The sequence below is a fragment of the Pinus tabuliformis genome, chromosome J, assembly GCF_031772625.1.
Source record: "Pinus tabuliformis cultivar Carrire ecotype Pingquan chromosome J, CPIR1, whole genome shotgun sequence".
Lineage (NCBI taxonomy): Eukaryota > Viridiplantae > Streptophyta > Pinopsida > Pinales > Pinaceae > Pinus > Pinus tabuliformis.
This window is the reverse complement of record NC_142295.1, coordinates 849,645,533-849,717,621: the sequence shown is the minus strand read 5'-3', so window position 1 is coordinate 849,717,621 and position 72,089 is coordinate 849,645,533. Positions and strand designations below refer to the sequence as shown.

The 72,089-nt window shown below is 37.8% G+C and overlaps 1 protein-coding gene across 3 annotated transcripts; it reads right to left on the bottom strand.

The window, feature by feature from the left end:
• Positions 1-26,012: 26,012 nt before the first annotated feature.
• LOC149229370 (plant/protein) lies at positions 26,013-59,298 on the bottom strand. 3 transcript variants are annotated; one of them, XM_089378578.1, is made up of 7 exons: positions 58,911-59,297; positions 32,560-32,709; positions 32,154-32,369; positions 31,496-31,617; positions 30,679-30,842; positions 27,272-27,426; positions 26,013-26,341 (listed from the first exon to the last, which is right to left on the bottom strand). In XM_089378578.1, the coding sequence occupies exons 1-7, from the start codon at positions 59,187-59,189 to the stop codon at positions 26,243-26,245; spliced, it is 1,185 nt and encodes a 394-aa protein (XP_089234704.1). In that variant the 5' UTR covers positions 59,190-59,297; the 3' UTR covers positions 26,013-26,242. The 3 variants fall into 3 exon arrangements, with proteins under 3 accessions (XP_089234704.1, XP_089234705.1, XP_089234706.1); XM_089378579.1 differs by having other exon boundaries at positions 58,923-59,292; XM_089378580.1 differs by lacking the exon at positions 32,560-32,709 and having other exon boundaries at positions 58,923-59,298.
• Between the last annotated feature and the right edge of the window lie 12,791 nt (positions 59,299-72,089).

The window sequence follows — 72,089 nt, the reverse complement described above, 5'->3', positions numbered from 1 at the left end:
AATACTTCATTTCATTAATGGAAAATACTGAAATATGCTTACAACCAGAAATGGAAATAAACCAGCTAGGGCGATGGTAGCTTATCTCTGAGAAGAGATGTGGTGGCTACATGCTTCTGAACTGTGTTACAATGAGGCTCGAAGGCCTATTTATTGTTGAGAAACAATGGAAAACCCTTCACATTCCAAAACCTAACCCTAGGAGATGAAACGCCAAATTGTGGGCCTCGTTTGGGTAAATTGGTACATCAACTTCCCGGGGTCGTAACTTTGGCATACGATCTCCGTTTGACGTGTACAATAGCTCGTTAAAAAGATCTATCCGAGCACTACCATTTTGGGAAGGGCAACATCAGTCCATGGACCCATGTTGCCCCCAGATTTCCCAAAAAACGTCGTTTAGGGCCACAAAACAGCTCCAGAAGTTCAGGACCCGAAAAACTGCTAAAAATAGTAAGTTGTGCTACAATTAAGGAAACTGAAAATGCTGAGAGAAACAATGGTGGGGATCCAGGTGGACTTGGCAGGTGGCCACCAATATCCACCTGGATCATTCCTCCCCCCTTAGGAAGCAATGGTCCCCATTGCGTTGAGTTCCTCCATGAGATGAGGAAACTTTTGCTGAACTTGTTCCCTGGTGAGCCACTTGCCCTGCTGAAGGAGTTGGCCTGCTTTGACAACTCGATACAGTTGGATATTCTGTTGGTGAGTGTTCTTGATCTGTGTGTCCATGATCCGATCAGTTGCAGCTTGTTCCATGCAATCTGGATTTAATTATGTGGGTTTGAGTTGTTTTGCAATGTCGGATGTGTCTAGCAATGGTGGAAAGTATGGCCGAAGGCGGTCCACATTGAACATTGGGTGCAGGCCAAGGAATGGGGGAATGCTGAGCTCAAATGCTTTGTCTCCCATAGCCTTAGTAATGGTGTAAGGACCATATCGGAGTGGTCTCAATTTCCGATAGGCTCCAGTAAGGCGTTCCTTTTGCAAATGCAACCAGACTTTGTCGCCCACCTGAAACTTGTGTGGCACCCGATGTTGATCATGTCGCTGCTTGTACTTGGCATTTGATTTCTCAAGAATGTCATGGACCTGCTGGCGAATATGTTGGATGCGCTCAATGAAGCTGGTGGCCTTATTTGTTTCGGACTAGACATGAGTTGAATTTATGTGAGTAGCTGCAAGTGGCATGGCCACATCAATGGGGCATAGTGGTTGGAATCCCAAACCCACCTGAAAAGGGCTATGGCCAGTGGAGCTGTGAAGAGCTCGGTTGTAGCTGTGCTGAACATAGGGGAGGCTCTCATCCCATGTGCGTGGATGCTTTGAGTTATACATGCGCAGAATGTGCACAATCATCCTATTGACAACCTCTGTCTGGCCATCAGTTTGAGGGTGGAAGGCTGTGGACTTCATGAGTTTGGTGTCCAGCATTGACCAGAGACTAGACCAAAATGTGCTGAGAAACCGACTGTCTCGATCTGAGATGATAGACTGTGGGATCCCAAAGTGCACCCACACTCGTTCAAAGAAGCGTTTAGCAGTGGATTCTGCTGTGATATTCTTCTTGCAGGTCGCCATAATGGCCATCTTCGAGAACCTGTCGACGACCACAAAAACACAGTGATTTCCATGCTTAGTGGAAGGAAGGCCTGACATGTAATCCATGGAGATGGATTCCCAAGGTCGACTAGGGGTAGGCAACGGGGTATAGAGGTCGTGCTTCTTAATGGTCGGTTTGGCAATGGCACAGGAAGTACATGATCTGATGTACTTCCCAACATCCTGTCGAAGATTCGGCCAATAGAAATAATTTTGCAGTACTGCCACTGTTTTCTCGACCCCGAAATGCCCAGCAGCCTGACTGTAGTGTGCTTCCCAAATCATCTTGGCACGCTCGCTTGAAGGAACACAAAGGTGACCCAAGTGGCATAACAGGGCATCCTGGAGGTGAAAATCTGGAACATGTCGACCCTCCAAGAGTGTCTGGTATGTGTGGCCGAATTCTGGGTCGCTTTTATAGAGAAGTGGCCAATCAGAAGTCTCGTGCCCACAAGAGTTGAGCACGATGGTTAACGCCATGATCGGTGGTCGACTGAGGCAATTTGCAACATTATTGGTGCTGCCCTTCTTATACTTGATATTCAAGTGGAACTTTTGCAGGTATGTAGACCACTTCTGATGGCGATCATTCTGCAATTTCCCTTGGGTCTGTATGAACTGCAGGGGTCAGTGGTCTGTGTGGATGACCGTTTCCTTCCCCAAAATGTAATGCTTCCATTGTCGGCAGGCCTGTACAATGGAATACATCTCTTTATCATAAGTGGGGTACTTCCGGACTGTGTCTGAAAGTGTTTCACTGTGATATGCCACTGGATGTCCATGTTGAGTAAGGACTGCCCCAATAGCATAGTCAGAAGCATCTGTCTCGACCTCAAATGGTTGTTGTAAATCTGGTAACGCGAGCACTGGTGCCGTGCAGAGGCGATCCTTCAACTCCATGAATGCCTTCTGTTGAGATTCAGACCAAAAGAATTTTTCTTTCGCCCCTCCTTTGGTGACTTGACTCAAGGGCCAAGTAATATGAGAAAACCCCAACACGAACCTGTGGTAGAAGTTGGCAAGACCTAGAAAGCTGCGGAGCTCTGTTAGAGTGGTTGGAGATGGCCAATCCCGAATGACTTGGATCTTGGCTAGATCGACATGCACCCCCTGTTCATCAATGATGTATCCCAGATACTGAACCTGGGTCATGCCAAAAGTGCATTTCTCCAAATTGGCACATAGCTTGTGTTGCCGCAGTGTTTGGAGAACCTGTCGGATGTGGTGGAGGTGCTCTTCCCAACTCTGGCTGAAGATCAGAATGTCATCCAAGTATACTACTACAAAGGAGTTAGTGAATGGCCGCAATATGTCATCCATTAGCCTCATGAAGGTTGCAGGAGCATTCGTCAATCCAAAAGGCATAACCAACCATTCGAAAAGGCCCTCCTTAGATTTGAAGGCAGTCTTCCACACAACAGAGGGTTCGATTGGTACCTGGTGATATCCTGACTTCAGATCGATCTTGCTGAAATATTTCGCCCCCTTTAGTTGGTCCAGGAGGTCATCAATCCGTGGGATCGGGTACCTATTACGGACAGTGATCTTGTTCAGTGCCCGATAGTCAATACAGAGTCTCCACGTCCCATCCTTCTTCTGTACCAACACGATCGGGCTCCCACAAGGTGATGAACTTGGACGAATGTGACCTTTCTGCAGGAGCTCCTGAATCTGCCTCTTGATTTCATTGTTCTCCAGAACGGAGCGCCGATAAATTGGTCCATTGGGTAGCGGCGCACCTGGGGTCAGATCGATGGAGTGCTTGACATGACAGTGCAGAGGAACCCCTGCAGGGGAGGTGAAGATGTCCTTGTACTCCTCCACAACCTTGTCCATCTGTAGTTGTCGTGCAGAGGGACCCCGTCTGGAGGCCGCGGCCACCGTCTTCTTCTTTCCTTGAGGGCGTATCATCAGGAAAACAAATTTCCTGGTTTTGGAAATGATCTCACTGCATTGTTTTGCAGTAATCAAAGATATGGCGGTAGGTGGTGCTACCTCTGGTATCCTGTACAACTTATTTCCCAATGTAATAATAACAGCACGGGGCCTTGATTCATACACAGCATGTCGCTTCCACAAGTATGGTTGTCCTAATAATACATCACAAACTTCAAGGGGAGCAATGTCACACAATACCTCATCCATGAAGGGCTTGATGTTGTATGGAAGGTGACACTGCTGGCTCACGCGAAGATCTCGTCCTTGGTGAAGCCACCCAATGGTGTATGGTTGTGGATGTGCTGTGGCCGGTAAACCCAACCGCTTCACGACCTCTGCCGAAATGAGGTTCTTTTGACTCCCGCTATCAACAATGAACTGTATCGGGGAGCCCTTTACCCACATCTGGGAGTGGAAGAGACGCTCCTCCTCCTCTGGATCTTCGGGTTCATTTTTCTGGATCTTGGTGGTAGCAACAGTGGCGTTGGGATCTGCATCTAATGATCTGCTTCCCTTTTTCATTCCCCTTATCGGGTTCTGACTCAGAGTCAGAACATGCATCTGATTCTGAAACCTTTAGCTCAGCCACCAGTGACTGCTTGGCCCGACACTCACTTGTGTTGTGAGTGGAGCTCTTATGGAACTCACACCATTTTCCAGTGTCCTTTTTCAGCTTCGCGGCACTGTTCTTTGCTTGCAGCTTCGGCGGGTTGTCTTGGGCTGTCCCGCCTTGGCTTTGTCCTTTGTTATGTGGTTTAGGGGCACCTTTCCCCTGCTTTGGATTCGCAGATCCAAATTCTCCCTTCTTTTGTTTAAACTTCTGCTCGACCTTGACGGCATATCGGTATGCTACGCCGAGCGAGGAGATGTTCAGGAATTGTATTTCTTCCTGGATGTACTTGTGCAGGCAGCCACGGTATTTGAGTATCAAATGTTGCTCCGAATCCTTGATACCCAACTTTGTGCGAAGGGTATGGAAAAGATTGGTGAACTCCGGCACGTCTTGGTCCCTTCCCTGCCGCAGCGTGGTCCACTTTATGTATTCATCCTCATAGCTTCCGACAGGGTAGTACTGCTCCTTGATCGCATCCCTGAATGAATTCCAGGTGGGTGCAGTTGAGAATAGTGAGCCAGTACTTTCATCCTTCTGCTCGCAGTAGGTTTCCCACCAGTCCTTGACGTGGGGGGCTGCTTTGAGAAGAGTGAAAACAATCTTTTCCTGACTCGAAAATTCATGAACAGAAAAATAACCCTCTAGCAGATTTAACCATTTATCTACGGCATCTGCATCTATCTGACCCTCGAATGTGGGGATTTCAAAATTAACTTGTACCTTAAAGGGCGTGGCGTTTCCAGAGTAGCTGCTAGAAGCCGATGCGTCGCTTATGGGTAGCCGCTGAAGGATCTGGGCAAAGCTGTCCATCATCGCGTTCCGTTGTCGCTCGAGGGCTTCTTCGAGCAAGATTTTGATGGGATCTCCTGCCCCCTCGTCTTTCTTCTCATCCGCCATGGGAGGCCGTCGGGATTTGCGAGGCTGGTCTTGCAAAGGTTCAACCAGTTCAAGCCCTAACTCCTTATATCCTGACCTTGTTGGGGACATGCAAAGAAAAACAGAGAAAAAGCAGACCGCTCTGATACCACTGATCCGGATTTAAATAGGAACGCAACAAATTACAGAGATAACCATATACACAAAGATGCAGCGGAAATAATACTTCATTTCATTAATGGAAAATACTGAAATATGCTTACAACCAGAAATGGAAATAAACCAGCTAGGGCGATGGTAGCTTATCTCTGAGAAGAGATGTGGTGGCTACATGCCTCTGAACTGTGTTACAATGAGGCTCGAAGGCCTATTTATTGTTGAGAAACAATGGAAAACCCTTCACATTCCAAAACCTAACCCTAGGAGATGAAACGCCAAACTGTGGGCCCCGTTTGGGTAAATTGGTACATCAACTTCCCGGGGTCGTAACTTTGGCATACGATCTTCGTTTGACGTGTACAATAGCTCGTTAGAAAGATCTATCCGAGCACTACCACTTTAGGAAGGGCAACATCGGTCCATGGACCCATGTTGCCCCCAAATTTCCCAAAAAACGTCGTTTAGGGCCTCAAAACGGCTCCAGAAGTTCAGGACCCAAAAAACTGCTAAAAATAGTAAGTTGTGCTACAATTAAGGAAACTGAAAATGCTGAGAGAAACAATGGTCGAGGTCCAGGTGGACTTGGCAGGTGGCCACCAATATCCACCTGGATCATGTGGTGACTTATGATGAGAATTCTCCTTGCCAAAACATGGTAGACAAAAAAATTCTCACAGTTTCAGAACATCAGACTAATGAGACTCACATGGAGGATGGTTTGGTGGGCACAAAACATGTCCATGTATCTAAAAGCTCATACTTGAACAAGGAACATCATTCGGAGATAGTTGAGGGTTCTTTGGCTTTAGTTCTAGTTGGTATTAGTACAGGGATTTGACAATAGGTCCAGAAAAATAAAGGAAAGAAAGGGAAGATTAGTGTTGCTTCTTAATCTTCTTGTTATGAAACTAGCTCACAAAATAGAAGAAGAAAAAGATCAACAACTTCAAAATAAGCCTCTTCGAGGGGGAAACCTCCTTTACATTACACAAATGAACAATTCTTCCATGATACAAATGACAAGGCCTCCTTTCTATATATAGGAGTCTAAGGGGTCCCAATATAATCAGAGGCTACATAAAAATAATATTGTAGGGGCACAACAATAAGAATATTGGGCATCTATGGGCCACAATAATAACAACATGGGGACTACATGGGAAAAACAATATAATAAGTGGGTTGCACTAATAACAATAAGGGGGTACATTAGTAGTATAGGGACCTAAGATGCCCCTCTACTCCAAAAAAGTGTTGTCCTCAACACTTGAGTATTTCTGGATGCTTCTATATAAAATTAGCATCCTCCCATGTGGAGTCTTCAGCGGGTAATTTCTTCCACTTGATGAGATACTCTGAAATTGATCGATTTCATAGTTGTCAAGTTCATTATTTGTGACTGCTTCAGGTTCCAATATGATTTTTCCTTCCTCGTCAAGTTCTGATAATATTGTTTGAGTTGGGAGCTTGTCACCTATAACCTTCTTTAAGAATGAAACATGGAGAACTAGGTGTACTCGGGAAGATCCAATTTGTATGCCATAGTATCAATCTTTTGCAACACCTTGTAAGGACCAGAGTATTTTGGTGATAATTTATTATCCTTCTCAGCTTGCTTGAGGGACATTTGTTTGTATGGTTCTGGCTGTAAAAATACCCAGTCGCCTACATCAAAATTTATTTTTCTGCGATGTTGACTTGCCTATTGTTTCATTTGATTTTGTGCCAAAGTGAGGTTATCCTTTAAGAGTTGGATAACTTGTTTTTGATGTTCGATGTGATCCTCCACTGCTTGAACTTTAGAATGTTTGTCCAAGGATTTTTGGAGATCTATAGAAATAGATGATTTCATTGTTTGAACCAGTAGTGAACATATTATGTCCCGTTGTTCTTTCTTTAGAAGCCTTGTCATGCCATTAAAGCTAATTATCTTTCCTGGTTTCCTTGCGATACCCCTTAATTCAACTTCCTTTCCTTTCCAAAAAAAATTCAAGAAAAGTTCTTGAAAATTGAAAGCTATCATCCCCAAAGATTGTAACCATTGTACTCCTAGTACAACATCAGCACCACCCATTGGATTGGAAAGCATTGGATTATTCAAGACATATTCTCCCATGGATAGCTTGATGTTATGGAACTTTCCAGAGCAATTTATGGTTCCTCCATTTACAACCATTACTTGACACATTGGTGCTAGATATAGGAAGAAATTAAATTCCTTGGCTATCTTACAATGAATAAAATTATGGGTACTACCTGAATCAATCAACACTATTACCTTTTTCTTCTTGATATGTCCTTTTATCTTGAGAGTTTGAGGGGTGGTAATTCCTATCAATGCATTACAAGATATGGTTAAATTCATTTCTTCTTTTTCTGGGGTTGTTTCCTGGTAGATATCCTCTTCTTTTGACGTTTCTTGTTCCTTTTCTTCTTCCTCTTCCCCATCTATGTAAATTAATTTCTTCTCAACACACTTATGACCTTTAGTGTATTTTATATCACAACTGTAACAAAGCCATTTTTTCTCTTTTTTCTTCCAATTGTTGTGGTGTCAACCTTGTAGGTGGTGGAAGGCTGGGAGTAACAACACTTCCATATTTATAGTTATGAGTGGTAGGCTTCCTTGTTTCCATAATTTTTCTTTCAATTTTTCTTGCCAACTTGTATGCCTTCTCCAATGAATCAGGTCCCAAAGGCGAACCTCATGTTGGCTGTTATCCTTTAAAGTCCCTATGAAGACATTAATCCTCAGCTTCTCTAGAATATCATTTACCCTTATATTCAATTTTTGAAAGTCCTCAATGTGTTCTTCCATTGAACCCTTTTGTTTGAGATTTATCAATTGGCTAAAGAAGGTGTTGCTCTTCATATCCTCATAATGTGCTATCATTTCCTTCGTGAAAATTGACCAAGTGATAAGTGATTTACGAGAACAAAGCCCTCTATACCATACAAATTGATTCGGTTCTAAATACAAATATGTAATATGTACCTTTTGTAATATTTTCACATCATGTAGATCAAAATATTGCTCCATCTATAGTATCCAAGTTACTGGATGCTTGTATCAAACTTCCTCATATCTCTTTTTCTTGCTTTTAGGAGCTCAATCTTGAAACGGTTGTAACTTTGTAATTTTATATCAACAAATTCTAAAATTGCGTAGTATGGTAGCCCTCTGAGTCCTTCTTCCACCCCCAAGATCTGATCGATATTGGATTCTTCAAGAAATATTTATGTCCAATTTCCTACATTGACCTAATTATAGATTGGTTCAGTAGAGCGAACTTGTACGAAGTGTCATGTGTCACTTTTTCGACCTTCGGCCCTGAGAACGATACCCAACAAACTATATTCAATCTTATTTCTATCACTTGTTACTAAATTTGAATCCGATGCTCAGAGAAAAAGTTATGACGATTTTCCCAAGGTCACCTGTCTGTGAAGGAATTCGAGAACCTGCAAAAACCCTAACTTCCTTGGATCATATCTCTTAAAATATAGTGAACCAAGTTCTAAAATTCATACGTGAGGTGCAGCACGATCGTCTCAAATGGGTTTTAATCTCAGCTTCTTAAGCTTAGTATAAAAAATGTTATAGAGAAAATTCCACGATGACTTATTTGAGATGGAATTCTGGAGCCTACAAATGCCCTAACTTACTCAGCTCATATCTCCAAAAAAATAGCGATAAAAAATCTGAAATTTGGACATGAGGTTCAATAAGATTTCAACTCAAATGAGTTTTAATTTCAGCTTTTGAAACTTCATAGAAAAAAATTTATAGATAACATTTCACAATGGCCTATTTGAAGCAACAAAACCCTAGAATCCAAAGCTTTGATACCAAATGTTATGAAACCAGCTCACAAAATAGAAGAAGATATAGATCGAAGACTTCAAAATAAGCCTCTTCGAGGGGGAATCCTCCTTTACATTACACAAATGAACAATTCTTCCATGATAAAATGACAGGACCTCCTTTCTATATAGAGTCTAAGGGGTCCCAATATAATCAAAGCCTACATAATAATAATATTGTAGGGGCACAACAATAACAATAGTGGGCTTTTATGGGGCACAATAATAACAACATGGGGACTACATGGGCACAACAATACAATAAGGAGGTTGCACTAATAACAATAATGGGGTACACTAGCAGTATAGGGACCTAAAACTTCCCCAATATTAATATTTTTATTTTTTGTCATTGTCTTTTTACTACTTTGTATGTAATTTTTTTGAGCCTTTAGATTTTTTATTAGTCATGCCTTAGGAATATACTTTTGACTTATGTATGTCACTCATGGATCTGGACAAATCCGTGGAGAATGCAGACGTACAGTGTGTATATACAAACAGTATATTCTTTCTGTCATTGAATGAAAATACGAATTTCTTTTTCGCAGGAACAAAAAAAAATTCCCTTGGGACCCTAAATCTTACAAAAAAATATTCAAATAAGAAATTTACTACTACTTGTTTAGTTTCTTGTGTTAATGCTTTGCTTCCACCCACTTTGTAATATAATCAGTTGAAACTAATATATATTCTTTTCCTTTAGACAATGGATCTATAGGTCCTATAAAATCTAGAGATCGTTTATTAAAAGGCTGCATAAAAACCTATGTTTGAAGGGGCATTTCATTTGCTACTATTGGTTGGCCCATTCATTGACAATAATTGTCACTTCTCACATATTTTTGACTTATGTACGTCACTCATGGATCTAGACAAACCCGTGGAGAATGTAGACGTACAGTGTGTATATACAAAATGTATATTCTTTCTATCATTGAATGAAAGTACGGATTTCTTTTCGCAGGAAAAAAATAAATAAATAAATAAATTTCCCTTGGGACCCTAAATCTTACAAAAAATTATTCAAATATGAAATTTACTACTACTTGTTTAGTTTTAATGCTTTGCTTCCACCCAGTTTATAATATAAGCGGTGCAAACTAATATATATTCTTTTCCTTTAGACAATGGATCTATAGGTCCTATAAAATCTAGAGATCATTTCTTTAAAGGCTACATAAAAACCTATGTTTGAAGGGCCATTTCATTTGCTGCTATTGGTTGGCTCATTCATTAACAATAATTGTCACTTTCACATACTTGGCATATCTAAAGAGAGTTAGCCAATAATATCCAAAATGCAATAATTTGTAAGTAGTGTTTTTATCTACAAAATGCCCATGACATGGTTCATCATGACATGCTTTTAAAATATCAAATAATTCATATTCTCCAACACATATGTATTAATAAATTTTCTCTTGTATAGAAAAGGTCTGCTTTGATCCATGAGTATCTAGTATTTTGTTTGATAACTTTCTTTCTCTCTCCTAGTAAAAAATGTAATGGTAACTTTCATGTGGAGAAATAGTTAGTTATATTTGCAAACCATTGAGTTTTAATAGATATAGCAAATAGATTCTCCTATGGAAAGAAACTAATATTGGAACATTCACATCATGGTTATTAATCCGAGAAAAGAAATTTGCCACCCAATTTTCCTTTCTGGATCAATCTATTTAGTAATATTAATTCATGCAATAATAATAAGCATCTTGTGACTCTACAATTAGTAATAGGTTTATTCGTTAAATACCTAATGGAAAAATGGTTCGTATGGACAAAGACTTCGTAAATAAGGATGTAGTGTCGAAATTTATTAACGGCATAATTGCTAACATCTTCTCTTTAGTGATAGTATAATTGAGTTCAATAGTGGTTAAATTTTTACTAATAAAATAGATAGCATAGGTTCGAAAGTTTTCCTTTTCACCTAAGATTTCTCCTATACCATATTAGATGCATCTATCGAGATGTGAAATGGAAAATCTAGTTTGGGCCTCCCAATATTCATGTTGTTGAGATTTTTTTCCTTGAGTGTTCGGAAAACAATTTGACTGTTAGCATCCCAATAAAATTCAACATCTTTAACAAGTAATTTGAAAGATGGTGAGGCTATTTTGCTAAAACTTTCAATAAATCAATGATATTAGCTTGCTAGAAAATTTCTAACATCTTATTGGGTTAATGGAATTGGTAATTTGATAATAACCTCTATTTTGGTTGGATCTACCTTTATCATTGCAATGGACACACGATTCCCCAATACAATTTCCTTAGTGACATAAAGCATTTTTCATTACTAAGGGCAAAATTTGTTTATAAGCATCTTATTAGAACTTTTTCTAAATTAACTAAAGCTTCTTTAAAAGAATCTTCATACACTAAAAAATCATCCATGTATAACTCTACACAGTGATGTATTAAATCATCAAAAATAGCCAATACTTCCCTCTCGAATTTAGCAGGTACATTACATATTCCAAAGGGTAGTACTTTATAAACATATGTCCCCCCAGGACAAGTAAAAGTTGTCCAGTCCTCGTATTCTAAAGCTATTTTAATATGATTGTAGCCACTAATCCATTGAAGAAATAAAAGAACTTATTTCCTACTAATGTGTCTAGGAATTGGTAAATACAAGGTAAAGGAAAGTGACATTTTCAAAATTGTTTTGTTCAATTCTCGATAGCCTACACACATTTTCCATTTCTCATTCTTTTTAGGTACTACCAATAAGGGAGAAACCCATTGTTTGTTAGAGATAGATAAAGTCTACATTTAGTCATTTTTGAAATTGTGTCTTCACGTTCTCTTTCAAGATTGGATTCATCCTTTTTTGTGGTTGTCTAATAGGCCTAACATTATCCTCTATATAAATATTATGTTTGCAAGGAATTGGTTGGATACCATGCACATATGTGTAGCCCCAGGCAAATGCGTTAGAATACTTCTGTAACGTTGAATTAAATGTTGTTCTTGACATTCTTCTAAGAAAGAGTTAATGTTTAGACATCTTCCAAGGTAGATTTCAATGATTTTTCCATGAGAATCTATAATTGAGTTTACAGGAAATATCATTTGAAATAGAGGTTGTAAAGAATTTAATATACGAGTTTCCTGAAAACGTTTCTCTAAAATATTATTAGTGGAGATTTGTTGAAAATATCTAAATTGTTTTATATTATCTTAATTGGAAATAAAGTGACTAATAATATGTTCATCTTCTTCTTTAAAATTTATATTTCAAGCAATAGTTAGAGGAGGTTGAATAATTTCTTCTTCAAAATATGTCTCTTCAAACCATGACATTAATTCCAATTCATTTAAATATTTAGTAGTCGGATAGAGTGTAACTTGCTTACTTTCATTTCCTTTTGAAATAGTCATGCTCCCTAATTTAGAACTAATTGAAGCATATATTATTCCCAACCAAGGTCTTCCAAGGATTAGGGGAAGTCCTCCCAAACTTGCTTTGGGTTGAAGAATTGCAAAATCAATAGGATATTCCCATGAAACTAAATACACGATAATATTATCAACCACACCCTCAAGTTTTACCCTAGATGTACATGTTAGCTCAAGTATTGTGGGTGTAAGTTGAAGATTAGGTGTATTCAAATTTTGTAATGTCTCCATCATCATTGTATTAATAGTTTCACCTAAATCAATTATAAGTATTCGAAATGAAAAGATTGATGATAAGAATTGTAACTATTGACACACTTGGATCATAATTTTCTATTGTGATGTTTGTTGACATTAGACTAGCTAATTTTTCAATGACATCTATTGTTGGTGGATCTTTGCTTCTAGGTTTATTTAGACATAATTCCCTGATTTTTTCTTCATAGATTGGTATATTCTTTATAGCTTGCAATAAAGGAATATTGACCTAAGTTTTATTTAATTCATCTAAGAAACCATACTCAAGGGAGATCACAACTTTTTTATTTAAATGATCATTATGAGATTCAATGGGTTTATTTACAATTGTGGTGACGGTTTATTAGAAATCACTTCTTCTTCTTCTTCTATAATTATTGGGAATTTCTTACTAGGTATATTTCTTGATCTTAAGTGAATATCTTGTAAAGAAAAAATTAAGTATGTAGGAAATGTTCCTTCTTCTACATTATAAACAAGTTTTTCCACTTTCTTGTTTGGATTTTCCACTGGTTGGGATGGTAATTGAGTAGGTATTAGTGGTGGTTTTTCAAAACGAAATTGTTGCCACTGTGGCTTGGTTATACATGGTGAAGGAAGTTTAAGATATGATTGTTGATTTGACTAAGGATATTGAATAAATGATTGTTAAGACAAAATAATAAACAACTAAATAGATAAAGATGTGTTACATTTCATTAAATAAATGTGCACATAAATATAATTTCATGTGATCATTGACTTAATATCTAAGGTCCCATAAATTCCTTGTGGTGGTTCATATTCCTCCACACCAACGCTGACAAATTAGGTGTCTGACACTAATCCAAAGGGGTGTATGTGGGTCTAAGGAGAGATGAAATCTAGAAGTGGATGGTAGTCAATGGATAAATGTGTTCTCTAAATCTAGTGGTTTAAGAAATACCACAAACCAAATAGGGTAGAATAAGCCATTTTTTCTACTTTTGATGCTTTAAGGAAGACCACAAACCAACAGGGTAGAAAAAGTGTTAAGCCGTATATAAGCCTCATGTTAACCCAAAAGCCCCTTATTAAGCCTTAGATATTGAGTGATGACATCTCTCTCTCTCTCTATATACACACACACACACACACACACACGCTAAGAAGACCTAGTCTTAGGATGATCAAATATTGTCTTGTACGTTGTATTCATTGTAAAATGAGTTTCCCCCTCAAATATCATTGTAATTATTAGTTTCTTATCATTTTTAAGGCTTAAGGAACATAACATTTGGTATCAAAGCTCATGATTCTAGGTTTTTCTATTTCAAACAGGGCATCGTGGCATTTTAGTTATATTTTTTTGGGGGGGAGGTTTCAGATGGTGAAACTTGGAAAATCATGAGAAGACATCTCAAAAAATATCTGGTTCAAACTACAAGTCTTAGTGTGCTATATTTTTGGAGATATACTCCAAGGAAATTAGAGTTTTTGTATGCTCCTTAAATTAGTCTCAAATGGGTCAATTCAAAATTTTCACTATAATTTTTTCTTCTATGAGGTTTCAAATCGTAAAACTTGGACCGCTTTGAGGCAAGATCGTGCTGAAAATGTTGTTCAAATTACAAATCTTGGTTTGCTATATTTTTAGATATATGCTCCAAGGAAGTTAGGGTTTTTGTGTGCTCCAAAAATTAGTCTCAAAAAGGTCAAAAAAAAAATGTAAGGTTTCTCAAAGTGAAACTTGGACCATATAAAGGAGAAATCTCGAGGAATAGCCATTAAATTCTCAACAAAACAAAAAAATTGTTATACTTTTGGAGTTTTACCCTATGGTAATTTGAGTTTGTGAGCAACGATGAAATTAATTTTAAATAGGTCAGCTTGGTATTTTTTCTATATCTTTATGTCTAGAGAATTTTCAAACTGTGAAATCTTTAGGTATTTCAGAAAACATACAGAAGTACCTTAGGTACAAGTTTCAAAATTATATCTGAAGAACTGGACATGTGGCACGCTATACAAGTTTGTTTATGGGAAGATGCCATAAAATCGGGAAGTTTTGAAAAGGTTACCATAACTTTCAGTGGGCACATCAAATTTAGTTCACACCTATGGAATTGCAAAAAATACATATCAAAGTATTACAAAACAAAAATTCAGATCTAAAAGGCCTCAAATCTTAGAGATGTGTTAATAAACCTTTAACCATTTCGATGTTCTCCAAATTAAAGTACATAACTTACTAGTGACCTAACTATTGATTAAAAGATCCATTTTTTTAGGTGACTAAAAGTTGTAATAAAGAGGAGTGTTATTATTTTTTCCAACATGCTTCCAAAGAAAGTTACTATATCAATTAAATATACTAAAGGCTCATCCTTGACTCATGAAGAAAGTGAAGACTTAGAATTTAGGTTTTCAATTAGAGAAGAAATTTAATGAAATGGATAGTAGTATGTTGAAAAAAATGAATTTCTCAAGTTATCAAGAAAAGCTTAAAAGAGAAATGGATAACAAGATATAAGGAATAGAAAATAAGATGAATGAAAATAAGGAAGAAATTAAAAAATCCATGATTTCCATTGAAAATCTTCTCTTGGAGAGGCTTCCTAAAAGGGATGCAGAGATCCAAGGAAATCGTGAATATAAGAAGAAGCATATTCTTAAGAATCAATCGCATATGAGGAGTATGATATCACAATTGGAGAGCACAAATTTTGATTGCGAAACCATAATAATGAATTTCAATCCAAAATCCACATCATCAAGGCTTCAAGTCAGCACCAAAGAACTACTATATTCTAAATATCGGTATGAGGAAATTTGATGGTAATGATCATGTAACATGGATATTTCAAATGGAGCAATACTTTAATCTACACCAATGGCATCCTTACAGAAGGTAATTATTACATCCATGTTTTTAGAACGAGACCAACATGTATGGTATCAATGGTTTTTGTGAAAAAAATAAAACTATGTTATATCTTGGTCCATTTTTACAAAGGAGTTGATAGCACATTATGGAGATATTAAGAGCAACACATTTTTTAATCAATTGATAAATCTTCGACAAAAAGGTCCAATTATAGAGCACATTCAACAATTCCAAAACTCAAGTCTCAAAGTAAAGAATATTCTAGAGGATAACTTGTTAGACATATTTATGGAAACTTTAAAGGAAAGCATCCAACATGAGATGTGTATCTTTGAACCTAAATCTCTAGAGCATACTTTCAATCTAGCAAGGAAAGTTGACAGTAAAAATATGGCCACTAGAAAATTGCTCACTAATAATTATCGAGAAAATCATGCTCCCTTTTCTAAACCAACAAGGTTGACTCTTCAACAAATGGATGAAAGAAGAGCAAAGGGACTATGTTTCGATTGTGATAGCAAGTATGTTAAAATGCATAAATGCAGTGAGAAGAAATTATTCTACATATGTTGTGAAGATGAAGAAGTTCAAAACATGGAAACTTCACAAAATCTAGAGCTAGAAGAGACGACTCCAACAATCTCTTATCATGCATTGACTAGCATCAGTACTCCACAAATCGTAAAGATAGAAGGATATATCAAAAAACAAAAGGTAACAGTATTGATTGATTCAGGTAGAGTACCCATAACTTCATCAGTTACAAATTGGAAAACACTTCTTAATTGCTTTGTATATCCAACACCATAATTTCAAGTGATGATTACAGATGGAGGTACCATAAATTATTCAGAGAAACGTCATAATATTACGCTGAATATGGGGGAGTACTTATTGGTTAGTCCCATGATTTCAATCCAAATGGATGGTGTTGATGTTGTATTATGGTTCCAATGGTTACAATCACTGGGAATAGTGACCCTTAATTTCCAATATCTTTCCATAACATTTTTCTTATAAGGAAAGGAAATTGAGTTAAAGTTATCCAAAGGAAAGGAAATTGAGTTAAAGTTATCCAAAGGAAACTCAGTAAAGTGATAAGCTCTAATAGCATGAAAAAATTGCTAAAAAAGGACACCAAGGTGTAGTTGCACAATTTTGTTCATTAGATGTTCAAACATCTATATCCTTTGCTCCAGTGGATCTTCAAAAAGTTATCAACAATCATGCTAAGGTATTTGGAGAAATGCCTAAGGGTCTTCCACCTGTTTGAGATCATGACCATGCTATTCATTTGCAACCTAGAAGTGTACCACCTAACATTAGGCCTTACAAATATCCACATGCACAAAAGAGTGATATTGAGTGTATGGTTTAAGAAATGTTAGAGGCAGGCATCATTCAACCTAGCCAGAGTTCTTTCTCTTCACCAGTGGTGATGGTTATCAAAAAGGATGGTTCATGGTGTATGTGTCCAAACTACAGACTGCTCAACAAAATGACAATCAAAGATAAATTCCCTATCATTGGCATTAACGAAGTTAGATGAATTACACTAAGCAATTGTCTTTACTAAGTTGGATCTTCGTTCTAGATATCATCAAATTATAATGAGGCAAGAAGACATTCCCAAAACAACCTTTAGAACACATGAAAGTCATTATGAGTTTTTGGTTATGCCATTTGACTTACAAATGCATTTTCAACATTTTAAAGCTTAATGAATTATATTTCCAAACCCACCCTTACAAAATTTGTGCTAGTATTTTTTGATGACATACTAATAGGAAGATACTTCAAAGTAAAAACAAATCATGATAGTTTGAAGTATTTCTTGGAGGAAAAACTATTTTCAGAAGAGCGACAAAATGGGTCACAAAAATGTTGGGTTATGACTTTGAAATTATCTACAAAAAAGGAAAAAAAATTATTGTGGCATATGCACTCTAAGGAAAAAGAAGACAAATGGTTTACTATGTGCTATTTCCATTATGCAATATGTTAGGATATTCCGACACATAGGATATAGTTAAGTTCAACTTGGTCTAGTATAGAGTTAGGTTAGAGTTAGGTAAAGTGTGTTTCTTTACCGTTGTACATTTTGTAACTTACAATCCGACGGTCACGATATGTAGTGATCCGACGGTTCACTCTCACCTCGGTATTACCGACACTTGATCCGTGGCTTGACACCCGATTGGTCCATGAGTTCTATTTAAAGCGCATGGAGGGTCATTGTTCGGGTAATCCGTGCATGAGAGAAGCTTATGTAAATTTTCATTCTTTGATTAATAAATTGCCTGTAGTACCCACGTTGGGACAGGTCGTGGACTGTTTCCCTCCTTGCACTCTGAGGCTTTTAACCACGTCAAAAATACTGGTGTATTGATTTGAGATCTGGTTGTGAGCAGTGTCCTTTTGGTATTATTTCTGTGTAACTTACCCTGTAAATTCCTACATGGTATCAGAGCTATTTGAGGGCCGCGTCCGTTGGTGATCCAAATCTGAAGCCGGTAGAACTGCATGCGGCTGTCGTTTCCTAGATCTGCTGTTTCTGACTGCTTTCGGGCCGAGAGGACTGCTCTGTTGCGTTCGGAGCATCTGTTCCAGTAAGGAACCCCTTTCGTTTCACGCGAAAAGGTTTCCGGTAGCCCTAGTTGCGTCATTTTTCAGATCGAGAGGTATACAGTGTTTCTTTTGCAGTTTACTGTTATTTTCTCTCTGCTTATTTCGGTCTCAGTTTATTTAGCCTTTTTTTTAACCGGATCTATACATTTCATTTCTGCGTATGCTCTTTGCCCTGCGACTCTGTGCGATCTGGGCAAATCAGAAACAGAAAGGAAGGATTTTTCTCATGCGTATGCTCTTTTCCCTGCACCTTAGTGTGATCTCGGAAAATCAGAAACATTGAGAAAAATATTTAGTTTTTCGGCTAAAGCTAACTTTGAGATTTTTTTTCAAAAATTTCTAGTTTTTTGGCTAAAGCTAACTTCGAGCCGCAAGGTTCGTTTTTCTTTGCATATTCGTGTTGGGTTTTGTGTTTTGTGTTTTGTGTTTTGTAGGAAAAAAGAGCTTTCTCAAGGCAAGCACGCAAACGAAGGCCCGCCCCCTCTCTCTCTCTCTCTCTCTCTCAAATTTTTTGTATAGATCAATTGGTTCAAAGCTATTTTAAGATAGTAGAGGTCTTGGGTTCAAGTCTCCATCTTGTGGGGGCGGATTTTTTCATTCCCGCACATTCGCGCACTTTGCCGGCAACGTCAACAATTTTTTTCAAAAAGCCATAACTTCTTCATCCAGAAGCCTTTTTCAGAGCCGTTTTTTTTAAAACCGCCTATTTTTTCGAGATCTATCCGTTGGAACACTTACTTTCAGCATCTTCAGCTTCAGTTTTTTTTAAATGGAAAGTCCATGCCAAGTCATTCTTGACAGCACTAACTACTTCCAATGGGTAGAATACATGGAAGATTTACTTAGAAGTAAAGGTCTCTTCAGAATAGCCACAAACCAAGAGAAGAAACCAAAAGATGAAGACAAGGCGGCAAAATGGGAAAATAGACAAGATCAAGCACGTGGTCTGATAGGGATGTCTATTTCTCCTGATCTTAGATTCCACATTGCAGGACTTGAGACTCCTCATGAAGCATTAGAAAAACTTGTTAAAGTTTTTGGGATTAAAAATGAAATTAGAGCCCATCAACTTGAAAATGAGCTGCTTACTTTGGATCCTAATAATTTTTCTTGCATTGAAGATTTCTTGTCCAAATTCAAGACCCTTAGATATCTCTTGGAAGGTGTTAAAGTTAAGAAAGAAGATGGTAACCTTATTTATTCCATCCTTACTAAGTTGGGACCAGCCTACTCTGTATTTGTTTCCACTTTCCATTCTACAAGGGAAGCTTTCATTGTCAAGGACAAGACTACAAGGCCCCTTCCTTTGACTCCTTTTGTGATTCCTTAATAAGAGAACAAGAAAAACTCTTACACCTTGGTCTTCTTAATCTTGGAAACTCTTCCACGAAAGCGTTAGCCGCCCAGCAGCAACCAAATTCAAAGAATCCTAAGAAGTCATATCCTCAAAAGAATGGTCCTAAACCATCTCAGCCTCAAAATGATAAGACCAATAAAAACAAATGGAAGAAGACTGATAGACATTGTAACTTTTGTAATCGAGATGGCCACTTAGAATCTAAATGCTTTAAGAAGATGGAAGCCTTGGAAGCCGCAATGAAGAAACATAACATCCATGTGGAGCCTACTTCAACTTCAACTTCCGGAATGGCACTTTCTGCATCTCATTGTCAATCATCTCAGTCTGGTTATGCATTAAATGTATCTTCTTCTTCTTCTCATTCTCATGAGTGGCTCATTGATTCTGGAGCCTCTTGTCACATGGCCAAAAACCAAGCCATGTTTTCTTCTTTAAATGATTGTAACACCAAAAATATATATATTGGTGATGATAGATCTCTTAATGTTGTAGGGACTGGAACTGTTCATCTAGACAATGGTCAGTTTAATGATGTATTATGTGTTCCAACCTTATCCTGCAACCTTCTATCTGTCTATCAGATAACTCACTCAGGTGAAGGTAAAATTGTTGAATTTTCACCTCATGATGTTGTAATCAAGGATCTAAAAGATCCTAAACAGATTCTAGCTACTGGTCTTGCTGATGATTCCAAAAGGTTGTATAAGTTTCACAACTTTGGGTCATCCAATCTTCCCTCAGTATTTGTTGCTCATAATGATGAAGTGAGCAAACTTTGGCATGAGCGATTTGGTCACTTAAACTATCGCTCCCTTCAGCATCTATGTAAAGAAAATATGGTGACAGGTCTTCCTATGGTATCTTGCAGAGATGGTGTTTGTTCCGGATGTGTACTCGGAAAACATCATCGGGACAGTTTTGACAAACGTGCCTCTTGGCACGCCTCAGCCCCTTTACAGCTTGTGCACAGTGATTTATGTGGTCCTCTTCCTGTTGCTTCATTCTCTGGCTGCAAGTACTTCTTAACTTTCATTGATGATTTCTCCAGACGCACTTGGGTATACTTCTTAAAACTCAAGAGCGAAGTATTTAACACTTTTTTGGCCTTCAAAACCTTTGTTGAAAAACAATCTGGACATCAAATTCTTAAGCTAAGAACTGATAATGGTGGAGAATATGTTAAAAACACATTCATCAACTTTTGCACCGAAAATGGAATTCAAATGCAACATACTGTTCCATACACTCCACAACAAAATGGTGTAGCTGAAAGGAAAAATCGCACCTTAAAGGAAATGGCTAATTGTATGCTGCAATCTAAAGGACTCAGTCTTAGTTTTTGGGCCGAAGCAATTAATTGTGCAAATTATATAATCAATCGCACTCCTACTAAGGTTCTAGAGAATATCACTCCAGAAGAAGCTTGGAGTTCCATTAAACCAGATGTAAGTCACTTTCGTGTGTTTGGAAGTGAAGCATGGGCCCATATTCCAGATGAAAAGCATAAAGCTTTAGAACCTAAGAGTGAGAAATGTAATTTTGTTGGATATTCTGAAGATGTAAAAGGTTATAGACTTATTCCATTTAAGTCCAAAAATGTTATCATTAGAAGAGATGTAAAATTTGATGAAAATAAATCGGCCTGCGAGCCTAGTCCGGCGGATGTGCCACCTCTTCCTATCTCTTCTACTTTTGAAAACCTTTCTTCTTCAGATGATGAAAGTGAGGATGATAATCCTCCCCCACCTTCTCAGGATCCTCAACTTCCAAGATGGGTCCGTGCTACTCGGGATGCAGCAGGTGATCTTGCCGGTGATCCTACAGATCAGCGACGTACACGTTCTCAGTTTGAAAGAGCCTCTTCTTTACTGGCTCAAGCTCCAGTAAATCATGATCCTGACACTTTTGCAGAAGCTTCAGGCCATCCACATTGGGAAGCAGCTATGAATGAAGAATATCATTCATTAATGACAAATGATACATGGGATCTTGTTCCTCTACCAAAGGGACGCAAACTTGTTAGATGTAAATGGGTTTACAGAACCAAGTATGGACCAGATGGGAAAGTTGATAAACATAAAGCTCGTCTCGTTGCTAAGGGCTTTTCACAGGTTGAGGGCATTGACTACACTGAAACCTTCTCCCCTGTTGCCAAAATGAACTCTATCCGCCTTGTTCTTTCCCTTGCTGCCTCTTTAAAATGGGAAGTCCATCAGATGGATGTTAAATCTGCCTTCTTGCATGGGGACTTGCAGGAAGAAATCTATATGGAACAACCCATTGGCTTCATACAAACAGACTCCAGCCTTGTTTGTCGACTTAAGAAATCCCTTTATGGCCTCAAGCAAGCTCCTCGGGCTTGGTATGCCAAAATGGATAACTTTCTTTTAGAATCTGGCTTTTCTAGGTGTCATTCTGACAATACTGTCTACACCAAGAAAGTGGGCAACTCTCTTATCATCCTTGTTCTTTATGTTGATGATCTTATTCTTACTGGTAGTGATCCCAACCTTATAAACCATGTGAAGTCCAGCCTTAAAAAGAAATTTGAAATGACAGACTTAGGACATTTACACTATTTTCTCGGTCTTCAAGTCTTGCAATCCCAAGAGGGTATTTTCCTTTCCCAGTCCAAGTATGCTTGTGATATTCTTCGTCATTTTCACATGGAAGACTGTAAGCCAGCCCCTTCTCCCTTTCAGTCTGGAGTCAAACTTTCAGTCTCTTGTACTTCTCCTGAAGTTGATGCTACCTTATACCGTCAACTTGTCGGAAAACTCTTGTATTTAACCCATACTCGTCCTGATCTTTCCTTTGTTGTTGGCCTTGTTGCTCGTTTTATGCAAAACCCCCGTGAAAGTCATTGGAAAGCAGCTAAAAGAATACTTCGTTATGTTCGAGGTACAGTACAGTTTGGGATTCATTACAGTGCCAAAGCAGCTCCTCTGTTAGTTGGTTTCACTGATTCTGATTGGGCTGGTGACCCTGATGATCGGAAGTCTACTGCCGGTTATGTCTTCACTCTTGGTTCAGGACCTATTACATGGGCTTGTAAGAAACAGGCTGCCATTTCTCTTTCGTCAGCAGAAGCAGAGTATCGTGGTGCCGTGGAAGCTAGTAAGGAAGCCTTGTGGCTTCGTCAGATCCTATCAAAGTTTGGCTTTGGGCAGCAGCATCCAACCACACTTTGGTGTGATAATCAAAGTGCCATTCAGCTATGCAAAGATCCAGTCCAGCATCAGCGCAGCAAACACATTGAACTACACATGCACTTCATCAGAAAGCTCATTCATGACCATGTTCTTGAAGTGCAATATTGTCCAACAGATGATCAGGTTGCAGACATCTTCACAAAGGTTCTCACAGAGGCGAAGTTCACTAAACTTCGATATATGCTTGGAGTTCAGGAAGTTGCCACTAAGGGGGGATAGGCTCTAGTGCCTCCTTCCTTCTCCTATTGTGTCATATTTGTAAATCCTTCAATCCTATCCCAAGTTGTTCTTAAGGGGGGATGTTAGGATATTCCGACACATAAGATATAGTTAAGTTCAACTTGGTCTAGTATAGAGTTAGGTTAGAGTTAGGTAAAGTGTGTTTCTTTACCGTTGTACATTTTGTAACTTACAATCCGACGGTCACGATATGTAGTGATCCGACGGTTCACTCTCACCTCGGTATTACCGACACTTGATCCGTGGCTTGACACCCGATTGGTCCATGAGTTCTATTTAAAGCGCATGGAGGGTCATTGTTCGGGTAATCCGTGCATGAGAGAAGCTTATGTAAATTTTCATTCTTTGATTAATAAATTGCCTGTAGTACCCACGTTGGGACAGGCCGTGGACTGTTTCCCTCCTTGCACTCTGAGGGTTTTAACCACGTCAAAAATATTGGTGTATTGATTTGAGATCTGGTTGTGAGCAGTGTCCTTTTGGTATTATTTCTGTGGAACTTACCCTGTAAATTCCTACACAATATGATTGGGCAGAAGAAGCAAGGATAGAATGGCAGCAAGATGAGAAGATATGCAAGACCATTCAACAGTTACAGGAAGACCCCAATGCAGTAGAAAAGTTTACGTGGAAGAATGATTTGTTATGGTATCAAGATTTCTTATACATATGTAAGAATTCTCAACTCAAACAGAAGGTCCTTTTGGAATTACACACTTCTCTTGTAGGACGGCGTTCAAGGTTCTTAAAGACACCATAAGATCAAGAAATAATTTTTTTGGAAGGTCTTAAAGAAAATGTGCAAAAGTTTGTGGGAGAATGTGTGGTATGCCAAACAAATAAAGCAGAGACTATCAAGATCCAAAGGCTCTTTCAACCATTAGTCATACCAAGCAAGCGATAGGAAGAAGTTTCCATGGATTTTATTACAAATCTACCCAAATCTGAAAGAAAGAGTGTCATTATGGTAATCGTAGATAGAATGACAAAGTATGCCCACTTTTCCTCTCTTTCTCATTCTTTTAAAGCAAGTATTGTGGCAGAAGAATTCATGGAAACAATCCAAAAGCTACATGAAATACTAAAGATTATTATAAGTGATAGAGATCCAATTTTCACTGAAAATTTTTGGACTAAATTATTTTATTGTTTGGGTATTCAATTGGATCACATCTCATCTTACCATCCTCAATCTAATGGACAAACTGAGATTGTGAATAAATGCTTAGAAGGATATTTATGTTGCTTTGCATCTAATAAACAGACACAATGGGTCAAATGGTTGCCCTTGGCAGAATGGTGGTACAACACATCCTTCCATACTTTATAAAAAATGTCACCATTTATGGCACTTTATGGATATCATCCTCCATCCATCACATCACCCTTGAAAGGGACTATAAAGGCTCAAGCAATAGAGGACCACATACAACACCAACAAGAGGTTCTCAAACTATTAAAGGACAACTTGGTTATGGCACAAAATAGGATGAAACAATAAGTATATCAACATCGCAGTGAAAGGGAATTTGAAGTGGGGAATTGGGTATTTGTGAGACTACAACCATATAAACAAATGCCCCTCAAGAAACAAAGGGACAATAAATTAGCTCCGAGGTATTATGGCCCCTATAATGTGTTGCATAGGATTGGAAGTATGGCTTACAAATTGGAGTTGCCTCCTTCATATATACATCCAAACTATTATACTAGAGATTAGTAAAGGGGAAAATAATACTAGAACCAAAAACAATTTTGGAAACAAAGACCAAATAGCTGAGAAATCAAGCAATTACTAAGCACCTCATCAAATGGAAGAATCTACTAGTGAAATAAGCGACATGAGAAAATGAGTTGTTCATATAGAAACACCCACAGATAGTCAAGTGTTGAGAACAACACTTCTTTGAAGGGGAAAGGCATGTTATATTGGAAGATCCTCACCATGCCCTTCATGTATCCATGCTTTTTATAGATGTCCATTGTGTGCCCATATTTCCAGCTAACATTGGACCCTGCCCATCCCCACTTCCAGATATGCATTTGCTTTCATTTTAACATTCCAATTCTTTGTGCCACTAAGATTTTGTCTATGATCTTAGATTAACAACAAATAGAACCAATGAGATAAATCTAAGTGATCATAATAATATTTACTAGTACAAGTTTTGGATTGTTATTCAGAAAGTTGTAACAACAAATTGTATGCTTTTGTAAGTTTCATAACCATTGTAGAATTTTCATTTACTATAGTAGAATTCTTTTGAAAGAAATGGAAATAGCATTATTACTTATCCATACTACCACAGAGTGATCGGTTCAAATTTGAACTCTAATTTGTAAAATACAATTAGCACAAGATAGATACCGCATTGCACATTCACCGATGTTGCTATAACCTCCAAATTGTCAAACAGTAGCAAGCCAAAGCCACAGGTCCATTGCCAATATGGATGAATGTTGACAGAAAAACAGTTAACCAAGCTACTGGAGACATCCACACTATCTTACAACAAAAGAGTTTTTTTATTTTAGCTGCAAGAGGACACACACCATTGAAAGAGAAAGTGGATAAAGTAAATCTAATTTTCTGAAAGATTGCCAAAGGTAAATGTACTCATGCTTTAAACGACGATATTGCATCCATAAGTTTCATAACCATTGTAGAATTTTCATTTACTACAGTAGAATTATTTTGAAAGAAATGGAATAGCATTATTACTTGTCTATACTATTACTACCACAGAGTGATTGGTTCAAATTTGAACTCTAATTTGTAAAATGCAATCAGCACAAGATAGATACCACATTGCACATTCACCTATGTTGCTATAACCTCCAAATTGTCAAACAGTGGCAAGCCAAAGCCACAGGTCCATTGCCAATATGGATGATTGTTGACAGAAAAACAGTTAACCAAGCTACTGGAGACATCCACACTATCTTACAACAAAAGAGTTTTTTTTCTTTTAGCTGCAAGAGCACACACACCATTGAAAGAGAAACTGGATAAAGTAAATCTAATTTTTTGAAAGATTGCCAAAGGTAACCGTACTCATGCTTTAAACGATGATATTGCATACATTCTTAGCATCATCAGATTACAAATGCCTTGGAAACAATTTCTTATTACGAGACAGATTTGATGTCCAGGAATATCCCCTAAATATCAGAATCCATTGCAGGCAAAGTAGTTATATTTATAAAGTTCATATCCATTCACATACAAATTCCAGTCAAGCAACCTTTCTCCTTAACTGCTCTGCGGATGTACTCTCAAATATCTTATCAGCATTTCCAACTTCGAAACCATCTCGTCTATGCAACTCCGAGATCTACAATAGAGTAAAACATTTGAGCTGTAATATAGAAAAATATCAATGAAAGAAGCAAAAAAGGACACAATGAACATGTTAAGATGCAAAAATATTTGTGAAATTTATGAACCCTATCCTTCCTGAGCTGGCTGCATGTGATCACTGAGGATATAAATACTAAAAACTGTGCTCTGAAACTACTTGAATATCTGGGCCCACATCCATGGATTGAAATGGCATGATGTGTTCCCTATATTGGTCACGCAACCCAGACACAAAGGTGTAAATGCTCCATGTCAATTGCTTTAACAATAAATCTCCCGAGTCTAAAACAATAAAGCACTCCGTATGTGTAGATAAATGAAGCCACACTCAACAAGTTAACTAATTAGTTCCTAAGATGGTCCTTTCTGTGAGTCTTTTATTCTGAGAATCAGCCAAAAGTCCCATGCATGATGTTCTGGATGTTTTTATTGGAAAAGTGACTTGCATCAAAAAGGGTGTTTGACCACCATGAAGGTCTATATATGTTGCATTGGGTACTGATCTGTACACTGCATAGTTAACAATGGGGTAGAGACAAGAGATTGGCTGACTCTATAATATCTGGCAGGGACTGGCTTACAAATAAAACATAGTTTGCTAAGGCCTATTGAGATCCATGATGATATGCCAACCTACTACATGTCTATACTATCCTATAGCTCCACTAAAATTGTTGCTCTACCACGACTAGAAGTGTGTATTACCTTACAGTTGTGCCCACTAGTTCTAGAAGTTCATAACAATGGTCACTTCAAGTTTACAAATTTCAAGGTACTGGGAACATAAGCCTCTAAAGGATTAAGATGGATCTATGTTGGTATAAAGACAATGATATACCACATTAAAAGTTGCAACAAAAACTCAATCAAAAAAAGTACAAAAGATACTGTGCTTCCTTGATACCTTATCAACTGGCAAGCTTTCATATTCAGGAAGTACCAGTCGCTCAGCAAATTCAATGTACGAAGCAGGTACAGATTCGGAGATGCCCTCTGCAAAATGAAAAATCATAGAATCCGCCACAGTAGAACTTTGTAGCAATCGGCCATCAGGGCTCACTGTTCACAGAATTCATCCAATTAGCATAACTGCTTGCACCAACAAACAAATAACAGTTTATTATTCTAGTGCCTAGGTATCATTTTACATGAACATCCATACAACAAAGAAAATAGTGAGATAGATCAATCATCACCACAGCTCATTATTTTCTAAATTGAAAGCAATTACCAGGAATATTTTTCAAAATCAATAGCAGTTTGTATAACAAATTTTAAATCGACAAAACAAAATAGTAAACTAGACACATCGTGAAAAAATTGCCACATAATAGAACAGTTTTGGCAATGTTGGTTGCTTAGAAGCACATAACACTATAGTCTAGCATCTCCATGGATTTAGCATGACAATTATTTGGAGTGGCCTAGCAAGGCGACTATTTCTTTTTTTATCGGAATCCAGCAACTCAATCTTTGGCAAGAACATAATGTTTTGTCATGTAAATCATATTTTCGAATGCAGAAATGTATTCAGCGCCCTGGAAAATCCTGCCGCATTCGGATTGTGCAGACTCAACAACTTAAAACTTTGATTTTCCCAATTTATGGCCCAATTCAGGCAAAATTGACCAGAAAATTTGCCCGGAATACAGCCACAAAAGTTGCCTCGTTAGACTACTGCAAATGATTCTAACACTTAAAACTTAAGTTCATATGCATCTTCAAAATATCTTCATGTTGAAGATCATTTGGATTATCTTCAATAGATACCTTCATATCTATCAGTTCCTAATGACTGACGTCAGAGTCAACAGCTACATTTCATAGGCCTTTTCCGAAGTTATAATGTGACCACCCAAATAGAGCTAGGAAATGCTCATGCACTCCCACTGTATTACAGAGATTGTACTCTTCTAGTCCCATTTAACATGCTTTTTGTGGTCATTCATCGGACATCAATGAAATTAATTTAGCTTATCCTAGTTTAAATCTCACTCAGACTCTATTCATATGTATTGTTGACCAGCCTCCCCTTTAATACAGTACAGTGGTTACAAATCTATAAAGTTAAACACATCAACCATTACTTAATCTCACTTCTTAAAGCTCCTATGTTGAATCTCAGACAGACTTCATATGTATTGTTTACATTTCTTTTGAAAAATATGTCATATATATACACCAAAATATTTACAACAGCGTGTCAAAATAGTGGAAAGGTATATACAATGAAAATTATATCCTCTTCCACAAAACTACCAAGGCACAAATAAAATCAGATTAAGCAATTGCATCTAAGGATTTGGCATCTTCTATCAGCAAGGAACCTGTCCAACAACTGCAGATGTACCTTATCCAGCCACATGGTACAGAAAGCAGACAAAGAACTGATCTCCTGATCAAAAACATCCCTGCAGTGGACCTTTCAGAGGGTAAACAGCACAGAGATCCTCAAGCACTGCCAAATCCCAATGACTGTGAATGTTCTGAGACGGTGAAGCATATCTTCTGGAATTGTCAGTTCGCAAAGAATGGTCGGAAGTATGTTCAGAATCGGCCCTATCATTCATATCATTCAAAAGTAATTCTTGTTTGGAAGAAAGTACTTCCCCATTGACCCCAGCCTCAGCCACGACTTCTGTTTTGATCCATTGAATTTGGGTTTCCTTGTGTAACACATGGGATGTTGGGAATGCATTATATTTTCTGCACAGTTGGCTTCATGCACTGTACATTGCGCTAAGCGCACCAGAGAGAATTGCAAGGGGAGCTTAGCAGGGCCCCCTGCTTGGTGATTAGGGGCAAAGCCCCCCAAAAAATAAAAATAAAAATTGGGCTGTTTTTGGTCCATTTTGGGGCTTGCTTTGGTGTTTTTTGGCCAATGGTATTTCAACCCAATGTAATATAATTCCAGTTGAGCAAATCTAGTTCAGGTTAAAATATTAGGGCTTTGGATACCACAAAATCCTATATATTTATTGTAAATAGTAAAGTTAATACAATGAGTTAGAGATGCAGCTCTAAACATTTGCTGGTTTTCCAGTCAAGGGTTCCCAGGATAAATCATGGTGTTTATTTGTGCACGATGTATGTGTTTGCTTTGCTATTTTACTGTGTATATGTTCACTGTAAAGGTTTAAACTTTAAACTTACATGGGAAAGGGGTTTGACTCCTCCCCCTTTGGAATTGCTTTGAGAGCAATTGTGGCACAACACCCAAAGTGACACTGTTCTCTTTTGTCTGAGTAGCAGCACCACTACTCTCATTTTTGTCTAAATGGTGGATGTCTTGTTCTGAGGTAAACACTTTTGGTTATGCGGCTTTTGAATGTGATGGAATATTTTATTGTTGCTTCCAAATCCCAAGTTTGATGGGTAGCCTATTGACAAGCCATTTAAGTTCATGCATTTCTTTTTGGAGATGACAATTTTATTGCTAAGACCTTTACAATTATGGCAGATATTTTATTGCAATTAATCTTGATGGCTCCCACAGAGAAAGAAGCACTTACCTATTACAAAGATGGTACAATTTGATATTTTTTCCTTTCTTTTTTTTGGAAGAAAAGGGTGTTTGGGAAGAAATAGTGGTTAAAATAAAGCTTACGCTCAGTAAAGGTGAGTTCTGGAGATAGACAATTCCCTCAGTCATGTGTCCCCAGTAGCTGCAGCCTTGGATGCTCTCATCTCCTGAGGATTTTAATACCAAGCACAAGGTTAAACCTATGCAATAGGCCTTGCTTGTATAGTTGAATATGCATTACCCTTTTCCAAAGGGTAGTGAGAATGGTTGTGAAGACCTGACGTATGCTTGGTCACTTTTTCATCAATGATCCCCACAATCAATCTGGAGGGAGTTGGTAATCACTCACACGTGTCGACCAACATTCATACTAAAGGGAGACACAGGGTCAGTCAACTACCACATGAATGACAGGTGTTAAGCTTGGGAAAATACAGTTATCAATCGTCATATGCCAGTTTCCATTTCTCCTACTTCTAATAAGTTAGGCTCTAGAATATTAAGATCTGCCAATGCAATGTAATTTTGGATATTGCTAATGCACTGTAATTTTGGATATAGTTTTTGACGTAGATTTTTGTTGAAAAAGCACCTTCTCTGATATCTGGGACACCCATGCAAAGTTAAAAGGATCTAGGGAATATTCTACTTCTAAGAATGTATTATCTTTGCTTTGGCACTTACCAATGATTATGCATTAATAAGTTTCTTTTTCTGCATAATAATCTGGACTCTAAGAAAAAAGAGATAGTCAAATCAGTGAAAATATTGGAAGAAAAAGAACTCACCTTTTAAGATACCTCCTTCTGTATTGAGTTTAAATTTATTGGATTGGATAAGCTCATTCAGCTTTCCAATTTTTTGAACATCAGACTTTAATCTATGCACAGAAATTGTGAGATGGTTCAAGGCATAGCCATTAACAAGAGTCCATGCTGCATACTCACTTTCCCTGAGACACTCCAGCAATTACATATTAGTAGTTACCACAGCAATCATAAATACTGCAATCAATCAATACAACTGTTTTCAGTAAAAGGCCTGGTAAATATATTGGCAAATGTTTATAATCAAGAAAGTTGACAAGAACATAAAGATAGGACTTTATGTAAGTCCGCTAATTCAGGCATTGAAGCAGACCAAGCATAATTCCTTGTTAGAAACCTCTATAACAAATCTGTGGTAGTCGCATGCACATTTGTAAAAGTCACAAGGTATTCTAGTTATATTGCTGATCAAGCATAAAATGGAGTTAGATAAGAAGCCTTATGAAAAGACTGACCAAAGGCATACAACAGAATCCAAGCAATATATGAGAAGTAGCAAGGCACACCAAAAAGTAAAATGTGAGCAATAAATGTTAAGGTATCCTGATGAAAATTATACAAAGAAATACAATATAAATATTCGATCCAGGATTGGCAACAATCACAATTATTGAAAAAGTTCACATCTCAATTTTCAAATGCTCATATGTCCCTCCAGGATTAACAGATTTAAATTGGCAAATAATTATCCGAGTTAGAGAACCCATGATCCATTGATATAAGCAAGGTCAAACAGAAGCGTGATCAGTCTGTAATAGGAAAATAGTCAGACACGGACCTGGCCAATAGTTGATAATCAGAGAGAAGAGGTGTTGGCCATGTCAAAGTTCCCAAAACGCTTGCAAGAGCAGCATATTTGCTCCCACTAGAAGAGATACTTGTATATTTTTTTATTATTTCCTGTTCAAACAAACAGCAACATCTAAAGATCCTTTGTTTTCCTCCCATAATGAATGAGATGCTTAGATTCAAAATAGTTGCTGAAAATGTTAACTTCAGCAGTTTGTTTCACATACACAAATATTACAAAGAAAACAAAAAAACTAAGATAATAATTGCAAATCAACAAATTGAAATAATTACTAGAGTACTGGTCAAAATACTAAATAAATAAATATCAAACTGCTATAAATCTAAAATGGCTGGTATTGACGATAGGGCATACTGATACGACTATCGGCTTGGCCATGTAAGTAACATCAAATATTCAAACCACAGAAAAAAGGTATATGCTATAAGATAACACTGTACCAGCCTACTCGGTCATAAATATAAAAATAAAGTGCCCATTTTTCCATTTCGAAATCATTATCATTCATTAGAAAACAAAGTAATTTGAAGGAAGTAAACACAAAATTTTCTGCAAGAAAGCATTATCATATTCATTAGCAAACAAAAAATTTGAAGTGGACACAGAAATTTCTGCAATTACAAACCTGAGCTTCCGGACTTAGTTTGTCAACTAGGAGTTCTGAAATAAAAATTCTTGGCAGCGGTCCATTTATGCCTTCTCCATTGCAATCCAAAAGATGCTGAGGTGGAGAAAACCATAGTGCTCTCAGATGCTTTGCAGGAAAACTTAATTCTCCGCGAGCAATGTAGCCAAAATCAAGGAAAAACTGTGCAAGTGCACTGATTCCACAATTGTCCACCTTCAAGGACAAAAGGAAAAACAGGTCATATTTAGATCTAAATGTTGGGTTGAATTTCAGTTTCAAGAATCAAAATAATAATTGGTCTACAAACTATATGCTACTGTTCTGTCAACGTAAATAAAATGTAGCTTGGAAAATAGTAACAAGACTAAACATAAAAATCAATGTGACAGACTTAAGTTCATACATTAAAAGTCCGGAAGGCAAAATGATCATAGCAAACTTGACCCCCATCATATGTCCGAACAAAATCCAGAACAGAACTAACTGTTAGATTCTTGCTAAGATATGATTTCTCCATTGATGCCAATGAATTCCTGAAAAATGTTTCTGAAATCTGCAAGTGGTAAAAATTTATAAAGGCTCATTAACAATTAATCCAAGAACATAGAACTAAAGATACGAAGCAAAGATGCATAAGTACCAGATTCTTTTACATCAGTAGCTGCTCCCAAAAGGAAGGAATATAAATTTGTAACATATTGATAAATACAATGAGATTAAGAAGCATTATAATTATAAAGAACAAATCTAACAACCCATGAAGAAAGTGCACGCAATTACATCTAACAATTATCCAGCAGTTAAAAACAAAAAATGTCCATAACAACAGAAGCAAATTCTCGTGGAGAAAATATGATTGGCCATGAGCAAGATGTTGAAAGGAAAGACACTGAAGCAAAACACTTAGATCAGTATAATAGATTGGTCCCAACAAAAGCATATATCACAAAATTCAAAAGGAAGTATTGTGACAAAAAATAGATGCTGGTGTAAATTTAAGGGTTGCCATCACCGATTCACCACAACCATGCAAAGGGTATTTCATTGATGATGATAACTACTACTAAGGAATAGTTGAATCAAATCTCTGACAAGAGGTTTTCGAACTGACTTTGCATCTGCCATTCTATTCAATAACTGTTCTGCCCATGAAATCAAAGCTTGAATATCCTGAATCAACCTTGGACTTCCCATTCTGCTATACATATTCCCAGACATGCAGTGATGGGAGTTAACTTCCCGAGAGGGATTAACAAAGTTGAAGCCTTGGTAAACATGAGTGCTTCCTCATTTACAGAAATTGCAAATCAAAATTAATCAATGCATCATTGTTTGCATATTTAATGGTTTTCCATCCTAAAATGAAATCTGGTCCAGAAACTACGGGATTGAATTTAAAATTCAAACATAACAGTATATTTGCATCAGGAAAAATTTTAAAGAATAGAGAAACAAACGGTTAGAAGATTGAGAGAAGAGGATCACATGATAGGAAGATGATTGAGGTTTCTGCAGGTTGTGGTGATCCAATCCAAGGACTCACATAATGGCTAGGTATGAGGACCTTCTCAACTTTTCAGAAGACAACCTAGGGAACACTATGTTTGTCAAGGTCCTAGTCTCTATTCCTAATCTAGATCTTGCAATGTCATGCTTTCTCATGGATCTTCGTTTTGATGTTGAATGGTTGAATGAGTTGATGGTATAATTCATGCAAAGCTAGAGGTTGGATTTATGTTTTCTTCAGAATGTTTCCCTCAATAAACGCCCTCAGTTAAGAAATTAAGTGAAGATTAACTAAACGACTTTACAATTCTGTCCATCAAGTGCTGGAAAGTTTTGATTGTCTCAGGTTTCTAGACATTTAACGTTTGTTGATAAATCGAAACAGCAAGACAAGATTAAAGGCTTAACCATCTCAGGTCTCAATTTGATTTCTCATTCAAGGATTATTGATGATATTCATTGCAAAGTTTTGACAAACATCAGCATTTCATTTTCATTTGCAAGGATATCAAATATGGTGCATAAAGGAACTAGTCTAAGTTTCACAACAAATTTTGAACAACCTGTGTAAATACTTTTGGATTACAATTTTAATTCAATTTAAAATCAGATTCCTGTGAGTGAAGAACACTTGAAGAGGCGTGAGTTTTTAGACACGGATAGGCTGCTGCTAGGAGTTAGGTGGTTCTGTGAGTCAATCATAATCCTAGCAAAGTTGCTTTAAGGTCTTATGCCACTAAACTTTAATTGGAGAAATGCTGTCTAGTGATGATGCTGGATTGATTTTGTCCTTAATTGAGATAAAATTAGCTTCCAAAAATATATTTGAACAACCTACATTTATTGAACTATTAGGATTTACAGCTATGCTATGGAATTTCAGGATCTGATTGTAAATGATTCATACTATCATCTTCATGGAGAGTTAGAAGATCAGTGATTTCTCCCACTTTGGAGAGTTTCAGAGCACCTCACAAAGTTGGAGATAGATTAAATTTTGCAAATCTATAAACATTTCTGTTGGAAAGTGTTAAAATTGGCAACTAGGGTCAAACTCCACATGGGTCATCTTATTTATGAGAGCTGATATTTTTCTTGGATTCCTCTCTCCGAGAGGTGTAGGATTGATCTAAAGATCATCCGATTCTGACATGTACAAATGAAGATATGAATTTATTTATATTATGGACAAATTGTCAAGGTCGGCCAACGAGCAAAACAGACATTCAAACCCCCAACTCATCCTCAACGTTGCATATAAAAGAAAGAGACCTCAAGTCATTTTCATCATCATCTCATCTCACATCTCTCTCTCCTCTTGTGATTGGGTATGCATATCTGGGCAGCTTTCTCTCACATGTGCAAAGGAAGGACATATTTCTGTTTGACTGCGTTGACCAGCGTTGACTCAGCTGCAGGGAGGCTGTTTGACTGCATTGACCTGTTTTGACTTCGGTTTGGGTGAGGTATCTCTGTCCTAGCAGGCCGCAGATCTGGGCACTAAAATCGAGGCAATCTGACCTCTCCTTTGATCAGCGTTGACTATCCTAGGGTTGGCCACAGAGTTGACTTTTGTTGACCAGTTTTGACTGGACTATTTCGGACTGTTTTGGGCTGATTAGACTTGCTGTTGGAGGCCGAAGTTGACTGGGTTTGACCAAGCTGAATAGAGGAAGAATTCTGCCCTGTTTGACTAGCGTTGACTTTTCTGGTTAGGGCTTTTGCTGCTGTCATAAATTATCAGATTTGTAAATTGTACTCTCTCTCTGCTACACTATTGAAGAATATAGGAAGAATTGATCAAGGGTTTCCCCACATTGGGGTTTGTCCTCGGTTGGTGCCACATCTTGTGTCCTCTTGTCTTGGCTTGTCTTCTATTGTTTATGTTTATGTTCTATCTGCATTTTACTATCATGTTAGAAATTGAAGTAAAATTGCTCTTAAGCATAGAACATACCATCGTTACCTAAAATTAACATGGTATCAGAGGTGAGGTGAAAACAAAACCCAAGCAAGAGTGAAAGAGAAATCACCAAAGACAGTTGGACACGGGCAAAAGGGTCAATGGGTTCCTCATCCCACTTCCTGGCTGAAGACAAGCTCCGTGAAAAATCTGATTATCATGGATAGAAGATGTCTCTTGACTTGACCTTGGAAGAACAAGAAGTGTTGGATTATGTAAAGGGTAAAATCCCTGAGCCTCCTTCAAATGCACCGGCTGCTGCGAAGACCAAGTAAAATAGGGCTAAAGTCAAAGCTAAGAAGATTACCAGAGATTCCATTCACAAGCGTCTGGTGGCCTACGTCTCCAAATTGAAGACCTCCAAGGAGATCTACGACAGGTTGATCAGCATGTTCAAGGTTAGTGATGCTAATCAAATTTTATTTCTCAAAAATAAGTTGAAGGATATTAAGAAGGGCAAGGATGAGGATATTCAATCCTACTTCTTAAGGATCACTGAGATCAAAAATGATCTACTTTCAATTGGAGAGGTCATTCCTAACAGGGAACTTACTATCACTACCCTTGGAGGACTCCCACCCGAGTGGTATATATTTAGAACCACTATTCTCAATAATGATCAAATTCCAGGGTTTGAAGAATTGATGTCAAGATGCATTCAAGAAGAAACAAGAATGGTGGAGCAAGAAATGTCTTCTAATAGAAGCAACCCCACTGCATTCTCCGCTCATGCCAAAAGGAGAAATAATGCAGGGTCTAAAGGTCATTTCAATGGAAAGCTTGGATCTAAGGGAGGAAGGAAGGGCAGGTGCTTTGTTTGCAATAAGTTTGGCCACTATGCAAGGGAGTGTCCAAATAGAAGGGACACATCACATGATGATGATCACAATCATTCTAGGGGCAACTTCAATCACAACGATCAAAGGAATGGCAGGTACAATGGCAAAGGAAAAAGGAATGCAGGACATCAAGGAAATGGTCGACCCTCCAAGAAAGCAAGGAACTCTAGGTATGAAGAATCAAATGTTGTTAACAATAAGCAAAAGGAGTACTATCTTATATCGGCCCTCTACACTACCTCTCCACTGGATACTTTGGAGAATTGGCTAATTGATAGTGGTACCTCAAGGCACTTCACCGGATACAAGGAAGCTCTCTCTAATCTAATAGGGAAGGAGACAAACTTGGAGATTATCCTTGGAGACGATGCCACCTATCCCATAAAGGGAGTAGGGAATGTTACCCTTCAATTGAATCAAGGTAACACTATTCATTTACAAGAAGAACCTGGTGTCCATTTTGGCAATGGAAGACAAAGGATAGAAGGTGGCATTCATCGATGGAAAGGTACGTGTTTGGAAAAGGAATTTTAAAGATGCTTTTACTCTTGGGTTCAGGGTTGACACTTTGTATCAAGTTGGAGGAAGTCCATTGGGAGCTATGTCTTGCGACACATCTCTACAATCTAAACTATGGCATCGGAGGTTTGCCCATCTTCATTATAATGCTCTACCTGATGTGAGACAGTTGGTGACAGGTATGCCCGAGTTCAAAGTAGAGCATGAAGGTGTCTGTCTAGGATGTGCCGAAGGAAAACTTACAAGGGGACCATTCCCCTCAAGTAATAGCAAGACCATAGATATATTGCAATTGATCCACTCCGACATATTTGGTATGATGCCCGTAAACTCTTTGGGAGGATACTTATATTATCTCACCTTTACGAATGATTATTCTCGCAAGACCTGGATCTACTTCTTGAAAAAGAAGGATGAAGTGTTCACCTGGTTTCGTCACTTCAAAGCCATGATAGAAAACCAATCTGAGAAGAAAATCAAGATATTGAGGACTGATAATGGGACTGAGTACGAATCAAATGAATTCCATGATTATTGCAAAGAAGTTGGCATTAAGAGGGAGACTACAACACCATACACTCTCGAGCAGAATGGTGTAGCTGAAAGGAAGAATCGTACTATTGTAGAAGTTGTTCGTGCCATGCTTCATGATCAAGGGCTTCCGAAGTTCCTATGGGCTGAAGCTGCAAATACTATCGTGTATGTTCAAAACTGATGCCCTCATCAAGCATTAGACTCCAAGACTCCCAAAGAAGTGTTCACTAGTAAGAAACCCGATGTCTCTTATCTTAGAATTTTTGGAAGTCCCATATATTTTCGTGTCCCGAAAGAGAAAAGAAGCAAATTGGGTGCATCAGGGAAGAAAGGAATCTTTGTGGGCTATAGTAAAAATTCTAAGGGATATAGAATTTATGTGGCTGGTCAAAGGGAAGTTGAGATAAGTCATGATGTCACCTTCAACGAAGATATGGCCCTCAGCAAGATCAACAACCTTCCTATCCCAAGGAAGGGCAAAGAACCGGAAAATAGGGTGCAAAAGAAGATGAAACGATGCTGAATGTTGATGAACCTATGGATCCTATTGATCCTCCTCCTTAAGAGCCCTCCTCCTCCAAGAGGAGACCCTCATGGCTTAGGGAGACTCTCAAAGATGCTGAGAGACATATTGCACCAAGGGGGACTTTTCGTGAAAGCAAGAAGCTGAACAGGTATCAAGGATACTTGACCGTCATGAGCACTATCATTCAAAATGAGCCTTCCTCATTCGAAGAGGTCGTGAAGCAACATGGAAGGATGCTACGAATGAAGAATACGAGTCAATTATGAAGAATGATGTCTGGTATGTGGTTCCTAGACCCCAGGACAAATCAACTGTCACTTCTAAGTGGCTCTACAAAATCAAGCATGGCGTTGATGGAAGTGTAGAAAAGTTCAAGGCTCGCTTTGTTGCTCGAGGCTTCTCTCAAAATGAAAGTGTAAATTACGATGAGATATTTGCACCTGTTACCCGATACACCACCATCCGCTCGATCATAGCCCTTGCTGCCTCGCAAGGATGCAACCTACATCAGATGGATGTCAAGACCGCTTTCTTACATGGTTCGATCAAAGAGGTAGTCTATGTGGAACAACCCGAGGGGTTTGAGGTTCATGACCGGGAATCTCATGTATGCAGGTTGAAGAAAGCTCTTTATGGCTTGAAGCAAGCACCCCAGGCTTGGTATGAGAGGATTGATAGCTATATGATGAAGCTGAGGTTCACTAGAAGTGAAGCTAATTCGAACCTTTACTTTAAGGTTGAAAATGATAAACCTCTCATACTGGTACTTTATGTGGACGACCTCTTTCTGACAAGTGCAGACTCTCTCATTCACAAATGTAAGAGGGGGTTCACTTTTGAATTTGAGATGAAGGACCTAGGACTAATGCACTACATCCTAGGGTTGGAGGTCTGGCAAAAGCCAGGAGAAATTTTCCTATCTGAAGGAAAATATATTATGAAGATATTGGAAGATTTGGGATGGTGGACTGCAAGCCTGTGACTACCACGATGGAACTTAAGTTTAAGAAGTTATGTGGTAGTGTTGTCGGACTTGAATTGGGAAATGCTTCTGAGTATCGTCAACTCATAGGAGCATTGATGTTCCTGGTGAACTCTTGTCTGGACATATGTTTTGCAGTTAACACGTTGAGCCAATATATGGTTGAGCCTCATCATATACATTGGATTCGTGCCAAGAATCTTCTGAGATATCTTCAGGGCACAATTACTCATGGACTGAGATACACTGTCGGAGATGTGAGGCTGCATGGTTATTCTGATGCTGATTGAGCTAGGAGTGTGGTGGATCGCAAGAGCACTTATGGATGTTGTTTTTCTTTGGGTTCTGCTTCGATATCCTGGATGAGCAGGAAGTAGAAATTGGTTGTCTTGAGCACCACTGAGGCCGAATACATCGCTGTTAGTATGGCCACCTGTGAAGCTGTCTGGTTGAGGAAGCTCTTCAGTGAGCTATTTGGACATGTGTTGGATACCACTGTGATCCTCTGTGACAACCAGAGTGGGATCCGATTATCAGAGAATCCTGTGTTTCATGATCGCTCCAAGCATATAGATATCAAGTACCACTTTATCCGGGACATGGTACAACGAGGAGTAATAAGGCTCCATCACATTGGGACTGATGAGCATGTTGCCAATATTCTGACAAAAACCCTGGGGAAGGTCAAGTTCTTGGCCTTCTGAGAACGACTTGGAGTCGTGGAGAGACCCTCTTGTGAGGGTCCTGTATGATATGGACATTGAGCTTTGGGAGCTCCAGGGGGGGCTTGGGGTACTTCTTGGAGTGATGAGCAACCATAGGGTGAGTGGTTCAGCCTTCCCCTAGTGGTTTGTTGTGTACAGGATGAGTGGTTTAGCCTTCCCTTGTGATAACTCGTGGGGACATCTAGGCAGGATGAGTGGTTCATCCTTCTCCTACTGATACATCCTACCCATGCAGTCTGGGACTCATGGGAAGTACCTCTCATATGGCCAATGAGTAGGGAAATGAGAACAGGGACCATAGTACTACCGATAGACACATCGTGTACTACCGTACTCCATATGCTAGGATGACTGATATTGATCTGGGATCAATTGGAACTGACTTCGAGTCAGTAAGAGTGGTATGAGACACTCTCTTTTGATTGGAACTGACTTCGGGTCAGTAAGAGTGGTATGAGACACTCTCTTTTGATTAGGACTGACTTCGGGCCAGTAGAGAATCGTATGATACATTCTCGATCACTTTTTCTTCTTCATAGTTCAGCAAAGCAGAGCAGTGCATTAATGGCAGAGATAGTACAGATTGGCAGATGGATTAGTAGATGGAGTTCTCCCTAGTTGAGAGAGAGTGTTAGAATTGGCACCTACAGCCAAACTCCACATGGGTCATCTTATTTATGACAGCTGATATTTTTCTTGGATTCCTCTCTCCGAGAGGTGTAGGATTGATCTAAAGATCATCCAATTCCGACATGTACAAATGAAGATATGAATTTATTTATATTATCGACAAATTGTCAAAGTTGGCCAGCAAGCAAAACAAGCATTCAAACCCCCAACTAATCCTCAACGTTGCATATAAAAGAAGGATACCTCAAGTCATTTTCATCATCATCTCATTTCACATCTCTCTCTCCTCTTGTGATTGGGTATGCATATATGGGCAGCTTTCTCTCACACGTGCGAAGGAAGAAGGACGAATTTTTGTTTGACTACGTTGACCAGCGTTGATTGAGCTACAGGGAGGATGTTTAACGGCGATGACCTGTTTTGACTTCGGTTTGGGTGAAGTATCTCTGTCCTAGCAAGCTGCAGATCTGGGCACTAAAATCGAGGCAATCTGACCTCTCCTTTCATCAATGTTGACTGTCCTAGGACTGGCCGCGGAGTTGACTTTTGTTGACCAATTTTGATTGGACTATTTCGGACTGTTTTGGGCTAATTAGACTTGAGTTGGAGGCCGAAGTTGACTGGCTTTGACCAAGCTGAATAAAGGAAAAATTCTACCCTGTTTAACCAGCGTTGACTTTTCTGGTTAGGGCTTTTGTTGCTATCATAAATTATCAGATTTGTAAATTGTACTATCTCTCTCTCTGCTAAACTATTGAAAAATATAAGAAGAATTGATCAAGGGTTTCGCCACATTGGGGTTTGTCCCTGGCTGGTGCCACATCTTGTGTCCTCTTGTCTTGGCTTGTTTTCTACTGTTTATGCTTATGTTCTATCTGCATTTTACTATCATGTTAGAAATTGAAGTAAAATTGCTCTTGAGCATAGAACATACCATTGTTACCTAAAATTAACAGAAAGAGCAGCATCCATTGTCTGAAGACAAGTATATTTATGATGCCCTTCCCAGAAACAGAATTGGGTATAGACTCTAGAGTGGTGACCTCACTTAGATGACAAAGGATTCATAGTTGCAGAAGAAAGGACACTAGAAATCTTGGACCACAGTGATCACAAGCCTACGATCATCGATGGATATGATATCAAACCATTTATTCTAGATGGACTTAATGCTTAGATGTCTCTTGTCACTGCATCTGACACAATTAGAGCTTATTCATTCTCAAAATAAGAAGTACCAGGCAAACAGAGAATCAAAGACAGATATGCGTACGTATGCTAACCAAACTTTGTAAAAGTTTTCACAAATATTGAGGGTTGGACTAACCCATGTGAAGGGATTCACAAAACATGAAGGATTGGGGCCAACCCTTTTGTATGACTTACAAAAAATATGAATATTAAATACAAAGTGACAGGACACTATTCTAAATCATCATTCTTTACACATCTTCAAAACCATATGCAGGGAGTGGTGCAGAAGGTAAGGATAGGTAGTGCAGGTGTTTTCACCTACCTAAAGTAGCATTTTTTTTTGTAAAGATTGAGAATTGTATGTCATAGGAAAGATACTGCTAAGATCTCTGTCCATGAGTATGCAGCTAGGAACAATGTTGCAAACATCAACATCGGTTAAAATTGGCAACTAGGGCCAAATTCCACTTTGGACAGCTTATTTGATGGAGATAATTATTGCATTGAATTCCACCTTTCAAGAGGACCAAAATCGACCTAAAGATCACCCAAATCAGACAAGGAGAAATGTGTTTTTGAGGTCAAGCCCACACGTGCAAATTGCCAAGGTCTACGACATCATCATGTAGGCTCATGAAGCCCAATGTACATGTCTATTGACCCTCAACGAGTTGTATAGATAAGAGAGAACTCCATTCTCATTTGGCACTTCAACTCACACACTCTTCTCGTGGATAGGGACCATAGCACTACAGACGGACGCATCATGTACTATTATACTCCCTATGTCTAGGATGCATGGTGTTCAACAATTTGATATGGGATCAAGTCTGATTAGGGTTCTACCCTTGGTTATGTGGATTGACTTTTGTCAGTGGAGAGGGACAAGGTCTTGTGACTCACTCTCGATCAATTCTTCTTCATTATCTATATCAGTGTTCAACAGAGTTGAGACAAGATGCGGGAGATGGTACATGATGACAGGATGGTATGATGATCGATGGTCATATATTGGCAAGTGGAATTCTCCCTAGTTAAGAAGGAGTGTTAAAATTGGAAACTAGGGCCAAATTCCACTTTAGACAATTCATTTGATAGAGATAATTATTGCATTGAATTCATCTTTTGAGAGGACCAAAATCGACCTAAAGATCACCCAAATCGGACAAGGAGAAATGTGTTTCTGAGGTCAAGCCCACACATGTGCAAATTGTCAAGGACAGCCACATCATCATGTAGGCTCATGAAGCAAAATGGACATGTCTCTTGACCCTCAATGACTTGCGTAAATAAAAGAGACCTCCACCCTCATTTGGCACTTCATCAACTCACACATTCTTCTCTCTCCTCATCTGATTAGCTCATACACGTCATTAGGCAGTTGATTTCTTCACACATGTGGCAGTGGATTTCTTACATGGTCCGAAATTTTTGAAATTTTTTGCAGTTTGACCAGCGTCGACTTGAATTTCTAGGCAACTTGTGACTTTGATTTTCAGGGAGAATTTCTATCTCAACATGCCACATTCATTGGCACAAAAATCAGGATTTTTTGAGCTACTTGATCTATGTTGACACAGACTTGTTTGACCATAGCGTTGACTTTTGTTTGACCAATCTAAAGAGGAATGTTTTGACTGTCATTTGACCAACTAAGGAGGCTAAGTTGACTTTATTGGCAAGTCAATTTTGACTTTATTGTACTCTCTCTCTCTGTTGAACATTTGATATAATAATAAGAAGAATTGATCAAAGGGTTTTCCCCATCTTGGGGTTTTTCTCTGGCATTTACCAAATTTTGGTGTTCTCTTGTCTTGGTTTGTCTTCTACTTTTATTGTTCATGTTCTATCTACAGTTTATGTCAATGTGGTGATTAATGTGATTGCTATTGGAAATTGTCATTGGGCTAACTAAAGGACATTGAAGAAATTGTTGCAAGCATAGAACATACCATTGTTAACTAAAATTAACAATCAACAAGGATCCAGAAACCAAAATATCATAAAATCAGGAAAATATCAGTAAAAATAAGCAAACATTGGCAAAATAAAGATACCAGCAAAATATTGGTAAAAATCGGCCAACATCGGCTAGGCCAAAAAATTATGATTTTGGGATTTTAAGGCGATAAAATCAAGATGTTTGCAACATTGGCTAGGAATATAAACACAATAGTATCAGTGGATTGAAAAAGACTTATAGCCATGACAAAATCACCATGGTGCACTGTTGCAGGCACTGTCCCCCCCCCCCCCCCCCCCGTTTAAGAGGCGAATTCACATCCCAAATAGATCCCCGAGCAATCCTCGGGCAAAACCGCGTTTCCGGCATAGCTCTATAGGCCCAAGCCAAGGTTCAGCAACGGTTCCAAAAACTATTCACACGATCCCATGGGGCATTTTGTTTTGTTTTCGGAATTTTCGAACCACTATGTGAGGAACCATGCTCCCTGTGTTGGAAATGTAACTAGTTTCAATCTTCATAATTGTTATTGTACTCATTTAAATATGCATTTCATGTAACAAACAAAAGAAGAAAAAAAAAGTTATTATTTTAAAACATGGGTTTCATGGTCATTATTGATGGTCTTCTAGGTAAAAGCATGTTCTTCATGCTTCGAGGGTTTGTTAGGTCATAGGATTTATTGTCATGAGTCAAGAGAGTCAACATCTTGATTATAAGGCCCTTATGAGCAAAATGTGTCACGTAAAAGAATTTATTTTTGAGTCTAGAAAGTCCTAGAAATCTCCTAGCACAAGTCGGCCTAGAGAGGGGCTCTTCGACCTCTTGGAAAGGCTATATATAGAGACATACTCGACCTCATTTAACACACATCATCAACAAGTTCGATCTACAATAAATAGAAGAAAGAAGAGTGAAACACAAGGATTCAAGGAGAAAACCCTAGCGAAGGAAAGAGGACGAGTTTTGGGCATTTTCTCTCAGACATGCGAGTTTATGGAGTAGTTGCATGCGTCGAAATTTCTGCAGTGATTGCAAGTCCGAAATGTTGTTTCAAGAGGGCCAAAATTCTGAGATTGGTGCAGTTCTAGAAGGGTTTGTCTCTGGTTGATTTGGTTTGACTTTGACCTAATTGGAAGGTCTCTTTGGAGGGCTGACTTGGTGCTTGGAGGAGGACTTGGTCTAGGGTTTGGGTCTTTGTTGTCTCATTTGAAGCAAATTCTATAAGAAGAGAAGAGTTTTTCTGGGTTTTCCCCTTGGAGGGGTTTTGCCCTGGCTTGGAGCCTAATATTTGTGTCCATTGTCTTTACTGTTTTGATCTTGATATTTGTTTGATGAAAAAGATATAATAAAGAAACACAAGAAGATAAATAAGATTCACAAGTAAATATTAAGGAATAAGGAAAATATGAATTAATAGTTGCCACATTGCATTTTCCAACATCCTAGACACTCCCAAGGTGCTCCCTTGATGATCCCTAGACACTTCCTAGATGCTCCCTAATGGTAATGTTAAATTCTTAAAGCAATGTCATTTTTACTTAAATTTTTAACATTACTATGAAATGACTTGGGATGTTTGAGAGTGGTTCCAACCTCATCAAACTTCATATGGAGAAAATAGAATTCCATATCCCATTCAAAATTCAGGAGACTTAACAGTTTTCATGATTTCAAGATCAATGGGACTATGGCATTTCATTATATTATATAATGTATGAGGGTATGTATTGGCATTTAATCAAGATCACCAAGCCCTGTATGTACCCCAGTGTTGTGTTGTTGATCGTTGAACTCCTTTGTCATGGCCTTAGCAAAAATTTACCCTTCACTCGAGTCAAAATCATTGATCAGGCATGTTAAGCTTTTTCTACCATATTATAAGTCTTGGATTAGACAGTGTGATCAAAATTGGGCAATGTTGACTAATATCCCTAGAGAACCGAAGTAGAAGCAAAGGTAGACAGAAGGACAAGAATCTAGAATCTAGATGGTTGATGCTCGAATAATTAATCATTAATGTACTATGGATGCCATTTCTATCTTGATTTGAGTACAATATGCATGCTTTCATATATTCTACAACTAATTTGGCACTCTGGATGTTTTTTTTTAATATAAATGTGATGATATCTATATATATATATATATATATATATATATATATATATATATATAGACGCTTCGCTTCCAAGGATTTTTGGAAAATAACATTTCTGACGCTTCACTTCCAAAAAATGTCCCTGCTTCGTGCAACATTGCCATGATGTTTCCTTCATCCCGACATTCCGGGTACTTTGGAACTCGTCGGAAACTTCCCCAATTAGCTGGGGACTCCATCGGGGACTTGGGGACTTCCAGACCGTCCCTAAAAAAATTGGGGACTTTTTGGGGGACTTTAGGACATCCCCCAATATCATGCACATTAAACTTTAGAAAAAGTTTAAATTAAAAAAAATAAATTTGAAAACCTAACTTCTAAACTTTAAAGTCAAAAAAAAAAAATTTGAAACCTAAACCCTATAACAACCTAAACCTATCGACTAAACTAAACCTATCGCATACACACTAAATTAAACCTACCGCATACTACACACTATACTACACAGCGGCGGCGAAGGTAAACATTATTATAGAGACATGACGGAAAAGGTAAACATAGGTTGTGAAGGTTGCAAGTAAACACTGAGCTCGAGCAAAGGTTGCAGGTAAACACAAGTTGCGAGGGTTGCAAGTAAGAGTCGAGCGAAGTCTGAGACAATGGGCGAAGGTAAACGTTGAACAGAGAACTCCATTCATCACGGCAAAGGTAAACAGAGCTAAGAGAACTCAAGCAAAGGTTGCAGGTGAGGTAAGAGTTGAGCGACAGGGTGAAGTGTGAGACTCTTAATTTGGGATTTATAATTAAATTTTAACAACTTATTCATTTTTATAGTTTCTAGTCACTATACTCCATGAATTAATTTGCCTTCACTTTGAAATTGTCTCTTTCTCCATGTCTGTGACAAACCTTTTCTTGGCATGAATCTTTGAAATTTCCCTATGCCACAATGTTAAGTCCCTATACTACTAGTGTAACCCCTTAGTGTTATTAGTGCAACCCCCTTATTGTATTATTGTGCCCATATAGTCCCCATCTTGTTATTATTATGCCCCATAGAAGCCCACTATTGTTATTGTTGTGCCCCTACAATATTATTGTTATGTAAGCTATGATTTTAATGGGACCCCTTAGACTCCTATATATAGAAAGGAGGTCTTGTCATTTGTATCATCCAAGAATTGTTCATATGTGTAATGTAAAGGAGGTTGCCTCCTCAAAGACGTTGATTTTGAAGTTGTTGATCTATCTTTTCTATCTTTTTGTGAGCTGGTTTCATAACATTTGGTATCAGAGCCTTTGGATTCTAGGGTTTTGCTGATCCAAACAGGTCATCATGGCATTTTCACTATAACTTTTTGTCTACAAAGTTTCAGAAGCTAAAAAAAAAACCCATTTGATCCGAAATCGTTCTGAATCTCGGGTCCGAATTTTAGATCTTGTCTCGCTATATTTTCGGAGATATGATCTGAGGAAGTTAAGGTTTTGCAAGCTCCAAAATTCCATTGCAAACCGACCATCGTGGAATTTTCACTATAATTTTTTCTACAAAGGTTCAAACACTAAAATTTAAACCCATTTGAGCCGAAATCTTAATGAAGCTCATGCCCAAATTTCAAATCTTGTTTCGCTATATTTTCGGAGATATGGTCCAAGACATTTAGGGTTTTTGCAGGCTCCCAAATTACATCCCAAACAGGTGACCTAGGGAAAATCGTCATAACTTTCTCTCTCAGCATCAAATTAAAATTTCGTAAAAAGTTACAAAAAGAGGACGGCCTGTAGTTTTATGTGTATCGGTTTCAGGTCCTAAGGTCTAAAAGTGACACGTGGCACTTCGTACAAGTTCGCACCACTGAACCAGTCTATAATCAGGTCATCGTGGGAGATTTAGCATAACTCTTCCTTGAAGAATCCAATCTTTATCAGATTTGCGGGGTTGGAAAGAGGACTCAAAGGGCTACCGTAGGACGCAATTTCAGACCTTGGAGATCTACAATTATAGAGATACAACAGATTTAATATCGAGCTCCTACAAAGTGAAAAAAGGTGTAGTTTTTTTTAAATTTTGCATAAGTTTGGTTGAAAAATTAGTTTGAAGGAATTCAAAGGGCATGGAAGCTAAGATGGATGGTATAGAAGAAAAACTTAAATGCGACATGGAAGATTTGAAGACAGATTTGACAAAGTTGCTACAAGAAATGCTTACTAATGGCAAAAGGGTAGTAAAGGAAACACATGATGAGAACAAAAGAAATGTTAATCATGATTTCACAGACTCTAACGTTGGATTGAAGATCCACCATGTTCCAAAGATCAATATGAGGAAGTTTGATGGCAAGGATCCCATAACATGGATACTACAGACGGAGCAATATTTCGATCTCCATAATGTGCAAAACACACAAAAGGTACACATTGCAACTTTATATTTGAAACCAAATAAGTTTGTATGGTATCGATGGCTTTGCTCTCGTAAACAATTTGTCACTTGGGCAATTTTTACGAAAGAAATGATAGCACATTATGAGGATGCAAAAAGTAACACCTTTTAAAGCCAATTGATAAATCTCAAACAAAAGGGTTCAATTATGGAGCACATTGAGGACTTCCAAAAAATTGAATATAAGAGTAAAAGATATTCCAAAGGAGCATAGGATTGATGTGTTCATAGGGACTTTAAAGGATAACATCCAACATGAGGTTCGCCTTTGGGAACTTGATTCATTGGCAAGAAAAATGGAAAGCAAAATTATGGAAACAAGGAAGCCTACCACTCACAACTATAAAGATGGAAGTGTTGTTTCTCCTAGCCTTTCACCACCTACAAGGTTGACACCACAACAATTGGAAGAAAAAAGAGCAAAAGGGCTTTGCTACAATTGTGATAGAAAATACACTAAAGGTCATAAGTGTGCTAAGAAGAAATTAATTTACATAGATGGGGAAGAGGAGCAAAAAAAGGAACACGAAACATCAAAAGAAGAGGAGATACACCAGGAACCAATCCCAGAAAAAAGAAGAAAAGAATCCGACCATATCTTGTAATGCATTGACAAGAATTACCATTCATCAAACTCTCAAGATAGAAGGGCATATCAGGAAGAAAAAGGTAATATTGTTGATTGATTCGGGTAGTACCCATAATTTTGTTCATTGTAAGATAGCCAAGGAATTGAATTGCTTCCCATATCCAGCACCATAGTGTTAAGTAATGGTTGCAAATGGAGGAACCATAAATTGCTCTGGAAAGTGCCATAATATCAAGTTATCCATAGGAGAATATGTCTTGAATAGTCCAATGCTTTCCATTCCAATGGGTGGTGTAGATGTTGTACTAGGAGTCCAATGGCTACAATCTTTGGGTACAATAGCTTTTAATTTTCAAGAACTTTTCTTGAATTTTTTTGGGAAGGAAAGGAAGTTGAATTAAGGGGTATCGAAGGGAAACCAGGAAAGATAATCAACTCTAACAGCATGACAAAGCTTCTAAAGAAAGAACAACAGGGCATAATTGCACAATTATGTTCACTAGAGGTTCCCACATCGAAATCATCTATTTCTCCAAATCTCCAAAACATTTTGGACAATCATTCCAAAGTATTTGAGACTCCCAAAGGCCTCCCACCTATTCGTGATCATGATCATGCTATTCATTTGATTCCAAGAAGTGTTCCCTCAAACATCAGGCCTTACAGATATCCATATGCCCGAAAGAGTGAAATTGAACGTATGGTTGCAGAAATGCTAGAGGTTGATATAATTCAACCTAGTCAAAGTTCTTTCTCTGCTCCAATGGTATTGGTACACAAGAAGAATGGATCAAGACGCATGTGTCCAGATTATAGGGAGCTCAACAAGTTTACTATTAAAGATAAATTTCCCATTCCTGTCATTGATGAATTATTGGATGAATTACATGGAGCAATTTACTTCACCAAGTTGGATTTTCATTCAGGATATCATCAAATCAGAATGAAGACTGAAGACATTCCAAAAACAACAATTAGAACTCATGAGGGTCATTACGAATTTTGGTCATACCTTTTGGCCTTACCAATGCACCTTCTACATTTCAAGGTTTGATGAATTTCATTTTCAAACCCTTCCTTAGAAAATTTGTGTTAGTATTTTTTGATGATATACTAATCTACTGCAAGTCTTGGAAGGATCATGTTCAACATGTTGACAAGGTGCTCAAACTATTGGAGGAGAAACAATTATATGCAAAAAGCTCCAAATGTTTCTTTGGAGTACAAGAGGTGGAATATTTGGGTACTCAGTTAGCTCATAGCTCATCTTATCAACCTCAATCTGATGGGCAAACTAAGATAGTGAACAAATGTTTGGAAGCATATCTTCATTGCTTTGTATCTGATAAACGGACACAATGGGTCAAGTGGTTGCCTTTGGCTGAATGGTGGTATCACACTTCCTTCCATACTGCAGCAAAAATGACCCCATTTATGGCACTTTATGGACATCATCCACCATCCATCACATTGTCTTTAAAAGAAAATTCTAAGGTTCAAGCAGTGGAAGATCACATTGAGCATCAACAAGAAGTTCTCAAACTCTTAAAGGATAACCTCACTTTGGCGCAGAATAGAATAAAACAACAGGCAGATCAACGTCGCAGTGAAAGAAGTTTTGATGTAGGCGACCGAGTATTTCTACGACTACAACCATACAAACAAATGTCCCTCAAGCAAGCTAAGAAGGATAATAAATTATCACCAAAGTATTATGGTCCATACAAGGTGTTACAAAAGATTGGTACTATGGAATACAAATTGGAGCTTCCTGCATCTTCCCGAGTGCACCCAGTTTTCCATGTTTAATACTTAAAGAAGGTTATAGGTGAGAAGATCCTAGTTCAAACAATATTGCCAGAACTTGACGAGGAAGGAAAAATCATATTGGAACCGGAAGCAGTCACAAAAACAAGAAATCGACAGCTACAAAATCGATCAATTTTAGAGTATCTCATCAAGTGGAAGAACTTACCCGCTGAAGATTCCACATGGGAGGATGAGAATTTTATACAGAAGCATCCAGAACTACTCAAGCATTGAAGACAACACTTTTTGAAGGAGAGGGGCATGTTAGGTTCCTATACTACTAGTGTAACCCGTATTGTTATTAATGCAACCCCCTTATTGTATTATTGCGCCCATATAATCCCCATGTTGTTATTATTATGCCCCATAGAAGCCCACTATTGTTATTTTTGTGCCCCTACAATATTATTGTTATGTAAGATCTGATTTTATTGGGACCCCTTAGACTCCTATATATAGAAAGGAGGTTTTGCCATTTGTATCATCCAATAATTGTTCATTTGTGTAATGTAAAGGAGGTTGCCCCCTCGAAGAGGCTGATTTTGAAGTCATTGATCTATCTTTTCTATCCTTTTGTGAGTTGGTTTCAACCATGACTTTAATACCATGTTAAATATATGCAAGAGACAAGCAAGAGAGAATAGATGAGAGATAAGATTTATCAATGTGCTACTAAATTACTAGTGGTGTTGTCTATATACGCAGCAAGTTTCATTATTCATTTTAGGAACCAATCAACTAATTCCCTGAATACATTAACATAAACATCATTTATTATATATAATTTTTTTCACTTTATGACATTATTACTTTTGTACATAACATTTGTTACTCCGGAAATAAACATTACAATGGCTAACTCATCTTTAACGCTCAATGTTATAAGGTAAATAGATGCGATGGTAATACTCTTTGTGCTCTGTAAATAATAGTGATTCTGAATGATTATGATATATATTAGACTGATGACAGGTCCCACAAGGTTCTTAATTTCTAGACTCTTTGTTTGGGATTTATAATTAAATTTTAATGACTTGGTCATGTTTACAATTTTATTAAATTTTAGCTGCTATTTAAATTTTGTAATGATTCATCATGCATCATACAATGATTATGTAGACAGTAGTAGATTGTAGGTTGTAGCAGACTAATAGCACTTCTTAAGTTCTTGACAGTGGGCAATGATGACTAGATTTGTTGTTGTGATGCGCAATGATGATTAGATAGTATTAGACTTTAGATTTGATTTTGTAATTTGAATTTCAAAATGAGTAATAGTTCTAATTTTTATATTTTAATTTATCATTCATGTTTATGCTGAATTACTACATTTTATTTTAATTTTAGTTTTTTAATAAATATAAAAATTAGTTGTCGCACTTGTTGTTCCCAACCTGCTGTCCCCTGAAAATTTGGGGGTGCACTCTAGCCGTCCCGGAAACTTGTCCCACCGGTCCCCCCGTCCCGACAGTCAGTGCAACATATATATATATATATATATATATAGACGCTTCGCTTTAGAGGATTTTTGGAAATTGACGCTTCCGACACTTCGCTTCCAAAAAATGTCCCCGCTTCGTGCAACATTGCCATGGTGTGAAAGATTAATGCATGATATTAGCATGATTTTTGCACGAGCTGTTCAAGAGTCTTTCGGTCCATAAAATGCAGATTTTGAAGCCTTTTCTTCACGTGGGTGGCACTGCCATATTAGACATGCTTGAGCCTTATTTCTATTGTATACCATCATATGCAAACAGGAAGCAGTATCATACCGATCTGTACCTCACATAACAGCATGAAGTTAAGTGCCATAGGTTTCCAGAAGTTTCATGGATGCAGAATGACTTGAGGCTATTGTTTATGGAAGAGAATATGCTACTTTTGAGGGGAAAAACTGTTGCTATCTTCAGCAAATGAGGTCGCATTGGGTGAGGGTATTTGTAGGTAGCATGGAGAACACACTTGTGACTGGTAATGCAGATCTGTTTGTTGCATCATATCTAATGAGGAGGTGCATATGTGGGAAGTTCTGTTCAGAGTCCAGACCCATTTGAAGGATATTTGCAGCAACAGCACTGATGAGTTCTCTATGCGCTACAAGTATATTAGCAAAGGATTCATTTAGTAAAACTAATGATGCTATACAAATCAGAGTTTCTAAAAAGACAGATTAAGATTGGCAGTTCATACCCTGTTTTTTCATGGCTTGAGGATATTTCCAGCAGTCAGAGCACCTCACCTTGGCCTGGGAATCATCAGAATAAAGCATGGGTACATGGTCTGCCAAACCAGATACTTCATAGCAGTTCGTAGGGCATGCCCCTTAGTACATGACTGAATCTATTTCTAATCATCTCCGAGAATAACCCTAATAGGTGAAAGAACCAGTTCCTAATTTTATCCTCTCTAATGAATTGAAACTTGGTGTCTTATACCCTGCAAAGGGTCGATCATGCACTGAATGAACAGCAGATCAAGGTGTAGTTAGATGTGAAATGGTTGTTATTTTAATACTCAGAAATGCAGTCACAACCTATCACTAATTAGTTTGGCATCCCGTGAAGAAAAGCATGTAAACTAACATTCAGCTGCAGAGGTCTGTTATAGACAAAATTCAATATCCATGCATGCATTTCTGGTCCATTTTCTAAGCTAAGCGAGAAGGTGCATCATTCACTCATAAACAGATCTGTGGTGTTGGTGAACAGCAAGTGTTATGAGAGTCTAAAGCTAGAAGTACCGTGGGCCATGGCACATCTGTTGGTTACTAATCTGTAAATTGCCATGGATATTCCACTAGAACAGTTTGTCACAGTGGATCTTATAATATTCTGAAATCTTAGACTATGCAAACTAATTTTCCCTAGATCCCAGATTAATTAATTACTAGCCTTGCCTGAATTTATGAAATAACTGAAATACAAAAATGAAATAACAGGCACATATACACTACCATCCACACAAATGAACACACAATTTATCCTGGGAAACCCAATACGAGAGAAAACCCAACTAAAAAGTGAGGCCTATGCTCTTTTCTCCTTGCTTCAGTTATAAAAATGCACATACAAAGGAATGGGAACTCATTATGGAGTTATCTTTTGACACTGCAGCCTAAATGGCTGGTACAGAATCCCCTTCCTCCTCTGTTATTTTCACAAAATACCACTCATAGATGTTCTGCTCAAATATGGAACAAGCACAATGCTAAAGAATGGAACTCCTCCTCCTAACAGCCAGGTATTTAATAGAGCCTGATAGCCATCTATGGTTAGGGTTTTGACTTCTTCAACTTCAATTGGTGATAAGGTTTTGGACCTTCTAGAATCTTCTTGAAAGTCCATATGTGGTTAATTGGGACTGACATGGAATCAATTGTACCATAGTGGTCAAGAAGGTAGGTCAACTTGTGAGAGGCATAACTTTTTTATACAAGCTCTGATTGAGGTGATTTCCACACCGTTGGAAAGGTTTCAGTGTGTAGATCAACACCAAGGGTGTGGACACAAGTTCTGACCATTAAAATCCCAATAAATGCCATTTGATGCCTCAAAATGGCTCTGGAAGGTTCCAGACCCAAATTTTCTAAACTAAGAATGGGCCCTGCAGGCCAATCCCTCCAATTTTTCCACCCAAAAAGGACCAGGATAGATGACAAATTGTATGATGATCCAATCCAACTCATTTACCAACATGCAGAGTACAGGACTTTTTCAGATCTGATAGTCTGAGGGCAGATTGAACCCAGAAGTGCACTTCATGGTTATTTTGAGTAGCATGCACATGTATTCTCAGACTTATGACAGAGATTACAAAGGAGCAGAAATCTATTAAATAAGGAAAATGCATTGGTTGGATTCCTTGAGATCAATTCTCCGTTGCTTGTAACTGCTAGAAGTCCTGAAAATGAATAAAACTTGAGCACCTGATCCACAAAACCTCTCTATTTTGTGTGTTAAACTCTGTGGATTAATTTTTACAGCCTTCTCATTATGCGTAATCGAGTTAATTTTATGAGACTTGTGGATATTCTTCCCCTACTCTTAATGAAACTATTGCGAAATTGAGCACTTGTTTCCATAGCTTGAACGTTTGTAGGGTAAATTAAGTTCCCCTCCCCCTTCAATTACATCTTAGCAACTAGGATAAGGCTGTTTCTTCAATGTTGAGGACAGTATCGAGTCACATTGCTCTAGTAGGACTCGTCCTTTGTGGATGTCTCACTAGAATTCTCCATCACCACATGGACAGGGGATCTTGTTCTATTTGACTCCATGGCACACAGCAGGCACTAGTCTTCCGGATCCCTCCACTGACTTGCTAGCTTACATTTGTGTTTTATATGCTTGTTGAACCAAGTTTTCTTTCGTTGATTCCATCCATAGGTCATAGGCAGAGATAAGGATACCCCCAAGAGTTGGCATGAACCAACCCAAAGCAAAAGACATGAATTCTGGGGCAACAATGGCCATTGTGTCTAGTTGTACCAAGTCTCCATTGACATTACTGTGCAGGTTTGGTTGTCAACAAAAAACAATGGTGCAAACATTTTCTCTAGTAGGAAAATAGGGAAAGGTGACAAGGTAAGAATTGAAATAGATCCCTGGGTGGGGCGTGTTGAGGACTACAAGCTATCAGAACGGAGAAGATACTCAGTGGTAGTGGAAGAATATGTGGTAGATTAAAGCTCCCTCTAAGTGCCGAATCTTTATGTCGCTGAATACCAACACAAGGCTCTAGTGGGGGAAAATCTCCAAAAAAGGAACAAAGAAGGTCCTAGCAGATGTGTTCTTCACAAAAACAATGAAGAAAACATATCACGTCTTCTCACTACCTCACACTAATCCAGAGAAGTATAGAGTGAGATGGACTCCTAAACAGGTAAGGACAGCTGGCAGAAGACCTCTGTAGAGGAATGTCTTAGGTTATGTAATCACAATCCAGCCTTGAAGGAATTAAAAGATCTTCCATCAATCATCTCCGACGGAATATGGTTAGCCTGTCATGCAAGGATATTTGAGGAGAAAAACATTCTCCCAATTCAAGGTGCTACTCAAGCCAAATTTATCTTTTCTAGTTTCATTATGTATCCAAATTATCAATACCTAGGCAGCTGACTCAACCTCAAATAGACAGATCCGGAGTCTCGAGGTAGTTTTATGGGTGTTAATTTTAGGTATGTTCTATGCTTAGAGCAATTTATTTCAATTTTCACAGTTAGCTCAATATCGTTTCTAGATTAGCAATCACATCAGCATTAAAGTAAACTGCAGATAGAACATAAACATAAATCGCAGAAGACAAGCCAAGACAAGAGGACACAAGATGTGGCGCTAGCCAGGGACAAACCCCAATGTGGGGAAACCCTTGATCAATTCTTCTTATATGTTCTTCAATAGTTCAGCAGAGAGAGAGAGATAGTACATATACATCAGAAGTCAACACTTTGACTTGACTAGATAAGAGCAGAGATCTTCACCATGAAGATGACACAATGCAGTTATACACCTGACACCAAGGACTGCAGCTCGGAGAGCAGCCTTCAATCTTCAACTGATTTGCAGCATAAGGTCCTTCAAGGTGAGACCCTTACATCATCATGTTGCTCCTTGTCAGTTGAACCAACCCATGACACTAGCTCTGTCCATCTTATATTACAGCAGCATCAAACAGTCCTCTAATAGCTTCAGCAGCATGACAGCTCCATATATATTATGCTAATGATCTGAGCACTCAAATACTCATACGAAATATTGACTGTGGTGTTATGGCCTGCGGCCTAACACACAGTCTTCCTCTGCTGCTCACAAGGAAGTCTGTACCTTCATACGGTCAGCTCTTCAATCTGCCTTCTATTAATGACGAAGTTCCACCAATGTCACTGAACATAGGCCTATATTAATCTGCCCTCTAACAGTCCCCTTTGCTGCTCCAAAGGTTTCCAACCAAGGTCTTCAACACAGTGATTTCTCTCATAGAATTTACCGTTCATAACCTTCATCAAGTTCACACCCCTTTCTCCATCCAAGTGACTGTACTATTATCAACACAGTCCTAACATATGCTGCCTTGCTGGACAGACTTCAACGTATACCCTTCAGCACTCTTCTCCATGTCATACAAACCACTTTCAGACCTTCCTCATCTGCCTGAAGCTTGACGTTGTTGCTGTCCAAATCTGAGGTCTGATAGCTGTGGTAAGACTCCTCCATGGCTGCAGCTGGGGCATGCTTGAATAGTCTTCTTTTGACTGCGTTAAGGGCTCCTCTTTCCAGCGTATAGGAATCCTCCTCTTGCTGCATAGAACCCTCATTGACTGCAGATTATATCACCTTTGAGGACTGCGGTTAGGGCAGCATAGAGGCCTCTTGAGATTGCGTATTAGAGGACTGCGTCTAGGGAGATAAGGCCTCCTATTTCCAGCGTATAAGAGTCTTCTTAAATTGCGGATGTAGGGCAACATCTAGTGCGGAATAAGGCCAGCAGTTAGGGCGTATATGGACTGTGATTAGGGCACGAACAGAACTGCGGCTAGGGCTCTTTTGAACAGCGTATAGGTCTCTCCTTAGGGCTGCGTATAGGAGCCTTTTAGTACAGCGGATAGGGTCTCTTTCTAGACCAGCAATTAGATCTTTCCTTGCTGCGTTATGTAGGCTTCCTTCACCATTCTAGATCTCCCTTCCTTTCTGTGTCTAGGGCTTCTTCATTAGGGCAGCGTAGATCCTTTCTCCATCAGGGCAGCATTATCCCTTAGGATCTCTCCTCCTACTAAAACCCAAAGACAAGTAGAGAGGAAGAGATCCCAAGTGAGTGTGTAGAAATGACTTGAAGGCCACCTCTATTTATACTAAAACGTTGAGCACAAGTGGGGTTTGTTTGGTTGCTGGCCGACCTTGAGGAATTGTCCCATAACACAAATAAATTCATATCTCCATGAATACTTATCGGAATCGGATGATCTTTAGATCAATCCTACACCTCTCGATGAGAGGCATCCAAGAAAAATATCAGCTGCTATTAATAAGATGACCCACATGGAGTTTGGCCGTAGTTGCCAATTTTAACAATGGGGCTAGTCAAGGTACCCAAAAAAGAGAGGGGCAGGAGGTATAATTCAAATCAGTCATACACATGTCATCACTTTCAGTGCTGGCCAAGGGCAAGGATCCAATAATTTCACAGAATTCAACATTTTCAGACTTCTTCTAAAACTGGCAGCATGACAGGAAATTCAAAATTTCCAGGTGTTTGGGGACTGTAAGATTGTTATAAACTGGACGAACGGAAGAAAGAGTAATGGAAAATATTGTTTCTATCTCCAATATTTCCCTGACTGTTTTTAACTACATCTCCCTTTGAACATGTATACAGATAAGTTAGAACTTAACAGGGAAGTAGATTCAAAGTCAAAGAAAGGAATTCAGATGACTGAAGGATCAGGGTCATGGCTTCAAGTTAAGGATGGTGATCCTATTCAGGAAGCATCGCTTCAACATTATCATCTAATCCATTCCCTTCCAAATGCTTATCTGCTGAAGAACAGTTTTTTCCTCTGAAAAGGTTATACGATCATTCAAGGGGACTGTTTTGTCTTTCCCTTTTCATTCTTCTCCTACGGTAAAGTGGAAGCATGCTCGGTGTAGAAGGAATATTCTTCTAAATTTTTCTTCACGTGATGATTTTTGGACTTATTTTCTCTCCTATGCATATCATTTTTGAACATTTGGAGGTATAGAGGAAGCCTGCAGGATAGTTTAGTTCTATATGTATCCCTTTGCAGCAATATCTGTTCCACAGTCTTACTTGGTAAAAGGAATGTACAGGTTTTTTTAACCTGATTTCACTAAGCTGCAGTTTACGTGGAAAACATAGTACTTTCTCGTCTTAATTTATGATTCGCACTCACATACATGTATGGACAGACCTGGATCTTCTAGTTTTGACAAATATGGACCCTGGTGGTCTCTATTAGAGACTAAACATAAAGTATTATGTACTGGAGAGGATACAGCACTCACTTTTGAGAGGAACAGTCCAAAATTTGCAGTCGAGAACTGCGTTTGATCTTTCAGGCAATCCTACAGCATCTACAGCATATATTCTTTTTTCATCTCGAATTGAAATGTGTTTCCAGGGAAAGAAATCTTGAAGCATAGAAACCCGACTCAATTTAGCAAAGGCTAAAAGGAAAAAAAAATGGAGATCGTCGACATGGAAAAACAAAATTGCAAAAATAAAACAAATTAACCAAATGACGAAATTAAGCCCCTAAACATTTCGTTTCACAATTTTCAAAATTCTCGCTAGGAAAAGATTATATCACAGTATGCGGCTAAAATCTGTAAATTCAAGAAAATAATCCAGATTTCAAACATAAAAAAAAAAGATATTCGCGCCGTAAATACAAAAAATTAGGATAAAACCTGACCAGAAAATCTACCTGCGCAGTATGCAGAGGAGTAACAGGAGTAACGTCCATCCTTGACCGGCACGAGTTCGAAATCCCGCACAAGTGCCTTCTTCCTCTCAAGTCAGAGTTAGAATTGAACGTTAGAGCTGCAAGATTCTTGCTTTTCGAGGAGAACAACGATGCAGAAGAAGATGAAGACAACTTGAAGAACGATCTCGGTGATCGTTGTTCACAGGGATGTCGAATCAAAGCAAATGGAGTCCTTCCACACGCCTTGCCAATTCTACCAATATCCATGGTTGCTTCGAACCTCCGGCCCTGCTTACTGCCTGTATTTGTACCTCAAAATGAATGTGATGGATTCGATCTGGGTACGTCACCATTGGACGGATTTTAATAGATTATTCGATCCGTGAAGTAACGAACTTACTCCTACATGTAATGGGGAATTGGTAACTAGTGCCCCATCTTTGTGCCAGCCTGGTAGAGATTCTTATTTTTTGCCACGTGTCCGTCTAAGCGACAAACTATCGACCTGGATTTTAAGAAATTGGACTGCACCCTCGTCCGATTGGAAGTCAGTGTTTTTCTTACGTTCAATTCAGCCTGCATTCATTCCACCTTGAATTTATTAATTATATATTAAGATTTTTTAAAAAATAGTTTAATTTATAAGTAAAATAGATTTTTCATTGAAATTTATTAAAATTGGGAAGAGTTTTTGTTATTTAAAATGTATTTTTAAATGTATAAATGATTTAACATCATAAAAATTCTAAGAAACATTTAAATTATACAAATTAAACCATTTAAATTCAAAATTTTAAAAATCTAACTAATTTTATTTAAAATTAATTAAAAAAAAATCATTTTACCTATAAATTAAACTAAGCCAACGAAAAAAAATTTAAGAAATTGAGTTCAGTGATAAAAATGGGCTGTCTAGCATAAGAATTATTTTCCTTTCCCATGTTGGCTCTTTCGGAAAAGACTTACCTTTCTTGATTTCGTTGGAATCTCTTTTACCTTTTCATTTTATTATTGGAATTAATGGAAATAATGGAAATAAAGGTCTAGGAGTTATCAGACCACTTGAGATAGTGATCGATTATCTTAATTTAGTTATTAAAAATTAAAATGAATGTTTTAATAGATTATAATTAAAATTATTATAATTTTTATAATTGTTTTTAAATTTATTTTTAATTTTTGTAATTAAAAATAAAATTAATGATATGATTTTTATTAAAAGTTTTTTCATTATTTTTGTAATTAAATTAAATTAAAAAATATATTATTATTATTATTATTATTTTCATTATTTTTGTAATTAAATTAAATAAAAAATTATTATTATTATTATTATTTTGTTTATAATTGTTTTTAAATTTATTTTTAATTTTTGTAATTAAAAATAAAATTAATGATATGATTTTTATTAAAAGTGTTTTCATAATTTTGTAGTTAAATTAAATAAAAAATTATTATTATTATTATTATTATTATTTTAAATTTATAATAAAACATTGTTTATGAATTTAAGTTTTTATAATCTATAATGTTTACAAAGGCGCATATACCATATTTTTTTCTGGTTTTGAACTTGTAATTTTTAAGAAGAAATATATGTTCTTAACTATTAAACCTACTCAAACTATAAAACCTTCATCAATTAAGTTAATCTTCGAAACTTAATATATTATAAAACCTTGATCAATTGAGCTAATCTTCGAAACTTCTAGCTCAACTTAATATATTTTAATGTGTTGCATATAAAAAATCATTTAAATAATAACATTATCTAATTTTTAAATAATAACATTATCTAATTACATTGCTATAGATAAATTCATTACATGGTAAAACAATTAAACATGCTTCACCAATAATACATAATAAAATTGAGGTTCAAAAAAATCAATAAATTAGGTATCTCCGCATCAAATCATTAAATTGTAAATATAACTCTTGTTTTTATGCTATCATAGAATAAGAACACTAATGATTGTGGTAACTTTTTTTAGCCAAGGTGCACACCACGTTGAGTTTGTAAATGTAACTCCCTTTTATGCTATTTTAGAGTGAGAACATTAACGAATATGGTAACTTAATAATTATGTGGATTTGGATTCGAGGATTCATAGCCATGGTAGGAGTTTGGAACTTATTTTTGTGAAAGTTTTAACCATGTTTTTCTAAGATTTTTGTTTAATGTCATATTGATGAGTGTTTATTTCAAGGTGGAGTATTAAATGTCTATTTAAAAGTGGGGTGTTATTTTAAAAGAAAGTTAATAAGTAGATAAATTTATATTTTTTTATTAAAAATATTTGTTTTAAATTTTATAAGAATTTCATGGTAAGTTATAGTTTTTTTAATTGTATTAAGGTATTTTTTTTAATTGTATTAGGTTATTTAGATACATAAGAGTTGGCTAATTTTAATTTGATTTAATGTGTCTATTAGATAGAAGTGTGTTTATTTAATATTCACTAGTTGCATTATAATATGATGATTATGATATATTATAGACATAGAGTGATTCAAAAGTTCATATTCCCCTTAATATTAATGCCTATTGATTAGTGGTTTAACATCTGGTTGGTCCATGATCTCTATTTGAAGGATATGGAGGGTCATGGTTGATGACCGAATGTGAGAACTCTCTTATGTAAAACAAAAAGAAATTGCATTAATAAAATTGCCTCAAGTGGCCATGTTGGCTAGGGTTGTGGATTATTTCCCTTTGGGAGTGCTTTAATCACATACAACTTCTGGTGTTATGATCTTTGATCTATTTGTGTTAGTTATTATTGAAGGTGTTTGTCCTAAATGGAATACTTTGCTTTCTTAATCATGGTATGAGAGCCCATTTGAAGAGTTTCGCCCATTAATGATTGAGATCTTCAGCTCAAGTTGTTGCATTTCCTAGATCTATTATTTCCATACATTTTTGGCATGAGCATATTGTTCCATTGCATCTAGAGTGTTTCTTTTAGTTAAGAACACCTTTCTTTTCATCTAAAATGTGTAACCCCCTGTCAATAATTCCCCATTGATATTGTATTTAATTATCTTAATGATCCCATAGAGGCAAGTAATTGTAAATGGGTCAAAAACCCAAGACAATTGTAATATGCATTTTTCAAATATATTGTTAACGTGGAAGAAGAGGTGCAACCAACACAAATCCTTATGCTAAGAGGATAAAGTTGTAAGGGAGAAATTTGGGAGATTTTTCCTATCCGACCGAACTAGTTAGCCAAATCTTTGGTCTTGCAACTGAATCACCAAACTACCAAGGAGCATAGGCCACGTACACATTCCAGAGGTTTATGGATGACTACATAGCCTAAGGAAGGAAATTGAATTCTCGTGTTGGGAAGTAGGGGATGGGGAAGGAAGATAGAAGGCAAAGTAGACAAAGAGTTTTTGAGTGTGTGCAAGTGAGCAGAACATTGTGCGTATGAAGCAAAGCAACCTATGAATTGTATTGAAAACTACATGTGGTCTAAGTTTGTGGCTCTAAGCATAAGGTGAGATAAATTCTTCTGAGCATCAACAGCCCGTGTAAGGTCATGGATGACCTTATTCCAAAAAAGAAGTCGACCTACCAAAGCCTTTAGGCTAAAGGAGGGGTCGGAAATGTGTGTAGATAGTTTGTCGTGATTTTTCACATTAAGCATTGGGAAAAGGGTGAAGCGCCAAAGTACTATGGATTTAGTGAAGGGTCCCTTTTCCTGTTGTGTAGGCTTGTAATGGCTATATTGTGAATGTTAACAGGCCCCAACTCAATAGTTAAAAAGTTGAGCATTAATTTTCTAAATATGAAGTGGAGTGCCCTTCATGTACTCTACCCTGTTTTGAACCCTATTAAATACAAAGTGAAGCTTTTCCTTAAGGCATCAGATTTGGCTCAAGAGTGGTTAGCTGCAAGAAATATTGTAGTGTAGCTAAGATTATGGTGGGGTGGAGCTTGGCTCACCCTTCTTTAGTTTCCAGTGAACTTAAGAGATCAAGATAAGTGTATTATTCCTTTGTCAATGAAATGATATAGTTTTCCATTGCTTCATGAAGGTTGTTATGCTGGAATTTTTTGTATGGTTGTAATGATGAGCTAAAACTGGTTAAGATGGTTTATTGAACATGTATAAGTGATGAGTTGAGTTAATGTACAATTATGCTTGGTTATAAATGGTTATTCCATTCATGAATGAACATTGGAGGTAGAAGTACCCATTAAAGCATGTTTCCTATGATAGTTTAAAAGCACATTGTACCGCGAATTAGAAATCAAAGGTTGAATGGAGCTTTAAGGTTCTTCTTGTATTCTAAATGTGAATGGATTTTACCAAGCAAGTGATGGAATCAAACAATTATGCAACATCCTTATTATGTTCTTTTTGGAAAATGTCTTCTTGAATATAATGTATGGGAAGCCTTTATAGGTTTTCTAAGGTTTTTGGGCCTTCAAAAGTATTTAGGAAAGTTTTGTACCCTGTCATAGTCAATTTCAGTCCTCTAAAAGTTAAAACCAACTTGAGAGCCTATTGGGAGATAGAAAAATTCATGGATTACCCCTTAAGAATTCTAGGGTTGTATGGTGGAAGTTTTAGAAGTTTAGGGATGGAAGTCTTTAGACCCAACCCCTAGTCACATGGCTTAATAAGAGTCGTGACTAGGAGCCTACATAAAATGGGTTATTGAGCCTCTATATGTCAAGTATCGGAGAATAAATCTATTAGGAGTTGGGCATTGGGACCACCCAACAAGTAACATTCACTGTGAATGCCCCAATGCCAATAAATACCCATATGTAAATGAATATCATACCATTAGTCAACAATCCATTATCGGGAATTCGGCCTATCAGAGTGTTGGGAGTTAGGTAATACCCTTAACAACCCCTTTGTAAACTCCCAATATCAATAGATCCTAATAAGCCTTTTTAATAATGAGGGCTTATCTTGTCTATTGACATTGTCTATCCAATCCAATGAGTGGTCATAAGTCAAAATAGTAGCGAGAGTGATCTGGAAATTTGGGGTTTGGAAACTCTAGCACTGGCCCCTCGTCATATGGGCCAATAAGGGGTTCATGACCATGCACTTAACCAGCAGGTGCCTAAGTCAAGTACGCGAGTTATCGATTGTCAACATCTCGGGCTATTAATATCAGGTGATACTTCAAGCTTCGACCAACATGAACTCTTGATACAAACAAATATTGTAAAAAAGCGATCATCTAACAAAGAATTTCCCATCATCGAGATGATAGTGTATTAGTGATCAAGATGTCAGGTGTCCATCAATACATCATAACACCCCCTAATGCAACCTTGATACCAACAAGCCTAATGCATTTGTCATCTAATGGAGGCAATTAGTAGAGAAATCCCTCAATGATTAACATATGTCAATTGGGTAGGGAAAAGGTCGTAAGTGAAGCTTCATGTTCTACCTACTAACCCAATAAAAAGGTTATCAAAATTTGTCGATGGGAAAGTGGAGTTACTTTCGTTGACAAGCTATTACTAATCGAGTAAGAGGGTTGAATGACTCCTTTAATTATCCCCAGTGGCCCATTAGATAGAAATGTCAACTAACAAAGAGATGGATATCTATTATTTAATATCCCAATAATTAGATCGAACCCAAATATAATGGAGTTGTGTTATATATCCCACTTGATGGCTCAATGCCCTGAGAGATGATGTGTCATGATGACATGGCATTTTGATGTGATGCTAGCATGCCACAAACCAAACCTTAGGTGATATGGCATGTTGATGTGGTGATGACATGGTGTATAGGCATGATAAGATGATGTGGTCAGGAATGATGTGGATGTCGAGTATTAAGATATTGGTTTATCGATATCAATAATTTTTTCATGTCTTCTTAGGTGCTCCAATGGCTTGACTATCATTCTATCAGGAGATTGAGCATTGGGGCATCAGACTCCAATCTATCAGATATAGCGATGTTAGCTCATCAAACGTCGGGTTAAGTTGAAGGAATGTGTGTTAAATTGTTTTAGGGGCCTTTGAATTAGTGAATGGATAGGACATATGATGAAAAGGTCATGTTCTATCCACTAATGACCTAGGGTTGGGTTGGGCGGAGACAAGTAAATAAGTTCAAACCAGTGAAGCATTGCTCGAGGGGGTTGATGGTCAATATGTCGAATAGTAGAGATGGGCACGCCACAATGGTTGTTGACAAGGAATTGTATGATGGCGACACATGGGAATAGGGATGACATGTGTCTACCACATGGGATGGTATGAAGCCTGATGTGGCACTTGAAAGACAAATATTCAAGTGGTCATAACTTCAAAGCCAAAGCTCAGATTTGAATGAATTTTATATTGTTGGAAAGCTCTCAAGTAGCAAAATATAATGGTGGTCTTTAAAATAAATTTTTAGGTGATTGAAGGAATATGGATTTTGATAACTTCACTTCCTTAAGGTAACTTAGGAGATCATGTTTAGATGTTGGAGAATGTAACTAGATTTAGTCTTCATAATAACCTTTGTAAACATGGCATTATACATTTTATGTAAAAAGAGAAGAAGAATTCTATTTATTCAAGCATGGGTTTCATGCTCAAATTCTAGGTCAATTTCATGCTCAAATTCTAGGTCAAAGCATGTTCTTCATGCTTCTAGGGCTTGTCGAGTCAAATAAGAATTTATGTCATGTATTATAATCCCATTTGGACTGTTGTATCAAAAGAAAAATATTATTTGTGAGTCTAATAAGCCAATTTATCCTCCAAGACCAAGTCAACCCTACAAAGGAGAAGTTGGCCCAAAGGAAGCCTATTCGACCCCTCAAGAAGACTATAAATAAGAAGGAACTTCAACTCATTTGGCACATCAAGCACAACAAGTTTGATCTGCAATCAAAGAAGAAGAGAAACAAGTGCAAAGGACAAGAAGACAAGGAGAAAGACCTAGTGAATGAAGGAAGGTTGAAATTAGACCTAATTATGTCCACATGTGTGATAATATAGGGTTTATGGGCTAATTGTAGGACCGAAAATTGAAAGCTGAAATTGTAGATCTGAGGTGAAGGTCGAGACCTAGTTGGAGCAGACTTTGAAGATGTTTGATCTTTGTTGACTTTGGAATATTTCATCTTGCTTGAAGGAGATCTTGTTTAAGGGATGAATTGGTGCTTGGGAGGAATTTTGGCTTTGGTCTTTGGGACTTGGAAGTCTTATTTTGAAATTGATTCTATAAGAAGAGGAGTGTTATTTATGGGTTTCCCCTTGGAGGGGTTTTGCGCTAGCTTGGAGTCGATATCTTGTGTATTTTGTCTTTTGTGATCTTCATTATTTTGGTAGTTTCTTGATGAAAAAGAAATAAAAGAGTAATAAAATGCTAACTAACATCACAAGTAATTATCAAGATGGGAAAATCAACTATAATCTACAAAAACTTTGATTTTCCAACATGGAATCAGACCTAAGGTGCAAGAAGGAGATTGAAGACCACATCTTAGTTGGCACTCTTGTTAAAGATCTAGAAGTTGTTATGAAGAAAGGGTTCATGTCTCTTGGAAGCCTCCTAGTGACTCTCGAAGGAGGCCAATGTAATAAACTCCAGACTTTGTCAAAAGGAAACTCCTCTCATTCTGTTGAACTTGGAGACAAGAAGAGTTATCCAATGAAAGGAATTGGGCCTACTTCATTGGAGCTAGAGACCAGTGGAAGCATTCATCTCAATAACATACTATATGTTCTAGGTTTGAAGAAGAATTTACTTTCTATTTCTTTCCTAGAAGATAAAGGTGATATGATTTCTTTTATTGATGGAAAAGTTTTGGTTTGGGGATAAGGCTCTAGTATTGATCATGCTAAGATAATTTGGATTCGTGAGGGGGCGTTTTATAGATTTCTATTGTGCTATTCAACAACTGTTGAAATGTGGCAACAAGAATATTCCAATTTTAATTTGTCCTTGAATTAAAATTGTGAATTAAAATCAAATTTAGTCTCACCAGCTACTTGGAAATAATTAATTAATTCATCTTGGATTAATTAGTTGGAGAAATTCAAATTAGAAGTCTTTCTGAAGTCATGAAACAGTTACCCCTTAAATTAAGGAGATTATCCCTTAATTAAGGAGATAAGATTGAATTATATTTGAGTTGTAATTAGTTAGCTTAGTTTACTGAGTTAAGTCCAGTTAAATTAGTTCCAAACTGTTTGAGGAACTAATTATGAGTTATCAGTCAGTTGATGCATGCATGCACTCAACCAATGTACTCCAGATAACTGAAGATGCCCTCATCAGTAACTCATGCATGTCTATTCTGAGAAAGACCCAGTTGAACTAAATGTCAAGGGCAGTGTACTATCAATTGCATGTGTTCTCTTATAAAGAAAACTCATGCATGCAGTCAAGGCACCATTCCTTGAGGATTGCACAGTTCTGATAGTGTGTTAGAGCAGTGTGTGAGATTAGTGTTCCACTTGGTAACAAGAGGATCACCCAGGAGAAACTACGTAAGGAAATAGGAGCTTGGAGGGTAGAGGAGAAGGTTTTGTGAGAAGCCAAGTTTGCCTGTGAGCATCTGTGAGGATTGTACTGAGAGCTGGCTAGCTGTGAGAGCTAAGGCTTTGTATAATTCTGATGTATTTCCACCTTGTATGATAATACAGATAGTGGGGTTTTTAGCTGAGGCTTTCCCCGAAGTATTCTTTTGTGTATTGTGCATTGATTCTTCTTCTTCTGGTTATATTGTTCAGCTCGATCTTTAAGCTTCCACAAATTGATAGTAGAAGTAGATTATAGTATTTTGCTTTGGTTATATTGCATTATCGGGTTAATCTATAGTCATATTTCTACAACAACCCCCCCCCACCCCCACCCCCCCATTTATTAATATAATAGCAAATATTCTATTAATAAATAGGGACCCTTGATAAAACTCTTCAAAAAACAAATTTACCATTTAGACACTTTCTTTTTTATTTTTGGAATAAAACAATATATCAAGTCAAACCCTTTGAAAACAAGCAAAACTCGCGAAAAATGATCTAAAGGAATCACCACGCTTAACCTAGGTGTCATTAAGTTTTTTCATTAAAAACTAGGTCCTAAGGCATTTCCTATTAAAATAAAGCTTGTATCGCATATCACAATTCACAAAGGGCGCACCCTCACGAAGTATGTTGAAACATGTGAAATGCGATATTGTGATGCGACGGTTAACCTTATCACACCGCGTTGGAAATACTTAAGAAAGGTTTGAAATCCTATAAACCACGCGATGTTGGGAAATGCGATAAAAGCTCGGACCTCATTGAAACCTATGTCATAAAGTAGCACTTAAAATCCGTCACGCAATGAAAAATGTGTTATAAGGTAAAATCCCATTAAACAAGCTATGCTTTAAAAAATAATAAAGAACATCTCGCATCTCGCATCCCGCAGAAAACTAAGGAACTCTAAGAAAGTGCACTATCAAATATGTGATAATGCGATTTGCGATATTGCATCACAATCGCAAAATCGACATTCTTGCAAATTAAAGCTCGCCACCTTAAAAGTTTTCCTTCCCGTTTTACGATGTGGAACATTAATGAGCAATAAAGGTAGTGATAAGGAACCATTGGTGGGAATTTAGTATGGGTTAATGGCATTTATGTTTGAAAAGCAGCTCAACGCGATACAATATCTTTTCATCTACATTTAATTAAAACTCCTTTCATGTCACCTTTTCAAGGTTATTTGTATCATTCATTCTTATTTTCATTCTTGCTCTTGTTTATCTGATAGCTTCCACTTTTCTCCATTTGAGGAAAAATTTGCCGCAAGAGTCATTAGGAGCAATGGCGAAGAAGGGAAAGCAAGTCGCATCTAAAAAGTCAGAAATGATCCCTCTATTCTCTGATACTACATGCAATAAAGATGGGGGAACTTTAACATGGAAAGCCATGTATGATTTGTTAGAAGAGGAGAAACCAAGGTCGATGGTAGAAAAGGCCACAACCGATGCTCATCCTTCCTCCGATGCCTCCTACTTCAAGACAACATGCTCATTTCTACACCGCATAGCTGCAAGGCTGAAGATAACCCCATATACAGATATGGTCAAGTGGATAATTGATGTGGTGGACGTCTTGGACGGAGAGTTCAAGAATAACAGGCAAGAGGTTATGGGATCATTTTCAACAGACAGCCTATGGCTTATGTACAATTTACTAGAGCCACAGAAGCTCTACAATAAACAGTTCCTCAAGAAATTTGCTAAGGAGAATGAAGACCCGGCAGACGTTACGCGAGCCTGGACAGAAAACGAAGGCAAGATCAAACGGGATAAGATAGGTATGTATTCTACAACATCTATTTCTGCCCATTATAGTTTTGTAGCAGCCATGTTATGTAGATTGTTCGGTAAGCTCGATAGTACCAAAGTTTCCCCAGAGTGGCTGTCACTAATAGATGTAGCTGTGAACACAACAATAATGAATTGGGCTCAAATTTTGTCTAATAATTTGGTGAAAGCCATGATGGAGTATAGGATAAATAGAAGTCCCTCTTTAAGGGTTTATCCCCCATTTTTCATGAGCGCCTTTGTAATGGAAGCAATCTATTTTAGCTCTAAATTTCCTATTATGGGATGGAAGTGGATTGTGCAAGACCCGCTTCCTATCCATATGTACCATAAGAGTTTGTGGGAGTCTCAGTTTCACCCCAATTTTTACAAGATTTGTCAGGGAGTTATGTTGCCCATCCATAAACAAGTCTACAACACAACTGCCCCTAAGTTTTCCAAAGAAGCTGAAGTGGATATCTTACCTGTAGCTAGATGGTTTAGGGAGGAGACATTTACCTATATCAGAGTATTTGGGAGAATTGCTTCACCGCATATCCTCCCATACTATGTCCCCGACAAGTTAATGGCCAAGGAGATAGCCTACCAATGGCAGGGGAAGGTAGGTTGACCAAAGGGTTGAAAGAACAAAAAAAGGCCATTTGGCCGACATTTCCTTTGCAATGTGGTGCGTTTGCACTACATGATTTTGGACATGCATGCAAACATGCATAAATTATGAAATCTCTTATATTAGCTACATTCCCAGGAAGGAAATATGACCCAAATGGCACTACTAAAGACTTCACTACTATGATGAAAGTGAAACCATTCACCCATGAGGAAGACGCCTTCGATGACCTCTTCCTACAAAAAGAAACATTTTTAGATGTGACGCATTTGGCATCGCTACTTTTTGCCCCAGATGCTGTTGAAGCTTTCCATGTGTACAGAAAGAGGAGATTATTGAAGGTCCCATTGGACCTACTATAGATTGAACCAATAAGGGAGCCAACTCCCAATGTAAGCTTGGAGGACATCTCCAAAGAAAATTCCAAAGAAAAATTCTGAAGAAGAGACCTAGGAGAGATCTACTCATGAGCAACAGTCTCAAAATTGGGGAGGCAATAAAAATAAAGAGTCTGAAAGGGACACAGCCGGAACTACAGAGGAAATAGTCGAGCAAACCTCGGCAAAGAAACAAGCAAAAATTCACTCTACTTCCACTCAATCAGCGAAACCCCTAGTTATTGATTTAGAAAAGGAATGGGAACATTTCAACAAGAAGCTTCACACAGAGGAACAAACATCTGAAATACATACTCCACAGCACAAATCAACTCAAGAAATAACAGTGGAGAAAACTGTAGTCACTCAGGATGTGGAGCTCATTCCTGCCACTCCCACTTCAAAAATTATTTGAGAATTGAGGAAATTCCTCCATTAGATGTGTTTTATAGCCTTGCCCACAAAGCTGTCGTTAAGAGACGGAGGAATAAAAGGAAGCTAGATGTTGCAGCTATTACAACTCTTGACAATGAACCTATGGACATTGTATGGAAAGACTCGTCCATGGACCCATCTGAAAAACTCACAAGACTGTCGCAATTCACAGGAACCTATGCTACGGCAACTATTGACAAAGCAACAGAGGTCCAAATGATGCTTAGAGAAAAGGAACAAAAGATTCTCTTGTTGGAACAACAATTAGCTCAGGAGAAATCTAATCAACAAGCAGAGTTAAAAGTAGCCCAGCTCCAGCAGGAATTTGAACATATGAAAATACAACATCAAGCCAGCCTAGCGGAAAGAGATGCACGGATACAAGCCATGATAGATAAGTATAAAGACAATCCGTAAATCGATGAGTTCATAAAGGAAGCACTCAGTCTTAACTCCCAACTAATGCAGCAAAAGGAAGTTCTATGCTAGAAAATCTCGCAAATAAGTCCTTATTGCGAGACCAGTGATAAGCTAACAAACCAAGTTATCGACATGAAACTTGAGTATGATGAAATCCATAAAAAGGTTTATGACTTTATCACCTGGCAAGAATTAGAAGAAGGGAGAAAGGTTGATTTTCCAAAGCTGGAGGAATCACATAAAGGCATCTTGTTCACAGATTGGAATTCTCGGCTTAAGCAAGCAGAAAGGGCAACAACGGTCACAGCAGCAGCAACAAACAACATCATAGAAGCCATCTACTAAAATATGCATGGCGCCAACCTGGTTGCAAAATCCACACTAGGGTTTCTTCCAAATTTCAAACAGTTAGAGCAACAGTGGAGGAAGGCAGCGAAGGAAAAGGAGGAGGTGATCTGACAAATGAGCAAGCTAAATTGGGAAGCATAATGGCAGTTCTTAGTAAAACCATATATCCAGTGGATGACCTTGCGATGGTTAACTACCTCCACACAAAAAAATGGTGCCAACACTAACAAACGCTATATTTGTTGGGCAGTTAAAATTAGCGATCGACCAACCGACACAACTCAAGCCAATCATAGATATTTTCGATCTCAAAGATCGAATGCAAAGGAGTTAGTCACTTAGTTTTATTGTTATTTCAAGTTTTATTTTCGCATGATCTGAGGAAGGTCGTTTAAACCTCCTTAGCAATTTTTTTGTAATAATCTATTTTAGGACCTATACTTTAGTATTTAAACCCCTTTCATGCATTTAGAGAGGGGTCTAGAAATTTTATCAGAAACATTCTTGAAAACATGCACTTCTATACATTTGAGGAGGTTCTGATGGAATGAACGGAACAAGATCTATTTTCTCTTAAACATCTAGCATGCTCTACTGAAATGCACTTTTGTACTCTTAGAATATGTTGGATTGATTGAAAGTTGGCGAATATGGTTG

Coding starts and splice junctions, on each gene's coding strand:
- LOC149229370 (XM_089378578.1), bottom strand. CDS start 59,189: ATGGATATTGGTAGAATTGGCAAGGCGTGTGGAAGGACTCCATTTGCT. Junction 32,710..58,910: donor CTGCGCAGGTAGATTTTCTG/GTCAGGTTTTAT, acceptor TACCACTTGCAG/ATTTCAGAAACATTTTTCAG. Junction 31,618..32,153: donor AACTAAGTCCGGAAGCTCAG/GTTTGTAATTGC, acceptor TTGTTTGAACAG/GAAATAATAAAAAAATATAC.